The sequence below is a fragment of the Pantherophis guttatus genome, chromosome 14 (assembly GCF_059756535.1).
Source record: "Pantherophis guttatus breed Tessera chromosome 14, ASM5975653v1, whole genome shotgun sequence".
NCBI classification, from domain to species: Eukaryota; Metazoa; Chordata; class Lepidosauria; order Squamata; family Colubridae; genus Pantherophis; species Pantherophis guttatus.
Window position 1 is genome coordinate 1,653,868 of NC_142076.1, and position 67,280 is coordinate 1,721,147.

The following is a 67,280-nucleotide window of genomic DNA, read 5'->3' on the forward strand; positions in this document are numbered from 1 at the left end:
TGCAGCAACAGGGGGGCCAGGCAGGCTTCCACTGACGCCATCTGTAGCCAGAGCCAAACGGCAGCTCCTTCCAGCTCCACCTAAGGCCTTTCCAGAACATACTAATGGAAAGCAAGCAAGCAAACAGAAATGCAGACAAGGGTCTCCCACCCTTTGAGAAGGGAGAGTCAGGCTGCCTGCCAGACAGATTTGCTGGAATTCAGTTTGTTTCTGGAAAAAAGAGCAACTGCTATCTCTTTAGATGTTTGTGTGCTTTTTATTCAGCCTCAAGAAAAATACGTTAATTAATGTTAATCAGAAACTTGTTGGAGTTCCAGGAACATAATTGGGGATCATTAATGCCCATTTTCCTCCCTTTTAAGAGCTATTAATGTGTCTGGTTCTACACTTCCTCCTTTATTCCAAAAATGAGGACAAGCCTGGATTCCCAAAGCTTCCCCAGCTGCTCAGGAAGCCATTGTGATCCGACTCTCAAGAATAAGGACCAAATTCCTCTGGTTTTGTTGTTGTCAAGAGAATTGCTAGCATGCGATGCTAACTTTTCTTTTCTTGAGCACCTCCTGTTGCTTTTGCTTAGATGCTCAGGTTGGCTCCTTCAGCTCCCCTCCACACCCATCCCCTGTCTGCAAGGTGGGTCTTCCTTGCCAGGTAAGGTCTCCTCTCAAGACCCTTAGAAGCCTCGTCCGCAGCTGATGTAACCAGAAGAGCATCTCAGCAGGGAGCATGAGGTCCTGGCCCTGGAACCCTACTGTAAGCAACATAGGGAGAAGCTGAAGGTGCTGAAAAGGTCATGTGTGGTTTACAAGTTATTTCCACCACAATTGCAAGTTTTGCTTATTGGCTTTTTCTAAAAATAAAGTTCATTAAAGATCTGCAGATGTGCTGATCTATGCTAGATTATGTTTTAAAATTAAGCGTTAATTGTGTAAATGTTCACAGTTGTTTGTACACACTAGAAATAGATACTTTGAGAAAAATCACAATTTTTCTGCTGTAAATCTCTGGTCCTCCCTCCCCCAAAGAGTGCTTAGAGACAGCACCTTTTCTTTCAGAAATAAACATTTATTGCTGGGCCCAATGATGCAGGTTGGTTTGCTTTCGTCCCATCGAATGGCTTTCCTGCTCCTCCTTTCACTCTCCCTGTAGCTGCCAGGACTATTCTGGGCTGGCTGGTGAGCTAGCAGGCTCCCTTCCTCTCTCCTCCACCTCTGGATGCCATGAGCCCCTCCCAGAAAATGCAGAATTAAAGCAGACTGCAATTAGCGCGGAGAAGCCCCAGCTGCCCAAAAGAACAAGCATAAAGCAGGTTGGGGAGCTTGGCAGGAAAAGAGCCTCCGAAGGGAAGGGGCCAGGTGCCCTTCCGTGATTCAGGCGCCAGGACATCATCTGGCTGGCACAAGCATTTGCTTCCCCTTCATTACAGGGTCTTTTTGTACTTGGATCTTGACCTCTTTCTCTGATTCCCAGGAACGTCCTTACTGACCGGTTGGCTGTGATAATTTTAGTGTCTGATTCCAGAATGTTTTTGCAGTTTGGTCTCTCTCTCGCATACTGTAATTTGCAATTAATTTTGCTCACTTTGTGCTGGATAGACACGGCACACAAAATAGGCTAAAATCCAGGTACAGAAGGTAACCCGGTCCCAGCTAGAACATCTTACATGGATCACCCCATCTTGCTAAAGTGTTTGGTGTTTCTCAACCTTGGCAATTTAAGAGGCATGGACATCAACCCCCAGAATTCCCTGGCCAACAGGTCAGGTCTGCGCCTCTTAAGGCTCTGAGGTTGAGAAACACTGTTCTAGTTTATCTGACCATAACAGTTTGTTGTGTAGACAGCCAGGGGTGTTTTACTGAACTTCTTTAGGGTTAGTATGCTGTGTGAAAGCAAGCTTCCTGTTTCTGCTCAGGGGCTGTTGTCATGCAATGGGCTTAAACTGTGTCAGTGAAAGAGTTGACAACTGCATGGGCATGACATGCTAAACTGGGTTAGTTTTAATCCTAGTTAATTTTTATAGCTTTGCACCTCATGCAAATCTTCCCTTTTACTTGTTTATGGTTAAATGTATTGTGTGACTTCAGGAATGTCACATTCACACAAACATAAAGATGGACCTTGTTAGATATACTGTGGGTGTTTCCTCTAAGTAAGAAAAATGGACTCCAGCCATGCTCACAACACTTCCTGTTCTATAGTGCCTCTGTAAGAGACACAAAATAAACTGCAAAAAGCTCAGATACCCAAAACCTTTTCCTGCAGATAATGAAGTCTGGTCTGCATTTTCTAGCCACAGATACGTAAATCTATGAATACTAAGTCTCTGGATAATGAAGGGCACCCGAATATAAATAAACTGGAATAGCAATTTCAACCTTTTTCTTTATCCTGGATCATAAAATTGCCAAATCAAAGCCCCCATGACTCAACAGTGCTGGAACCAGTTACTAATTCCCCGTTTTTCAAGTCAAAAGAGAAAGTCACTGAACAGAAGACATTAATGTGTCTTTGCAGCCAGAATAAGCTTTGCCCCCACCCCCACCCCCCACCCCCGCGTGCTTGCAGGGAGGAAATCACAGCCCTCTCAAGTCAACTTTGCCGTTTTCATGCCATTGGCCTTAATAAGGACGCAGGCGGGGAATACAAAGGGGCACCGCAGTTAAGAATCCCACATTCGCTGGTGGGCACCCACTGACACACGCAGGACAATGATCTTTGTTGGACGCCAAAGTAAGTGGCCACCCACAGCATATTTTAGTCATTTGTTTATTTAATTTATATTTATTTAATTTATATTCTGCCCATCTCCCCAATAAGCAACTCTGAGCAGCTTACAAAGAGTAAATGGATCAATATGAAAATAGTTAAAATTTTACAAGCTACGTAAAATATATTCAGGAGTGATCCCCTTTTTTGAACTGAATGAGCGAGGCCTGTCTGAACTCCCTGCAAGGAAGGAGTCAACAGTTGTTGGTCCAGCCAACACCAGGTTCCTTCTCCCTGCAATTTGAGCCAATCATGATGCTGGGAGGGGAAACTGAGGCTCAGCTCTGTATTTCTGCACAGAAGGAAAGAGAGGGGTGCTTGTCACTCAAATGCAAATCCAGTGTCACTGCTGGTGTTCAACAAGATGTTTTTTATGCCATAAACCCACACAGGCACATCAGAATTTCCCGATATGTCATTCCAGATTTATTGAATGCACAGTTCAGGTTAACATCCCATAATACGCATGGAGTGCCCTTCATTAGCTAAGGCTTCCACCTCTGGGAGTGTTTTTTGACATGCTCGTGTTGAGCTTTTTGCCTCCGGACCTTTGCCCGGGCAGTCTTGACCACAGCTCAAACAAAGGGCCACCTTCCTTTCCTTCTTCCAGGACTGGCCCCACTTGCAAAATTCTTCATCCCAGTCACAAAGCTCCAAAGCTGGACTCGAACTCCCTATAACTGTAGCATTTGTGGTCAGCCTCTTTTGGGGTCCAGGTAAGTCTTAAGCTCCCTGCTGATCCCAACCATGGCTCTCCCAAAGAAAAGCATCACCTGAGTGAATCAGGTGGACCAGCTCTGGTTGGAGCGAATTCAAGGCTCCCCTGCCAAAGCCCTTAAGAGCTGGCTGATAGGTTAAGGGCCTTCAAGGTCTTGGCTGTAGGAACAGCACACAGACTCTGGTTCGCCCATTCAAAGAGGGGACTTGGAACAAACATGGAAGCAGAACTCTCCCTCCTGGGACTCCCCCATCTTCCATTAGGCCAAGGATACAAATATATATTCCTATGCTGCCTTTTCACTTGGGAGGCCTGTAAGGTGTGTCAAAATCAGTTCCACACATTACAAAAAGCCACAGACACACCCACCCACTGAGCGCCCCTAAATAGGGGCAGAGAAGGGACAAGGGGTCCTGCAGCCAAGTTATCTGTGACCCCTTCCAAGGTGCAGTGCTTGGCCAGGGCTTTGCCCACTGGCACGGACAAGGGAGGCTGTTTTCCTAGAGTTCTGCTGCCTCCCTGAAAGCCTCTCTCTCTCACACACACACAAGGCCTGGCATCAGTCAGCTTCCCTGTCCCAGTGAGAGAGATGTAGCTGTGGCTGCAAGGAAAACTCCTCTGTGGCCGTGGGTCTCTGGTTCTCGGCTGCTGCTGGCAAACTTGATGCCCAGCTGCAGTTCCTGGGGGCCCTGCCTGGCAGCAGCCACCATTTGCAGCAGCAGCAGCCCTGGCTTTGCTGTAGTGCCACTCTGGGTGCTTTGCAATCACCAACCGCCGCCTCTCGACAAAGCCGCTCCTCCCGAGGGGGGGTGGTTGCTTTTGAAGACTTGCCAGAAGATCAGGCCCCCCACCATCCCCTTCAGGTGACAAAGGGATCAGTGGCCACCATATAAATCTAGAGCTAATCCCCACAATCAATATTTTTCATTAAGAGCCTGCGCAAGTCAGGCCGTTGGAGGAGGAAAATCTGTTTAGCGTGACATCTTGATGAAGTTATTCAGCGCAGGGCATTTAAGTCATTGAACAGTAATCAAGAGTGGCCAGTGGGGAGATTGGAGGTTGCTGGGCAGGGGGGGGGTGTTTCACACAAAGAGCTGCCAGCCCCGAGGAGGGATGGCCATGATCCCCACAGAAGCTGACAGATTTCTCTTGGGGACAGAGCCCTCCTGTGCCACACAGAGCCCCCTCCTGCAGTGCTCCGTGTCTCTGGCCTGGCATCCCCTTTTCCCTGCGTGGCTCTTTCTTCATGTTCAGCCCAGCTCAGGACCTTCCTGGATGCTCTTTCTGTCTCTCCCCCCACCCCCTCCGCCCCCTCCGCCCCCTCTGGCCCTCAACATCTTGAACATCAGGAAAGCACCTGGCCAGAATGGTTTGTGAGAAAAGAAGCTTCCTGGCTTTTTTGAAAGCTCTGCTAGTCCAGAGGTTCTGCAATGGCAGGTGTGTTGTTGTTCCTCATGCTAAACTGGTGAAACAAGCTTGTTTGCTGTGTGTGCAGCACACACAGAGTTATGTGTGCAGCAGGTTGTCTTTCTTGGTCAGTTCCTCCTCTGTGTTGAGGGAGAGGGGGGCAGCGCAGGGAGCGCTTCTTCAGAGGGCCACAGGGACGGACCCCTCTTCCTTGCAAGGGAGCTTGGCTGCCTCCCTCCCTCCTCGCCTCTGCTGCAAACTGAGCCACGCCTGGCAGCTCGGGAGAGCCAGCAAACAGCCTCCCTTTCCTCTCTCCCTCCAGACAGCCCTGGCAGAGCCGGCTTCCCCAGAGAGTTGGATGCCCTCGGCCATTAGGACAGATTCCTTTGGGGCAGATAAGCTCCTTCAGGCAACTTTACTTCGCCCATTTCTCCCTGTCGGTGCCAATAGCACGACACCCGCAGACAGACCCACTGATCTTTGCAATTAGAGACTCTGTGCACAGCCCAACAATCATTTTGGAAGAGAGGGTCCCAAAGACCCCTATACAACTGCAGCCTGGCAGGAAGCCAACCGCTTACCCAGCTACCCTAAGAGGGCAGAGCTCAGCATGGCTCAGTTCACCTGAATGAAACTGCCATCCACGGATGACGTGGAAGGGAGGTTCCGCTTGCCTTGGGAAAGCTGCCTTACACCCGCTTGCCTGGCTCTCCCCTCACTTGCTCAGGCAGGGGGCTTGCCTGAGAGCCAGCCAGGGCAGACACTGTCCTCCCTGCCTCCAGCCTCCCATCAGGCAAGAGGAAGGGCAGGGCGGCCCCTCCAGTGGCTTCTGTGGCCCCTGCTGGAGGGCAGGGCTGGCTATTGCTCACTCTCCTCCGCCCGGCCTGCAGCTGAAGCTGATGAATAAAAATCTGCTGCTGCTGGGTTTGCATCCCCCCCCCCCGCCTCCCCTCTTGCCAAGCCTTGCCAGGGGCAGCTGATGGCTGTCGCTGAAGGCAGCTCCATCAATAATGGATGCTTGCAAACCAAGCAAGTGCGAAAATTCTCTCTCCCCCATGAATTATAAATGCAGCTCGGCGCGGTTGGGCTTCATCTCCCTTTCCATTTCTTTGTGTATTAAGGGGGGGGATCATGTTTCCAATTAACACATTCCATCCTTAGGTGACACAAGAGCAGTTCTCCAGTGATGTGCAGATGCCATCTCTACCCCTGCCAACCTGCAGATGAGGGGGGAGCAGAGCCAGCTGCAATGGTGCTGAGCTGGGCACCTGGATCCCTGGCCTCTCCAAGGGGTCAAGGCATCCAGAGACACGAAGTGAGAGACTGCTTCGCCTTTGTAAATGGCTTTGCCCTAAAGGTAAGCCGTGCATGTGGTTGTGGTGTCCCCAAACTGTTTTGTAAATGTCCTGCTTTGGGGATGTGGTCACAGCAAGGCAAAGCTAGGGGCAACAGGCTCAGCCCCCAACCAGAAAGGGATGCTCTCCCAGGAGCCCAGGGTGGCAGGCATGCCAGCTCTGCTCCACCTCCTGGCTCTGAGATCAGGGCAGCACCTCCTTCCAGTTTCTCTGGGTCATCCCTTCTCTACCCAGGTGTGCGATGGGACCTAGAGAGACAAACCTAAAGGATGAAGAAAGGATAAACTTGGGGGAGGGCAGGTTATCACTGTCCTCCTACTAACCTAGTTTGGGCATCAGCTGCCTAAAGTCCATTCTGCATTCCCGTAAGTGGGAACTTCTGCTGTGGAGGTCCTGTTGGCCCTAGAGCTGAGTCGGAAGCAAGCTGCAAAAGCTGAGAGAGCCTCTTGCTCCTGGTCGTCTGGGGGCCCAGGCCACTGCTGCATGTCAGGCGCCAGGGAAAAGGCCAGAGAGCCATTGGGGGTTTCAGATGAAGGCAAGGCAATCCTTGCCTTGTCCAGGACAGCAGATCGTGTGGCTTGACCAGGTGCCCTAAAAACTTCACATCTCAGGCTTGGGTGTCACTGGCATGTACCCAGTAATTGCCCTCCCTTGTAATGAACAGCATTTTCCAAGAATATGGTGCAGATCCACAGGGAACCACAATGGTGGTACATTTCATAATTAGGCCTAAAGAAAAGATGAAAGGATTTTGCAAAATTGCCCATAATTGTCAGTGACTTTTGCTTTTTCCTAAGAAAACACTTCTGAAAACAGCAGGATATGATCGCAGGCGAAGAAAAGGCTTACCCTGAGCTGCTAAGAAGCAGAGGCAGGACTGAAATGGTGGGCCATCCACAGCTTTCCACAGGGAGTTTCCCCAGCTCTGAGTCCCTTTGCGGCAATCCTGAGCCGACTTAATTCTCCACCCAGCAAGAACACCAAAAGTCCAGACAGCCATGGAGGTAAGTAAGGGCTCTTGGGACAATCCTGCCTTGGATCCACATCCAAAACAGGGTCAGAAGTATGCAAGATCCCAGAAATTTTCCTCAATCCTCTGTAGCAGAGGAACAAGCCCCACAGTTGTCCATTCACACTCTTCACTTGGAGCAACAGCTGGATGTGTGGTCATCTGGAGAACTAAGAATGGTCCAGAAAAGGAGCCAGCTGAACATCTGTGCTGTCCCATCAGGTTAGACCTGCCTTCTTCTTCCTTGTTTCCCCAAAAGGATCTCCTGCCTCTGTCCTTTTCTTCCCTTTGCCCTCTGTCCTGCCCTTCCCATCTTCCACGGTGACAGAACCATTTCTTTAATTATTACTGTAATCTTAGTAGTTCATCCACCCCACTCTGAAAGCACAGTGAGTGGCAATCTGTGTTGGCTTCACATCTCCATGATTATTCTAGTTGTGTTCCTAACTCACTACACATCCTGCCCATCAAAAAAGTATGGTCTGACTGGTAAGGTTTGTTTTTGACAAATTCAGGCTACTTTTCGTATGGCACCTGTCCTGGAGGAAGCTCGAGACCTTCCCGGGGCCCTCCAGATGGTGTTCTCCTCCATATTTTCAGTCACTGCATGAGGAGAGAAAGGGGACGCCAGGACCCCAATAAGGTGGACAGCAGAATTTTGGTTCCGGATGCAGGGCCCGGGATGTCTGGATGATGGGCATGTGGCACAAGATGGCTGGCATCTCAGGAAGACTGCAAAACTATGCTTGGCCAGAGCATGGCAAGCAGCATCAGAAGAGCTTTCAACTGGGAGATAAAAGCCCTGGAGGAAATAGAGACTTGCACGCTATAGAAGGAAATGTGGCTGTAATCGAGACTACTAAATCATTCAGTAAAAAGCAGGAGTAACATTGGCTCATAAAGTTTGTGGTTTTCATTGTCTACAAGTTAATGCTCAGAATTAGAATTTCCTGCATTAGAAGCCTGAACTTCTAATGCAGGAAATGAAATATGATTTGATTGATACAATGGAGACCAGTGAAATTACCCCACATTTGAGAATCCCATTTATTCAAAAAATATGGAAACAAGAGGGAGAATCATGTGCTATGATGAACAAAACTACTTCTGTTCAGGAGTCCAAATGATTTGGTTACAAGGGCAGGCATGAATAAAAGCGATGTTGGTAGTGGCGTCTGTGATTCCCCACCTCACCGAGGAGGAGACCTGGAGGAAGGTTCCAAAAAGAAATGACCAAAGGGGCCTGACGTTTATGGAGAGTCTCAGTCATCCAGGTCCTGGTTGCCCCAAAGGTGCTTTTCAAGAGGCAACTGGACTTTCTGGTTTTTCTTTGAAGACGTTTCGCTGAAGAAGCTTCTTGGATGAGAAGTGAAACATCTTCAAACAAAAACCAGAAAGTCCAGTTGCCTCTTGAAAAGCACCTTTGGGAGGCCTGATGTTGTATCTATGCAGGTGTTTGAATTAGGAATTGCCTGACTCTGGAGTACCTCTGGGCTGCTTGCACAAAAATAGGGAACGATAAAAAGAACCTAGGCAGAGTAATGGTGGGAAGACATGAGGCCTTTTCCTCCTGCATGCGCAGAAGTTCTCTCCACCTCTCCTTAAGCCACCATGAAACTTTCTGTCCTCAATTCCCTGGTCCTTTCCTGACTTTATTATCTTCCTTTCAAATCACTCCCAGTTTCTGATCAGGTAATCAGGTGACAAATTCTAACAGAGAATTAACACCTTTGTGCTGCCCTAGGACAAGGTCAGAAGAAGGGGGAAACTTCAAAGTAGCTGCCACTTCATAAAACTTGTCTCTGCCCCTACCTTCCCTCTGGCTTTTGACTTTGATGCCAGCAGAAGCTTCTTCTCTTCTCTTGGAATAGCTGAAAAAGGGGGCCAGAACTAGCAAGGGCTCCTTTAGCTTCGCTGATGGCAGAAGGAAGATCCATGAATCCATACACCAACTGGACCCTGAAAATGACACAGAAAGCATTAACATAGCAAAGAGAAAGGAAAAACCGTTCAATATGTCTTTTGTCTGAATCGTCTCTGGCCAGAGCATATGTGTCCTCCACCAAGAAATGATGAGTAGTAGAATGAAATGGGTGACAGAAGTTCCTGGGTGATGTTTGTGGTGGACTAAAATGTTTCTGGAGAAGCAGAGATGGTATTTATAGCGGCAGCGATTGGCTGCTAGTTGATGAATTCTGGCTGACGGAGCCTCTCAGAATAAGGAGAGGCCAAGAGACTGCCCACCTGCACTCTGGACAGCTGCTCCTCATCAAAGGTTCTTGCTGTCAACTCATGAGTCAAGTAGTGGAGAGTCAAGGAAGAGCCGGCATGTTCACAACTGCAGTGCCGCCTTTTAAGGACACTGGAGTTGCTCAAAGCCTCCCTTTCTTAATCACATTTGGATATAATCAATTTACAGTTAAAAAGAGATTATCAGTTCAGCAGGAGAAAGAAAGAAAAATTTGGCAAGTCAGCCTTCATTTCAAATTAAAAAAGAAGAAAGCAAAATAATAATTTCAAGCGCTTTAAATTAACAGCAAAACACTTCATAAGATTCTGATCTAAGAAAGTTAGAAAAGATAAAGGAGGACAATTTAAATTTGAAATATTTATACTTTAGCAAATGTGCTTTTGATACTATTTAGACAAATAGACCAAACTTTTATGGAAATGCTAATTTAACATCACAGGGAAAAGACAATTGGTGGATTTTACCAAACAAAGAGATAAATGTAGTACGAGATAAGACTTTTTGACTGTGTAATCAGAAATATAAAGTTCCAAAGTGGAAAAATTGGTGAAGGGAAGGAGAGGATCATTAGAGCAACTGACAGAAAAGTAATATGAAGGCAGACATCAACAAAGTCTACAGAATTAATGCACAATTTGCAGAATTAGGAAACATTTCCAGGGATTTTGTCAGGAAGAGCATGAGAGACCTGCAAGTTATGCAGCAATATTTTAATATTAGATTAAGAATGCAGATGTGATTGCACTTAAAGAAATTCTGATTGAAATACTGTGATTTTGGAGATGACCAGGCTGAGCCCGGGGGCAGGATCAAATATCATCAGTCTGGAGTCCCCACAGACCTAAGTCCAGCCCCACCCACCCCTGTAGTCCATTGACTCTTGTACCAGTTTGCCTTGACCATTAGTAGATCAGATTCTTGTGTATAGGTTGCATGTATAACTTGCATTGCTGCTGAACTCCATCCTGGCTTCTGGTTTCCCACGCCTGACATGTGTAAAAGAAAAGAGGTTTGGTTTTTTATTTTTTACTGATGAGCTTAAGCAAAAAATGATACCTGTCAGGCCCAAAGATGACTCAGTGAGAGGCAATCAAGTCCAGTTCTTTATTTGCTTTATTAATAGACAGAATCGCGCCAGTCTGAAGCTCTCATCTTCTAACCCAGGGGTCAGCAACCTGCGGCTCCGCAGCCGCATGCAGCTCTTTGGGCCCTCTGCTGTGGCTTTGCTGTGGCTCCCTGTTGGGTGATCCCACCACTGGCTGGCCCTGCCCCTCGCCCTCCTCTCCCAGTCACTCCTCGCCTGGCCTGAGAAGGTAAGGGTGACAGTGGCGGATGGAGAAGCGGCCAGGGAAGAGAGATACAAAGAGAGAAGGAGAGAGGGGGGGAGAGAAGGAGGGAGGGAGGGGAGAGAGAGATATGTCAAAAGGATTTTGTGGTTTCCCGGTGTTTTTTAACAACTGGTTCTCTGCCGTAATGACCAGCTGGGTAGGTGTGGCTACCATGTGACTGGTAGAAGTGAGTGACATTGAGTTGGCCACGCCCACCCAGGTTTTGTGGCTTCCGGTGTTTTCTTTTCTGTGGGAAATGGGTCCAAATGGCTCTTTGAGTATTTAAGGTTGCAGACCCCTGTTTTAACCTAATGAATATATCCTGGGAGATTCTAGGTGGTTGAATTTTTTTTCCTCCCCTCCTCTCCCCCTCCAGTTCAGGACCAGGGCAGTCTCTTGTCCTGGGACCCTCTCTGGAAAGTGCTGCCTCCTCCCTGAGAAGCTGTGAGACTATGATTGACATGCGCACATCCACCTCCTCCAGCTGCACATTCCAGCACAATACGATTCCATTAAGATAAATTGGAAGGTGTGTTTTTTACTTTTAAACAGCAGAGCCTTTGACCTAACTCAGTTCCAAACCCAGAGATTTCTTAGGGGGAAAAAAAAATCAAAGAAAAAAATAGAAAAAAATATTCAAGAGACCTAACAAGAAACTGAAAAGGGGGCTTCTACATTAGGCATTACAGGTATTGACTTTTCAAAATTTTTGGCAGAAATATGGATCTTAAATGCTTAACGTGAAATATAAATGAAGCAAATGCTCCCCCCCAAAAGAAAACATGATTTTGAGCACTTCTGGGTGAGGTTCGTGACAGACTAGATGCCTCCAAAGATGCGGAGATGATCAGCATCCAGATCGCAGTTTCTGGCTGGTGGAGCATCTCCAGATGAGAAGCAACTGAGCAATTGCGGTCTGACCCACGGAGGGCTGCCCCTTGTGTGGAGACCATGAGGCTCAGAGGCTCTTGTGGTCTCCTTATGAGTAGAGCGGCCAGGGGCACAAGGCGGAGCCAGCCTGCTTGCAGTCACTGGTCAGCCTTTTCAAGGTCATTCGGTTCACTCAAAGCCTCGCTTTCTTAAACACTTCTGAATATAACCAATTTACTGTTAAAGAGAGATCATCACGCTAGCAGAATAAATAAAACAACCATTCAGTGAGTCAGCCTTTCTTCTGGATTACAGAAAGAAAAGAGGAAAATAATATTTGAAAGACTTCAACAGTAAAAAAAAAAAAAAAGCTTAATAGGATGTTGATTTAAGAAAGCCATAAATGGGTAAAGGGGACAGTGTATAAATCTGAAATATTTTGATGCAAGTACTTGCAATATTATTTGGAACTAATTAGACAAACAGTCCTGGCCTTTATGGAAATGCTGTAACAAGGAAACCATTCACAAAGAGAGAAGCTTCAAGCCACTATGTTGTATGGGTGGGAGAAAGTAACACAAGAATTTAAGTTTTGATTCACTATATACAGGGCTCATGCTTACACAACGAATAGAATAAGCTGGAAGGGACCTTGGAGGTCTTCTAGTCCAGCCCCCTGTTCAAGCAGGAGAACCTATACCAGTGAAAAACCTCCAGTGATGTAGCACTCACAATTTCTGGAGGCCAGCTGTTCCACTGGTTAATTGTCCTCACTGTTAGGAAGTTTCTCCTTAATTCCAAGTTGTTTCTCTCTTTTGTTAGTTTCCAACCATTCTTTCTTTTTTTTTTTTTTTAAATTTGATTTATATGCCGCCCTTCTCCGGAGACTCAAGGCAGCTTACAATGCGTTAAGCCTTCATACTTTTGTATATATTTATACACAGTCAGCTTATTGCCCCCACAATCTGGGTCCTCATTTTACCTACCTTTGAAAGGATGGAAGGCTGAGTCAACCTTGAGCCTGGTGAGATTTGAACTTGCAGTAATTGCAGGCAGCTGGATGTTAATAACAGTGCTTTAGTCTGCTGCACCACCAGGGCTCTGCCCTCTGGTGCTTTGAAGAATAATTTGCCCCCCTCTTCTTTGGGGCAGCCCTTCAAATACTGGAACACTGCTATCATGTCACCCCACTTCTTCTTTTCTTTAGACTAGCCAAACCCAAACTTGATACATGGCAGTTGATGGAATTCTTTCATTATGACTTCATTTCTTCTAACTTACGTATCAGAGATCTGCATCTATTTGTCTCTGGCTAGGCTGCTTCCAGGGCTACCCTCTGCCGTGAGAAGGCTCGTATCAGGAGAACCAGGGACGTTCCAGACTGCTGAAGGAGGTCAACCATCGTCCCAGGCAGCAGACCCATGGGAAAAAGAACTACCGGTCCACATGACTTCAAGGCCTGGGAAGTTTCTGAAGCAAAACATAAAGAAATCGGCAGGATCATGTTAAGAACAACCGTGCCAAGCTAGCCTTACCACATTGTTTAACTGAGTAACTTCCTTAGTAGATTGTGGGAATGCTAGAGATATGATACATTACATATAAGCAGAGGATTTGGCAAAGCACATAATTAAATGAAGACAAAGTTGGATTGAAAATTATATTTCAAATGTAATCTATCGGTTTAAAGTAGAAGTGTCATAAAGTTCACTTCTGGGATTTACACTTTAAAAAATGTTAATTACTAAGGTAAAGAGGTAGAGGAAATGTTCACCTTATTTGCCAATGATTCCAAATTAGAAGTCACACATATGTAAACACATACATACTCATCACCTCATTCCCGTTTTGGATAAACAACATTATGCAAAGTGCCGGTAAAACATAAGAAGTAGTAAACAAAAAAAAATTAGTGTAACAACACTATTATGCCTCTTCATATGTTTTTATCCTTGCAAACTATCTAATATTTGTTGCAAATAATTTGGGTTTCCAACTAGCAACATAGCATCTTGTGGCAGAAGTTGTACAGACCAGATTTTTGTTCTACAACAGATTATTTAGAAATGTATGAAAGTCAGAAAGAAAGTTGATTATTTGTTTGTTGATTTAGAAAAAAACGTGACAAGGCGTAAATTATGATTTTATATCAGAAATATAAAATCGAGGATTGGTCGCTGAATAGCGTAAGAGCAACGAAGGATGGAACTCAAGCATGCAAGAGAACAAATGGAACCCTAAGCAAATGGTTCAGCAAGGAGCAGGGAGGAAGACATGAATGTGTGATGATTTGGGGATAAACCTATCACAGGATGGAGGAGAGGCTTCCTTGGAGCATGACAATACTCCCAAGAGCCGTTATCCAGATGGCCATGCCTGATGTTAACCAGGAGCACAGCTTGAGCATGTCCCAGCATTCCCAGTTTTGGCTTGGCAACATTAGTGACCAGTGTGGGCCTTGGAGCATAGCAAGATTACCCTGCTCTATGGGTAGGACTTGTGCACAATGCTACCAGAAATTTCAGTGCTTCAGAATACAGCTCACTAGATGTGTGCTTGTTGCATTTAACATTTAAAATACGCCCGTGGCTTCTGGTGCATTTCTGGGCAGGCTTCCAAATGCTGCTTTTGACTTACATGGCTACCTACACAAAGCCTTCCCTTCTTCAGGAAGAACCAGCTCATTCCTTGAGTGGTTGGATACTCCAAGCCCCAGTCCTGGCTCTGGGGAAACCACCTGGCTACGCACAACTGTCAGCCCTTCGCTGCACCTGCATGCATTCCGGAGGGTGGATGCTAGTCAGGGAGGCTGTCTCTGCTAGACAGTGAAGACCTGTGGTGGAGAAACAAGGCATGAATATTTCAGGAACACACACTCACGGGGTCATTTGCAAGCTAGTGAAAAGCAATTTTCCCTGGTTTCTTTGCATTGGATATTTTTCAGTAGTTGGCAGCGCAATTTTAAGCACTTGACTGAACACACTTGAAGGAGTCTTCCAGCATTGTTAGTCTGAGCATGAACCTGAATGCCAGCAAAAAAAAAAAAAAAAAAAGATGCTTGCCAATCATAAACACGTAACGGGGAATATCTTGGGCATCTCTCCAGATCTGCCAGGTCAGGAGAAGAAACAACCCACGTAGAGCTATTCATTCATCCCAAACAGCAATGAGTAGCCCTCACTGGGTTGCGTCTTCTCCTGGCTCATCTATAAATGGGCCCTTCCAAGCAGCCGCCACCGCCACCACCCGGGTATAATTGTCCACTTTGGCTTTGCAAGCCCTGAGGGCTGAATGGGCTCCCCCAAGCCCAGCTGTTGGCTGCTGCTGAAGGCCGACCTGAGCCCTTGCCTCCTCAGCAGGATGCCCATTGCCCACCACCTTCCTGCCGTTCAGACCCACTTAGCATTCATCACCCACAAGTTTGTGTTGGGTGCATAAATGATGCTGAGCTGAAGCATCTCATTTCTTTGCCAGCTGATGGCAGAGCAGATTTTGCCATTTTCCTTTCACTATCTTGAGCCGCAGAAGGCCTCAAGGAGATTATGTATTTCGGTCTATTTAATCTGCTGTCATAAAACATGTCAGTATTATGTGGGATATTCACTTTTATAATTTAGGGCATCACTAGTTAAGCAAGTAGGTTTTGAAATGAACAAAAATTTTCAGCCGAGTTCATCCATTAAGTAAAGAGAGAGAGCAAACAAAAGGGCAGTTCTATGGCCCAATTGCATTGGGCTATGCAATAAATTCTACATTATTGACTTCAGCTGCCTACAGAATTTTACAAGAGGGAAGCTAGGAAATATGAACATTTCTGGAAGAACAAAACGGTGGTTGAAAGGAACCCTCCTCTTCACACATCTTTGACCCTCCCTCTCCCCTCCATGCGGCTTCATTGTGCTCCCGTCCCAGGTTCAGCCCAGGACAAACTGGGGCTCACCATGCAGTCCACAAGTCCCGTTCCTGAATGGGGGGCTTGGGGTGGGGTGCCATTACTTCCTAGCTGTACAAGAGGCCCTCGGAGAGCAGAGGAAGGAACCCAGTGGGGCCACCAGAAGTCCTCCTGTAATGCTGCTCTGGCTCTCCGTGTGCAGGAGAGGATGGTGCCCCAAAGCATGGAACGATGTGCCAGCAAAAGTCTTTCTTGTTTTCAGGTGAGAGTCGCCAGTTGCAGAAGCCTCCCAAGGGAAGCCATTGGCTGCCGTGCATGAGAGCTCTCCCATTCGTTCCTGGCAAAGGTGCGGAGGCCGGAATCCAGTCTTTCAAACAGTAGATCACGTTCCTTTGTTTTTCCCATCTCCTGGTCTGCTGCCAGGTTGCCCCCAAGAGCAGCCGGAGCACCTGTGCCAGAAGAAGAGCGAAGGAAAGGAAGGCTGGGCACAAAACGTGCCATCCCCAAGCAAATGAACCATCTCATGCCTTTGTGCAACATTTATCTGGATTCATAAGGCTTCCCAACTCAGGCAATACGATTCTGGTGTTCAGCAGACAAACAAACAATAAAGTGAAAGAACATACACAACAAATAAATGTAAAATAGACAAAAGGAAATGATGACCAAACACAATAATAGAAACCACCACAAAGGAACTCTGCTCCACTGGAGCCCAACACCTGGGGAGAGAGGCGAGTCTTTCTGGGTTCCCTAAAAGTGAGCAGAGTTGGGGCCCCTCTTCTGGAGCACAGAGAGCCACCTCCCCCACTCCCTCCCATCAAGTAGCAAAGTTTAAAAGAAGATCAACAGCCAGACTGCCATATATGCCAAACCTTTCAGGTTTCTGTGTTTATTTGAAGCATTTACATTTGATAATGTAAATTATTTGACGCATTACAGCCTTGGCTAGATCAGGGCTGTCAAACTCGATTTCATTGAGGGCCACATCAGGGTTGTGTTTGGCTTGAGGGGGGGGAGGAGCTGGGGGGCATGGCCAGGGGGGCATGGCCAGCTTGATATCACTCATGTCGGGGGCGCCTGTGGTGGCCCGAGTACTCTGTCAGCGAAAATGTGCTCCCGAGCTCCGTTTTTGGCTGTGAAGGCCTCCTGCAACCCTCTGCCAGTGAAAACAGAGTTCTAGCCTGCCCACATCGCTGGCAGAGGCACCATGGACCGGCCCTTTGCTGTTTCCAGGGCGGCCATATGGGCCAGATCTAAGCACCCCATGGGCCGGCTCCGGCTCCCGGGCCTTGAGTTTGACACCCCTGGGCTAGAGTATGGTGTGAATGTCAGTCCACAGCCCCAGTTGTGTATTATCTTCTCTGCACCCAGAAACCTCCAAGCAGAGCAACTAGAGAGGGGAGCTTGGGGCAACTACTTTGATTTGGAGTAGTCACCCTATAATTCTCCCCCCACCCCCCAAATCCAGGAGGCTCAGCATCTCATGGTTTATCTCCATTTTGCCTTGAGATAAAAGCCACCTCTTCCCCTCCCCCCCTCAGGTTAGTGCCATCTCACAGTTAGTGCCAGCTTCTCACCTTTATCAGTCTCTTTACATCAGGAATATTATTTGTTTGTGGGCCAAGCTGTTTCTGTATTTTTATTTGTTTATTGAATGTATATAGCTGTCCATTTCATTTCTGGGCAATTCACATTCCCCTCAAATTAAAAAAAAAACCCACAAAATTTAACAACAAGAATCACTAATCAATAAAAACTATTAAAACATAAAAATCATAATCTGCAGGAAAGTATCATTCATTTTCTGAAAGTCCAACCATTTTGCAGGCTCTGCACCAATGTCACCAGATCCCCAAACCAGATCCCCAAGTCACATCTTAAGGTCTTTTGGGAGGCCATCAAGGTTGGGACCAATCTGACTTCAGTGGGGGATGATCTTTCAAAGGATCACAGCAGAAAAGGCTCTATTCCTGAATCCCATTTGATAATGGTGAGCTTCCATATTTTTTTTAATAAAAAGAGGTGGGAGAGAAAATTTGTGTAACTAGTAAGAATTCAAAAGGAATCAATCTCCTCTTTGGTTTCAATCATTAATTGTAGTAATAATTAAAAATAGATTTAAAAAAAATAAAAGAATGGCTCTCAGTAAGTTTACCCATGCCTAATACCCTTAATTATCTATAAAAATTTAAATGGTTACTGGGCAAAATCTAGCAACACTATATGTGATAAAAATTGTTTATTAAATTGATTTATATAGCTGCCCATCTCGTTACATGACTCTGGACAGTTTGCAACATGGCAACAAATAAAAATATAAACAAATACAAAAGAAAACAAAAAAGAAAACACTAGGCACCCAGGAAACAGCCTCCATCGCACTCCTGAGGCCCAAATTTTCCAAGATCTTTATGAAGAAATTGGAGCCGGGGAGGAAATTGTCCAGCATGGAGGGGACAGACCACCACCCATCCTCCAGAGATTGGGAGGGGGGGTGTCTCTTATCTGTCAAGGAAGAATGAGCCTGGGATCACCTCTGCTCTTCACTGTGGGGAAATGAGAGGGCTTGGGGATCCTACAATCCAGGCTCTGTAACATCCCAGCAGACGCAGCCTGTGCAGATGGAGGAAAACCTCCTTGCCTTGCTCAGCCTCCCATGGGGAAAGGAGTCCCCACGAGCTACTTCCCTTCCTGCGTCTCCCATTTTTCCTGCTACTCACGGATGGCAGGAGAGGGGGCAATGGCAGCCACGAGAGAGCCCTGACCTCTTGCTGTTAAAAGGCAAATGGCCAGGCGAACCAATAGCCAGAGGGCAGGGGGCATATTTCAGGGTGCCTGCTTGTGCAGGAATCTCTGTGCTCCATGAGGCCAACAGAACAGGGCAGATCAGTCCATATGCTTTCCTGGCAATGCAGAGAGACCAGACGGGAAGGCTTGGGCCACAGAAGTGGGAAAAGGCATTTTGTTCCCCCTGTGGCCTTCACAGTGGGCCAAAGATCAGGATAACACCAACATTTTGGTCCTCAGCAGTTCCTGGGTCATCTTTGCACAGACAGGCGGGTCCGAATGTCAATCATCTGCTGGAAACGGAGCTTTGCCGAAGGTTGAAGAAAGCAGGGGGGCATCCAAGGTTTGTGTGAAGCACCGAAAACAATAAAAAGGGTATTTTCTGGTATGTCGGAAACCCAAGGACAGGCCCAGAGACTGCAGGGCCCTTGTGAGGAAAAGGGGAGCCTTGGGAAAGTGAGACCTGCTGGCCTGTTTTTTTAAATCTGCTTTCTCTCAGAGGGACCATGAAACCCCCAGCCAGCCTTTGTTCTGCTGCGGGGGTCTGCAGTACAGGAGAGACATGGGAAAGCAAACCTAATTTTAAGGGAGTGAAATCTCCCAAGTGTGTGTGTGTGTCTGTGTGTGTGTGTCTGTACACTTCATCGTTCACTCAAGCACTCATAGACACGCACAACACTCTTCAACACTTGCTACTCAGTACCTTTCTCAATGTCCTCACTGGAGCCTCTGGGGTTGAAGGAACCCTTTTCCCCTCTAAGGGCTCCTTCCATTCAAGGAGGTTGCCAGGCAGAGGCTAATGGCTCTCCTGCCTGGCATGCTTGAGTTGGATTCCTGTCATGAAACCCCACCCCAACTCACAGTCCGACCCCCAACTCTAGGGTTCTCCGACCTCTCCTGGGGCCCTGCTGGGCTCGATGGCATTTTTTTCTACCTTAAGAGAGAGCTCTATTTTTGAATAGTCTCAAAATGCTCTTGAAAGATGTCATTCTTCCAAGTGCTGCTTCCCACTTACTCTTTTACCAGTCCCTTGAATTATTTTGGAAATGTGGTAAAATGTGAGATTTTCGGCACCTGCAGTATTGGGAGAACTTCCTGTCTTCTCTCTCTTCCCTAGCTGACCCCAAATATTCTCCTTGTGGTGAGAGGGGCAGGGTGTTAACTGTGTACCGCAGTACATGGATGCCCCCATATTGTCACTCGAGACTGTGGTCCCTCTCCCTTGGGGGGGAAGACACTGGAGGGGACAAGACCCACTCCAAGACAGGTAGAAAGACAGAAAGATTTGCTCAGGAAAATTTCAGCCTATGCAGCAGTAGGAAAGGAACCCGAGGAAGAGTCTGAAGAAGACACAGCAAGGTGTGGTTCAGACAACAACAGGGTCTCCGCAGCCGTGGATGCTCCCAGGTGAGCTGGATCAGGGAAGAGACAGGCCTGAGCAGGGACAGGAGATGTGCCAATGGTCCTCACCATGTTGCACAGAGATGTTGAGTGTACACGGCCAGTCCCAGGTCCTTGTCAAAAGTTCCCATTAATGTTTGGGGAAAAGAAATGGAGAGATTGTCTTTCAGATCTGCTGAAGACATAAAATTGGGTGGGACAACAAGAAAGCAGAAATGATTCAAAATGGCCAATTGGAGAAATTGGCTAAGGAAATCAGTGAAGACAAGGGCAAAGGTTAGGATCTTCCTCCTCCATCATCCCTGGCCGTCAATAGATATTTGGGAGGTTTGAGGACAGATTTCTTCACATTCCTGACTCTTTCCTCCCTCCCCCAATGCTTCACTGCCCTGCCTTCTTCCCCCTCCCATCTTGCCTTCAGAGCAGGTGGCATTTCCAGAAGGTCTTCTGGCCTGGGCACTGCCCAGGGACCACACCAGGGACAGGAGCCCCCGGCAACCATCCCCGGGGCCCAGCAGGAGTTGGACTGGCTCCCTCTACCTTCTGGCCCAGTTCAGCAGCCCTGCATTACCAAAGCAGGCATTCTCCCATTTCCTCCCAGTTCCAAGCGCGGTGGGTGTGCTCTTCCCCAGCAGCCCTCCTCTTCTCCTTCTTCTCCTTCTCCTTCTCCTTCTCCTTCTCCTTCTTCTTCTTCTTCTTCTTCTCCTTCTCCTTCTCCTTCTCCTTCTCCTTCTCCTTCTCCTTCTCCTTCTCCTTCTCCTTCTCCTTCTCCTTCTCCTTCTCCTTCTCCTTCTCCTTCTCCTTCTCCTTCTCCTTCTCCTTCTCCTTCTTCTTCTTCTTCTTCTTCTTCTTCTTTTTGGACGTGATTTATATGCCGCCCTTCTCTGGAGACTCAGGGCGGCTTACAATGCGTTAAGCAATAGCCTTCTTACTTTTGTATATTTTTTATACAAAGTCAGCTTATTGCCCCCACAAACCGGGCCCTCATTTTACCTACCTTAGAAAGGATGGAAGGCTGAGTCAACCTTGAGCCTGGCAAGATTTGAACTTGCAGTAATTGCAGCTCTTTATTTTCCTACTGGTGTCATGGAGTACAAGTGGGTGTCACATGGGCCGGAGGGGCAGCGAGAGCCCTTCCCAGGGTGGGGACAAGCCACTGGCCAGCCACCTGCTCAGGCTGCCAGGCAGCAGCTGGAGTTGGGGATTAGGAACCAAATTAATTATCAAGGTTGGGTGTTTCTGCCAGACCTCCGCAGAGGGCATCTGAGGACAATGTCTGGGGGGGCAGATCCCCCCCCTCCCCCATCTACCTGCCCCACAACTGCTCCTCAGCCATGGCCAGCCCTGCAAAGATCCCCCCCCCAGCTCTGGCGCTCACTCACTTGCCATCCATTGCAGAATGGCCCCTTCTTCCTCTTCCGTCCCACCTGCCTGAGCCCCGGAAAGGGCTCCGTTCTGACCCACCAGAGCCTGCAGAATTCAGGCAAAGCTTCCGAAGACACAACCTCTCCTGGCCCTGCTTGAAGTTTCAGAGCTTTGGTTTAATTTCCCCCTTTTGCAGATGAACCGCTTGCCTTTTGAAATGCTTGGGATCTGTTTTCAGTCTCCTCATCCTGAAGGCCAGGCAAGGAGGAGGGAGGCAGGCTGGTCACCTGCAAGGCCAGGTCACATCCCTCTGCCCATCTCCCTTCCTTTCAGAACCCTAAAACTTTCTCAAGCCCCAACCCACATTACCTCTGGGAGGGAGGGAGGAGGGACACCACCCCCCCAGAGCAGCCTTACCTTTGCACCGCTGCACCACCTGCTGAGATTTTTGGCTGCCCCCAAGCCTCCCCTCCTCTGGATTTGCCATTTGCCCTCCCTTTACGCAGAGATTTACTAGATGTGGCAGCCAGTAAATTCAAAGTGCCCGTGAGCCCCTCCTGGGGATATCCAGTTTCTGCATCACATTAGCTTTTTAATTTGTTTTTTCAAAGATTAGTTTATTTAGAAAACGAACCACAAAGGAAACTGGCAGGCTGGGAGGCTGCACCCCTGCTTTCCCCTCCAAGGAGCAACCAGAAAATCCCTTCAATCCAGTGCTTGGATTGAAAAACTGATCATTCCCTAGAAAAAGGTGAAAGGGAATAACCTCTGGGGGGAGGCGGAGCTAAGGAGATAGTTTCTTTCCATATTGGGGGGGAGGGGGGCTAGGAGTGGCTGCCTCTCTTCTCCATCCCACCCCACCCCACCTACCAGATCCCACTCACTCTCTCAAAGCTGCACAAGGCTAAAGGTTCCAAGCCGGGTCGCTAATGAGTGAACCTATTAAACTCTGCCCAGTGTAGTGATGCAATTAAAACTTTGCCCCAATTAAATCCAGGTAATTAACAGGACTGACATTTACGGAGAGGTGTCAGCGCAGCAGAGGCAGGAATGAGCCCAGCCCTGGGCAGCCAGCAGGAAGGGGGTTTGCAGCAGGCTCCGCCCATCCTGAGAGGATTAATCCCAAACCCTTTCAGTAATCAACTGGTAGGATTAAAACTCTTCCTTCCCTCCTGCTGCCCCACCCAGCCATAAGCCCCCCCCGCCCCCCACTCCTTCCCTGTCTGGGCTCTGCTTGTGCCGGGGAGGCTGCTCAGAACTGAGCTTCCAAGGGTCCCATTGCACAACCAGGACAGATGGAGGCTGGAGGCCCCCTTCTCCAAGGAAGGAGGGAGGAAAACTCGCCCACCCACTTTGCTGCCAGGAGTCCCCCGCCCTTTCTGCGCCCTGGCAAGATATTCCTCCTCAAATGGGCACAGCGACCCTCCGGCTGGATCCTTCGGGGCAGAGAAGAGTCCCTCCGCCTGGGGTCAGCCGGACTCCCCGCAGGAGTTTCCGTCGCTTGGGGGAAAGGCCACCTTTGGGAGCCCCTCCCTGGGGCCCTGGGCCTCCGAAGGCTGCCGGATTAAAGTGGGTGGGGCTGCCTCAGGGACCCCGGCCGCGCTCAGTGCAGAGGGGAGCTGGCGAACCCCTCGCCCGGCCGCCGCTGCTCTGCCCAGTCCTGCTCCGCTGCCCCCGGAGCAGCCAGCTTTCGCCCTCCCGCCCCGGGACTTGGGGCGCCAGCGCCGGGCAGCGTCCGAGGGGGCGAGGGCCCGTAGCCCGGGCCGGAAGCGGAGCCGTCGGAGGCGCTCCACAGCCCGCCGGTCTTCGCGACTCGAGACCCGGCGGCGCAGGGACGAAAGAGCCGGGAGGGCGGCGGCACGGGCACCTCGCGCGGCCACCTCCGCCCCGGGGCTCCCCCGAGCAGCGGCCGGTCCCGCAGGCAGCGCCAGGAGGAGCGGGTCGCCCCCGCAGCCTCCCAGCTGGCAGCCCTCGGGCGGGCGGACGGGCGGGCGGGCAGCACCGCCCCGCGGGAACCCGCGCTCGGCCCCCGCGGCCACTCGGGGCGGGGGCTCAGCCTGCCAGCAGCGGCGGAGGCGGCTCCGGCTCGGCTGACGTCAGGCGGCCCCTTAAAGAGGCGCCGCAGCGGGAGCGGGGTCGGTAGTGGCGGGCCGCCGAGCTCGTCGGCCCCGCGCGCCCCGACCCCGCGCTGCTGCCGGCCGGGGAGCCGTGGCCGCCGCCGGCGATGGAGCCATGGCGCTCGGCCGGCGGAGGCGGCGGCTGCGGCGGTGCCGGGCGCTGCTGCTGGGCGCGTTGCTCTCGCTCTCGGGCACCTGCCTCTGCTACAGCCTGCTGCTCCTCTGCTGCGGCCCCGAGCCGCCCCCCGCCGCCGCCCGCTGCCCGCCCGCCCTGCCCGCCGCCCGCAAGAAACTTCTGCAGAAGTGGCGCGCCTGCCCCGCCGCCGCCGCGCCGCCCGCCCCCTCGGCCCGGCCCGCGGGCGACGGGGGCGGCGGGGGCAGCCGGGCCAAGGCGGCCGTGGCCAAGCGGCTCCCGCACGCGCTGATCGTGGGCGTCAAGAAGGGCGGCACCCGCGCCGTGCTGGAGTTCATCCGCGGCCACCCGGGCGTGCGCGCCCTCGGCACCGAGCCCCACTTCTTCGACCGGCACTACGAGCGGGGCCTGGAGTGGTACAGGTGAGGCGGCTCAGCGGAGCTCGGGAAGCGGCCGTCGCGGGGACCGGGCGGGCGGAGAGCCGCCCAGCAGCCCCTTCCCGTCGCGCCGGGCCGCCCGTCCGCGGCGTCGGGGCCGGAGCGCCGGAACCTCGCAGCGCTGCTCCGCGTCTCGGGCTCCACCGCCGCCCGCCAGCTCGCTCGGCTGCCTGCCCGGCGCCCGCCGTGCGCTTTCCCAGGCGCCCCGCAGACCCTCCGCCTGCTCCGCGCGCGGGCGAGGCGGCGGGAGAGGGAAGCGACGCTCCTGCTGCCCGTCCGCCCCCCGTTTGCCGGCCGAAAGGCTCCGCTGGCGGGTGGGGAGCCCCAGCAGGGGTTGGCGGTTCCTTGCCCAACGGAGCCGCAGCAGAAGTCGCCAAGAGAGGCGCCGCGGGGCAAGGGAGCCGAAGGGCCGGCGGGTCCTGGACCGGCTTCCCGATTGCGACTTTCCCGGGAATCCTCATCTAAGCAGACGGGGAGAATCTGCTGTTCCGGCTGGTGCCACTCCGGCCTCCACTCAGCCCCCCTCCCCCCCCGCACAAAGCCCACTTACCTTCTTCCCACCCGAACCCCCCGAGTTGCCCGCGGAACCCGCCTTCCTCCAGGGTAGGAGGGAGATTCCCAGCCCGGACGGCCCAGGCCTGGCAGTTGGCCAAGGGGGTCCCCAATCCCGGCCGTGGATCCTGCCCACAGCAGGGGTCAGCCGGCCAACCAGTTCGAGCTTGGCTGCCTCACTCCGAGCGCTTCCACGCCTGCATTAGATCCTCTGTCAACCCCTCAGAGGGCGCCAAGGCGATCCGTGCAGCCTTCGCTTCTCTTGGCTCAAAATGCCGAGAAGGCGGCTTAAAGCTGCGGTTCTGACGGCACCGAGATCCTCTCCGCCTCCGTTTGGCACAAAAGGGAAGGCACTCCAGCTGGTCTGATCTTGAAGCGGAAACTCGGCAGAGCCTTTCCTCTGCTAGAGCAGGGGGGTGGACTAGTTGATCTCTAACGTTCTTGTGGTTCTGACCGTAAGCGAAGATTTCCCTTCAGGGGTCTGGGGAGCCAAATGGAGGCATGAGGTGAGGGGTTGGGCCACCAGCCTTGCTCTGGAAGGGGCTCAGTAGAATGAGGGGCATTTTATTCCAAGGGTCCCAGCTGATGGGCTTTGTAGTGGGAAGCAGGCGCAGGAGCCAACCTTGAAAACATCTTCTGTGGAGGTTCCTGTGGACTTCTAGAGTGGCTCCTTCAAAAGGTGCAGAGCCAGTAAACCAGGGATGGACCTGCCGGCTGCTGCTAAAGTTCCCCACTCAACCATTCCATTTGACTAATGTTTCTTTTAAATGAAACCCTTCACTAGTCTAATCATGTTTAGCCCATTGCTCTTTCCAGAGGGCCAGGGTCTCCGGTGGGACTTGTACAGCAGCAGCCATGGGCTTTTGCCTTGGAACATGGAGCAAACTGTGGAATGACGGGGGCTCTGGGCGTCTCCAGCCCCTGCCCGGCTGAGGCCTGAGCCATCGTAGGGAGAATCTCCTTCACCCCTGGTGAGGGGTCTTTCCGCTCAGAAACTTCATGCATCAGGGCAGGAGGCAAAGCTGCTTCAAAGCCCATAAGCCACATTGCTTCTTGCACTTGAGCATTCGTTGCCCACATCCTTCCCCCCATCCCCCATGGGGGGGGGCGGCTTCATCTTGCCTCCAATCGGAGAATGAAAGAACCTTCCACGTTGCTCATTGTGGCCCAAGCCAACCACAGTTGTCAGGCATGTAAATTTGTGGTCATCTGTTATCTTGGAGGCAAAGTGCACCCCACCCCAGTCACTAAGAAGTACAAGGCCCCTCCCCTCTGAAAGCAACATTAGCTGCCTTCCATCAGTCACTGGTCTCCTGGCATTGGCGCTGAGCATTAGCACTCGGTTCTCTAACCAGGCAGAGCAGGAGGGCAGAGGGCTCGATTTGATTTGGAAAAGGAGAGGCCACATTTTTGTGCTGTTAACATTCTGAAATGAGCCTTTACTTTAGATTAGCCTTTTCCCCCCTGATTGCCTCATTCAGAACATAAGGAGCTGGTTAGACTTTCTGGAGTGTCTTTGCCACTTTCCCTGCATTGTCAGTTTCAAGCTCTCCCAACTGCTTCCCCACCAGGCTGGAGCAGGACCAGAATCAGGGCTCCCTGGCCTGCAAGTGGGAGCATTTCCCTACTGGTTGCAAAGGGGGTGCTGCAAAGCTGGAAGAGGAAGTTCCCACGGCAGACTCCCCGGCCAACAGCACTGGGAAGAGAGGCAGTGCAGGGGGTCCTGGGCCCTCAGAGGCCAGTCTTTGGACCTAGAGGACCATTTCCCTATTGTGGTTTCCTAACAGCTAGGAGTAAGGATTTTGTTCCTCCAAACAAGAGGGGGCTGAAATGGCCCAGCACTTTGAAGCCCAGGTGGAATCTGTGTTAGCTCTCAAATTCCGGAATAGCATTTTAATGGTGGCTGCTGCCTGCAGGATCTGGTGGATCTCTGTGACCCAGACCAGTGCAGAGGAATCCTAGGAGCCATCCAATCCAAGACCCCAACTTGATGCAGAATCATCTGCATCAGAAACATCTCTGACTCATATTCAGCCTCTCTTTGAAGTCTTCTGCCAGAGAAGTCTCCGGGTCACAAAGTTCCCCTGGCTGACAGCTGGTACAATCAGGAGGTTCTTTCCCTCTCCCTCGGCAGAACCAACCTGATCCCCTTTCTTGACAGAGTGACCGTCCTGGTTGGAACAGTGTGCCTTGATTTCAGCTCACGAAGTCTTGCATGAAATTCTAGCAGATTTTAAGTCAAAGTCTGGTTTGCACTCTAGTTGGTAGATCACAAGCCGCACATGTGCCAAATGCCAGTTCTAGGTGGCAGCCAGCAAATAATGTCAGGATCATGAGAGCATTGTTACTCTATTCTGAGTTGAACAAACCACAGTAGAAAGTTGTGTCCACATTTTAGGAAGGATATTAGCAAACTGGGTCATATCCAAAGAGAAAACAAGATGGTCAGAAGCCAGAAGGAAAATTTTATGCGGAACTTTTTAAAGGTCTGGGTATGTTTAGCCTGGAGAAGAGAAGAGAAGAGAATACTGGGGAGATACACGGCAGCCGTCTTCAAGCATCTGAGAGGGTGTCACGAAGATGATGGGCAAACTTTTTCAGGGAAGGTCCAGAGGACAGGACAGCTTGCAATAAGCAGATTCTGGTTGGGGATCAGAAAAGTTTTCTTCATGGTTAGAGCTATTCAACAGTGGAACAGTCTTCCTTGGGAGACGGCAAAGTTTCATTTGATATTTAAAGACAAGCTAGATGGTCATCATGGGATGGAAGGTTTACTGGTCAAGGAATCCAATTAGAAGACCCGAGATTCCCTGATTGTGTTTTGAAAGATGCTGGACAGAGTTTGATTCATAATGAACCATCTCTGCTTTAATGTTCTTTATTTTACTTTTGCGAGTTATGATTTTATTGTTGTTTAGTTTTTATGGCTACTATGGATTTTTAAAATTGTTTTCCATTTATGTGTTAACTACTATGCCATTGATCGAGGCAGAATACAAATAACATAGTGAAATAGTTATGCAGAATTGTCTCTTTTGGGAGGGAAGCAGCTCCACTCTTTGGAGAGCAAAGAGGCAAAAGGTCTTTCTCATAGAATCTCTTTGGTGGCTTCCAAGGGGAGCCCAAGGTGGAGGTGGAGAAATTCCTCCTGTCATGTCACTTCTTCCCTTTGTTCCTCACCTCTTTGGGCCTTTCCTTCGCAGGCACCTGATGCCCCGCACCCTGGACAGCCAGATCACCATGGAGAAGACCCCCAGCTACTACATCACCCGGGAAGCTCCCCAGCGGATCTTCAACATGTCACGGAACACAAAGCTGATTGTGGTGGTGAGGAATCCGGTCACCAGAGCCATCTCGGACTACACCCAGACCCTTTCCAAAAGGCCGGACATCCCCACCTTCGAGGGGCTCTCCTTCCGCAACCGCAGCCTCGGCCTGGTGGACACTTCCTGGAGTGCCATCCGCATTGGCCTCTACGCGCTGCACCTGGAAAGCTGGCTCCAGTACTTCCCGCTCTCCCAGATCCACTTCGTCAGCGGGGAGAGGCTCATCACGGACCCCGCGGAGGAGATGGCCAAAGTGCAGGACTTCCTGGGCCTGAAACGGCTCATCACCGAGAAACACTTCTTCTTCAACAAGACCAAGGGCTTCCCTTGCTTGAAGAAGGCCGGGGGAGGCACACTGCCACGCTGCCTGGGGAAATCCAAAGGCAGGCCTCACGTCCAGATTGACCCAGATGTTCTGGAGCAGCTGCAGGACTTCTACCGCCCCTACAACATCCGCTTCTACGAGGCCGTGGGGCGAGACTTCCGGTGGGAATGAGAGTGGGGGGCAGGCTGGGGAAGCCGTTTCAGCTCTACCTTCGTTCTGGCCATGGGGAACCAGCCCAGCAGGCCAAAGTCCAGCCCTCGAGCCGGGGCCATTGCAGCACACGGCCATCCTGCCGGGGTTGGTGAGGCCTTCAGGAACTTTTCAATGGTGCAATCAGGGTATGTGAGGCCCAAGGATGGATTTTATTTTTCATAATGGTATAGAAACAGAGTTTATAAAGATCCCTATGTAAGCGCTAAGGGCACCTGCTCCCTCACTCTGCGATCCTTCCGTGAAACCTCAGAGATGCCCCCTTGTATGAGGTCCCCCCCTCACCCCCCGGCTGTTTTTCCCCCCATGAATAAAGCACAGATTTCTGCTATTACAGGTACTTGAGGCCCAGCCCTTGGCTTGTCCCAGAGTCTCTCTTGGTGGCCTCTTGTCTCCTCTTCCTTCCTGTGAAATAAGTCCCAGCCAACCCAAAGGAAGCCTGGCAGAGCCCCAGCAGGTCCCTTTGCTGGGAGAAGGGGGCAGGGGTTTGATGGGGGGGGCTGCTTTAATTCCTCCTACAGGTACAGGTACGGGGGGGCATGTATTTTAGCCTTAGCTGAGAGAAATTGTTTTTCTCAGTCTTCGAGGAGGGCTGTGTGTGGCCCAGCCAGTTGCTGGAGCACCTTCTCCAGTTGCCAAGTGTGCCAAATTCTGCCACCACCTACCAGGGCCAGGAGTGCTGAGCTGTGTCTCCAATCCTTCTGTGCATCTGCTGCCCTCAGCAGCGTTGCGCCCTCCATCTCGGAAGGGCTGTGGCTTCTCGTTGGCACCCAGTAGCTGGCAGCTCCTTCCCAAAGCAGAAGGTCCCTGGCAGCCCCTCGCTTGTTCTGCTCCTTCTCCTTTGCTTGCCTCAGCAGCTGGAGACAGACCAAGGCGTTCAAGGGGTTTCCCGACTGGCAATCGGGACCCCTCTGCCAGGGGAGAGCAGCAGCCTCAGCTCCCACCAGCCAAAAGCCAGGGATTCTCTCCCTCGAAAGCGCTCCTGTCTCTGGGGCCCTTCTGGGGCCTCCATTTCTCCCCCAGCTTTACAGAGTTCACCCTGTTACAGACTGGGAGAGCCTCCTGTAGGCTGCAGACTCCCCAGCTGGCCAGGTCCTGTCTCAGCCACAGATCTACCTGCCAGGAGGTGGGCCTCTGACCATCTTCCTGTCCGGCATGGGGGGACTGCTTACAAGCCTCCCCCCTCAGCTCAGTGGTGCCTGCCTCCTCCGCCCTCCCTCGGGGCACCTACTGCCCACCTCAACTGCCTAGGCTGCCCACCATGCGGCTCTAGAGCCCCTCAACCAGTGGTGAAATCCAATTTTTTTTACTACCGGTTCTGTGGGCATGGCTTGGTGGGCGTGGCAGGGGAAGGATACTCAAAATCCCCATTCCCTCCCCGGTCCTGGGGAAAGGATATTGCAAAATCTCCATTCCCATCCCACTCGCGGGCCAGCCAGAGGTGGTATTTGCCGGTTCTCTGAACTGCTCAAAATTTCCGCTACCGGTTCTCCAGAACCTGCTGGATTTCACTCCTGCCCTCAACCTCCTTGGCTCCAGCCGTTCAACTGTCTCCATGCCTTCCTCCAGCTCCATTGGTTTCTGCTCCATTGGTTAGATGCAAAGAAGGAAGAGCAGAGCCTAAGGCAGTCCTTTGGCAGTCCAGAGGGACTTCCGGGGGAGCAGCCCCAATTCTCTCAATCAGGCCTGAGACTTGGCAAAACCTTTGCTTTAGGAAGATGAGCAGGTTTGGCCACCCCTCCCAACCTCAGGGAGCATCTTTTAGCTCTGAGGAAGAAGTACGTCGGCTGGGCTGCCCTTCCCAGTGTAGCCCAGGGAGAGGAGGAGCCCCCACGGCTGGGCAGGAGGGCACCCTGACCTCAGTGGCTGTCCTGCTGCAAAAGATTCCGAATCCATCTTTTCTGGCCAGTCCCTCCTCTTGTAGAGTTTCAAGAGCCCCTTTTTCAATCTTGCCTTTCCTTCTGATTGGCTACAATCATGTCTTGATCACAGCAGATAAAATAACCAGCTATTATATTTTGCCAGGTTAGTGGATCCCTGTGACACGGTAAGCTCTGAAAGTCAAGCACCGATGCTTAATCCTTCGGTTCCTGTTTTCCATTTATAATGGCCAAAGGTTGGGTTGGTGGCCTGTGGTGCCGTTGCCTTCTCTACCCCAGAAATAGACCTGAGGAGCCTTTATAGCACATTTCAAAGCATGGCTGTATGGCGATGTGGCATCCATAGGGCAGTGCTTTCCTGTTGCATGCTGGGCATCTGTTGGCTTGAGAGACCTTGGGGCATCCCCTCCGTGGAATGAATGTCTGCCCCAGAAGGGAATCATCCCTGTATCCAAAGCATCTACCTAGAGAAGACGGGTAAGATTTTACCTCCCCTTGGGGCAGCTTTTTCCTGCAGACGTGCTAACTGCCCTTATTCAGAATTATTTCCCTATTTCTAACTTAAAAACAGAATAATTCCCTGGAGCCAGGCATCATTTGATAAGGTTGATAACGAGCTCTGCTTCCTAGAGTTTGCTTACCACTTTTTTCAAATGCCTCAAATCTTCCCTGCCCCCATTGGTGCTACCGATTGTGAAGTCAAGCTAAGCTTCACCTCGTTGCCCCCATCGCGTAAGGCCTGTCCTGTCTGATCCCCTGGAAAGTGGCAAAATGCCATGTAAACCAAAGGGCACCAGGGCAAAGTGGGAAAGGACTTGGCAGATCAGCTTTCTCTGATACCTTCCTTCCCAATAATACTGGCTAATGGCCTTTGGTCAAACCTAAGATTGTTAAGCTTGTTAAGCTTCTACTTAATTTGTCTGGGAGGCTTTTGGTCCTTGCCACAGAGGGTAACTATCAGGTTCAGCAATGAGGCTGCTTTTTTCTTTTAAGATCAGCTATAAAACATGATTTTCCTGCTTGGCTTGAATGTGAAAAAATTGGAAGTCTCTTTTTTAATAATTTTATTAAGTTTATCAAAATATAAAATACAAGAGAAAATGAAAATAGCTGGGAAATGGGGGAAGAAAAAGGGAAGAGAAAGAAGTGGGGGTGGAAGGGGTGGAAAGAACGTTCACTTCTCTCTCTTTTTAGTGCAGGAGAGGAGGATAGCAACATTACAGCCTCAACTTTTTGCTTTTACATATTAATATATACTAGCCATTTCTATAATAACAAACCTACCTAATCAGCAAAATCCAAAGTTTCATTTTTTTTCCATCGTGAGCACAAAATTCAGAAGCCGTTTCCAAGCAGAAGCAAAGTTCGGTGTGTTCTTTTCTCTGATTAAAGCTGTCAGTTTAGCCACCTCTGCTGGTTCCATCAGACTGTTGGGAGCTTCTTCAAGGATGAGCATCTAACTTTGGCCTTTATGACCCTGTTCCAGAGTTTCTGGGGGCCACTTTGATTATACTCATTGATTATTCCTGAGCATTATTCCTTTCCCCCTTTTTAGAGAATTCTGTGCATCTGCGGAAAAACGGACGAAACGTCGTCTATTTTTCCATCTTGTGGGGATGTTTTTTGAAATGCACCTTATTTTGTAGAATTTCCCATCCCTCCTGCTAGGGTTGGGGGAGGGGTCATTAAAAGGAGGCAGATAAAAACTCCTCAAAGGCTAAGAAATCATTAGGGACCTGCTTTCCTTCATGGGTGGATAAGCTTCCATCTGAGCAGACATCTGTGAGCGTTCCTTCCTGGCAGCCCCTTTTCTCTCTTTCTCTTTCAAATTTTAGAAACCGCTTTCTTGGTAACCTATCTAAAACTTCTGCTTGTGCCTCCAAAGCATCCTGCAGGTGGGTGAGGCTGGTCTCTTTATGCAGGAGCTGGGAGTGCACCAGCTCTGCTGCTGCCCATGTTTGCCCGGCTTTCCTCTTGCTTAGAAAAATCCTCCTGCCTGTCGGAGCAGGCCAGCCCATTTGCCCAGCGGCCCTGCTGTTGACTTGTGCCAGCCACAAAGCAAGACATGTTGCTTGGTGCACAGCCAGAGAGAATTTATGGCCGAGTTTAATGGCCCATTTTATGGGAACCAGCAGCCCTAATTGAATGTCAAGTGCTGCGTGGAATGGCCATCGGAGAAAGCAGCCGCATCTCGGCTCTCCTGCAACGGGGCTTCATTGCTCAGATTGCTTCGTGGTTTTAACAGGCCCCCTCTCCTCTCTGTGTCTTGTGTAAGGTCCTCAGGTTGGTGCGCCCAATTAAACTAATTGGCTAGAGGCAGGGAGAAGCTGCGGACTCTGATCAATGTTTTGAAGCATCCGCAGAATGAAAAATGCACACTAGCATTGGACACTTCTGGCCACTGAGGCTGAGAGGAGAAGCTCCTCTTGGGTTCCTCCTGCTGGTTTTCTTCACTCCTACAAACACACGCACACACACAGTGTCCAGGATTTTCCCCAACGTCTGTTGATTTAACATTTTGTGGCATCTTTTCCAAACATGTTAAAGGAAAACCAAATCCTGCTTTCTGATCAGAGTAGATTGCTGAGGAAGTGACAGAGAATCTCCCAGGGAAGAAGTTTGAGGAACTGAAGTGCCTTCTTGGCCAACCAATCTGGGGAGAAGAAGGGATCTCCTGAGGTCCCAGCTGAATGTGATCTGTCCAGAAAGGCAACCAGCCCTTTCCACTAGGCCTGGGAGAGCAAAGCAGGAAGAGAGGCAGGCAGGCAGGCTCTGTGCTCCAGAGGAACCGGAGCAGAGCAGCTCCAGGCTGGGAGCTGAGCGCTGCAGGGGGATTTCTTCCCAATGGAAGGCCACACTTTGCATCCCCCGGAGGGCCTTGGCATGGAGCCCAGTCGGGCAGCTGGAAGGTGCAGCTGTGGCCGTGGGAGACCCCAGAGGCTTCCTTTGAATGTGCTTATGGCAAAGGAGCTTCATTGGGAAAAGTCAAGTATTAGCAGGCCTGCACAGATTGCTCTCTGCTGGGCTCCTGGCCTGACAGTTGGATGGAGGGAAAAGCAGAGTTGTAGGCTCAGAGTTGTAGCTGCCTTGGGGAAGGGGGGAGGGTGTGTGTGTGTGCCTGTGTGCGCGTGCATGCGTATGAGCATGTACAGATGCATGTGCATGTACATGTACATGCTGAGCCCCATGTAGCTGACAAATAAGAAGGCAAGTCAGACTCAATGCAAGAATCATTAATCTCGGGTAAAAACAGAATCTTGAAAATGGTACAAATAAATTCCCCTTTGGCATATAGTGGATTAATGAAGGTGGAATGTCTTCCTTGCCATGTCTCCCTCCTCTGAATCAGGTGGACCCTTTTCTCAGAAACCCCACCCCTCTGGCTCTCTTCCTTCAGCACATGTGTTTGATGGAGTTGCCTCCAGCCTCCCTTTCAGTTCGGTCCCAGGGCAGCCACTAGCCTGATTCTGGAGGTGGTGTTGAAGCCATCTTGTGCCAATTCTGAGTCCCTGCAATGGGCCGTATTCCAAAGAAGTCCAACCTATTCTGGAAAGCAGCCCTGCCTCAACTGAAGTGCAACCCAACGTCTGGCCCAAGCACCAGGAGGCACCTGGGTATCTCAGCTACGGATCCTCCTCCAGAATGTTGGGGCGGGGGGGGAGAGACATGCCTAGCTAGAAAATATTTTGCCTTCCTGAACTTGGAAACTCTTGCAAACAAGCTGCACCTCTTAGCAAGGGGAGAAATAAAGGGACCCACTAGTCAAGGATTACAAAACTCTACCTGCAGTAGTAAACACTGAAGAATAATGAATTTATCATCCAACTGATAAATAGCCTACAGAACTACCAGATGGAAAGTTAGAAGGAAGGCTCCTGTGGTTTATCTTCATCCAGAGATCCACAAGGAAAGGAATGCAGGTTTACAATTTTTTATAGATTTTTCCCTTCCCGCCTTAGCCATGAAAAGTTCGCCCAACTCCCCTCACTGGGTTGTTTTTGTGTGGATAATAGGAAGAAGAAGGCGTGTTAGAGACGTTCACCACTTTGAGTTATTTGTGAATAACTGAGTAACATTAATCTCATGACCTACTGACCATCAGGGGACACGGGATATAGGCAGGAGGGTTTAGGATTTGCCTTCACTCTCTGCTTGGTCTGTCCTTCTGCTGCTCTTTGTCTAAAGGATTACTGCTCTTGAGTGGCTTCTTTCTGCCTTCCTTCCCAGGCACACCTTGGACTCGCCTCCTGGTGGGATGTTTTTAGCCAGGTGCCAGGCTTTGCCTATTCTGATCATAGGGTTCCTGCAAATAAATCCTCTTTCTAATAGAGTTATCAAGCCTGCTCCACTAATCATGGCTCAGGTTAGATCCTTGCTCTCAGGAAAGCTCACATCACACCCAGAATGCTTCCTCCTCCTCTGAGTGGGTGGGTTCCAGCAGCTGTGCAAAAGGTGCCCTTGGGGATGGGGAGAGGGCCAGGCTCCTGGAGAGTAAAGCAAACCTTAAGAAAGAAATTAACTTTCAGAAACAGAGTCAGGAATGTCACCGTTTGTGGAGATAAGCTTGAAAGATCATTCAAGATCATTCAAAATGAAAACATTCCTGAAATCTCGAGGACAAAGGAAGGCACGAGAGGCCAGGTGGGGCAAAGAGGCTGCAAAGGCTCTGGAGAAGAGGCTTCTAAACCTCCTCTAGAAGCTATTGCACTCTTGGACACGCAGACATGTGTACAGGAGAAATGTTGGTTCTCTTCTTTTTACATTTATCACTTGGAAGTGAGTAAGCTGGGGCAGATGCAATAGAAAGGAAAAGAGAAGGCAAATATTAATTTTGTGACAAATTGCTTACAGGAGTTTAATTTACGTAGTTCTGAGGGGGAGGGTGTCGTTCTGGCTCAAGAGTCTGCTTGTAAGGTGGCCTGGGTCATTTGCCAACCAAGGGTTTGAGAAAGGGAGAAAGTGAAACTGTCAGACTGCATTTCAAAGGTGATCCCTCACCTCAGCTCAGGATAATGAAAGCCTAGAAAGGAGACGGAGCCCAGAGTAGCAGAGCAAATGAGCCACCAGGCACACTTGTTTGATACTATACCAACTTCTCACTTCATTAAAGGAAAAAGCGAGTGTGGTGTAATTTAATGAGAAGAACTGAACTGAATCCACCATTTCCTTGACAAAAGGCCAAGGGTCATCTGAGCGTCCGAAGCTCTACAGGTTTCTGCTGTATATTACACAAAGGAGAGCTGCTTAACTTCACAGTCAGAAATGTCCCTGGTTGTGAGTCAAGTCACGTGCACACCCAGAATATTTCAACCTCCAACAGGTAAATGATGCCAATGGGAGCAGTTTAGATTACTTGAGAATGGGGTACATTTAGGAATGGGCAGAAGGACTCAAAAGAAGGTGAATGGAGTATGTCTTGCCAAAATGATTAGATTAGATTAACAGAGTTGGAAGGGACCTTGTAGGTCATCTAGTCCAACCTCCTGCCCAAGCAGGAGACCCTACTACACCATTTCTGACAGATGGCAGTCCAGTCTCTCCTTGAAAGCCTCCAGTGATGAAGCTCCCACAACTTCCGAAGGCAACTTCTGTTCCATGGGTTGATTGTTCTCACTGTCAGAAAATTTCTCCTTATTTCCAGGTTGATCTTGAGGCATAAACTGAAGCCTGTGAGGAACAGAAAGGATGGGGACAGGACTAGCAACAGGATGCAGGACGACGAGGCCTCCATCATGAGCACATACATACAAGAAGGAAGACGTTGTTACAGGACCCAAATAGTCCATTGTCTTAACAGAAATGCATAGAGCTTGGAGAACAGACAGGAAGAACTGTGGGTCTTAATGCAGGAAAGACAATGTGAAACAGTGGTAAATGAAAAGCAAGGATTGAAGGGTGTAACTTACTTCAAAAGAATAGGATAGATAAATGGGATGAATACATAGCACAACAACATAAAAAAGCAGAGCAGAATGCATTGAGTTCTCCAAATCTCAACAAGCAGTCAAGTCAAGGGCAATTGGACAGAGAAAGAAGTCAGGGGAAACAACATAGGTAGCATTGTGGGGATGCCCTCAGTGACTGCCAAGTCAGAAGATCTGAATTTAGAATAACTTTATTGTCACTTTGAATGTACACTAATCGGCATAAATTAAAATGAAATTTCATTGCATATAGCTCTCGAAGGGTCACCACCTCCAATATACACTACATAAAGATGACCAGGCAGATAGACAGACACATTGAAGATCGCAGGACTTTCAGAAAGGAATAGACACGTCAACTACCTGAACTTCCTGCAGGGAAATCCACTCGGCCAATGACTAGACGGTCCAAAAACTTCTGCAGTGATCATTGTTCAGTTTTTCAGAATATTGAAGAAGAAGCTGCCTATCCCAGATGGGCTCCCAATCAAGAAGGAAGAAGCTGCTTGAAGGGGGAAGGAAATATCACATCATCCTGGGAATCAAGACACTCCAGAAAGAGAAAGTGGGGCAGGCAGGTGTAATTGGAATCTGGAAGGATTAGGTGGGATCCCAGAGATCCCTAAATCACAGGGAGGAAGACAGGATGTTGGAAACATCTCAAAAATAAGAAACTGGAACTAAAATCATACTGTCCTGCTATGAGGAAAAATGAGGAGACAACCGTTGGGTATGCATAGGAAGCTTTTGACCGAGTTAAGAGATGTAGAGCAAATATATTCCAGATGGTTGAAATCACCCAAGCAGCCCAGGCACAAGTACCCAGCCTCTGCAGGAAGACTTTGAGGCAAGCTGAAGCCCAAAAAGAGCAGTTTTCAAGAGAAGTGAAAAGGGGAATAAAATCTTTTTGAATTACAGCTAATCCTCGATTTATGACCATCACTGAGCCCAACATTTCTGTTGCTAAGCGAGACATTTGTTAAGTGAGTTTTACGACCTTTCTTGCCAGAGTTGTTAAGGGAATCACTGCAGTTGTTAAGTTAGAAACACTTTTTAAAAGTGAACCTGGCTTCCCCGTTGCCTTTGCTTATCAGAAGGTTGCAAAAGCTGGGATACAGCAATGGTCATAAATACGAGCCAGTTGCCAAGCATCTGAATTTTGACCCTGTGACCATGGTCAAATGCTGCAATGGTCATTCAGGAAGTTTAGGATTGTAATCCCAGAGCCCTTTTCTGTAATCTTTGAGAAATCAGGGAGGAAAGGCAAAATGCCAGGGGATTGTAGAAGATTAAATATTGTTCCTCTCTTCTAATAGGAGAAAAGAAGACCCAGATAATTACAGCTTGACGCTGCCACCAGGCCGGAATGAAGAGCTTTTAAGAATCTGGAGAGCTTTCAAGTACAAGTGGAGCAGAATTGTTCCAGAAACAGGACAAGAAATCATGACTTTAAACTACGAGGAATTTCACTCCTAATTCTAAATCTCCCAAATCCCTTCCAGCTATTACTTCCTCTGTTTCCGTGCTTCTATGGCTGGGAATGGCTCTTGGATAGCCGGTCTAAAGTAACTTTACTCTCTCTGTGAAACACACAAGCTCTCAAAACTAGGCAGGACCCATCGAGCCTAAAGGGCTTTTTCTGGTGTCCACCCACCCAGCGATTCAGCAATATGTACAATAGCAGCAGGAAGCAGATGTGGGTGGAGGCAGAGCAAATGGGGCACCTTGGAGAAGCAGCACTGTCTTCCCATCCTCAGCCCCATAAATTGAGAAGACTTTCCTTTGCTCTCCTCTGTATGTTCCTCCTGGGCAAGCCATCTTTGCAAAGTCTTGCTTTTCTTTTCTTTTTCTAATATCTATTTCTTTTGCTTTATCAATAAGAATAAAATACAAAACGGAAAACAGAAAGAGGTATATCCAACACTAACAACAAAAAAGAAAAAAAAATCTGTACAAAAAAGGTGGGGAAAAATGACCCAAATCAAAGTCTTGCTTTTCGCAGGGTTGACTCCATCCTTTTCTTTCTCCCAAAGTCAGGCTTTGGAGCCTTCTGCCCTGAGGCAGAGAGGGCACTTTGAGGGGGTCTTGTGCTCCTAACAATATCTACAAATCCAGACTGACTTCCTGTTCTCTTCTGGGCAGCCCCATTGATCTTACTCTTCCTGTATAGCTCCTTTGGGTTTCCTCAAAATTCTTGTTCAGCCAAACTGGTTGCTTTCCCATTTTTTAAAAGCTCAGTATAAAAGGATGGGTTTTGTAGTCTGCATGGAGCACATGAAATAAATAAATACATATAAACATTTCAAAACGTGGACATATTTGCCATTGTTAAAATTACTGTGCATGTGCTATGCATAGATACATTTAAACTCTATTAAGTTTGTATGGTAAAAAAAGGTATTTAAGAAATATTCCCCCCTCCCCTTGATTTATACCATGAAGGGCATTCTCGTGGTAATGCTGAATAGATATTTTATTCAGACAAATAGGCTATTGAGGAAATTTGTCTTGGAAGAAAAGCCACCAAGGATTCCATCAGCTAAACTGAGACTATCTCTTGATTATGGAGGCTTTAAATTACCAGACTGCCCAAAGTATTACGGAGCCTTTATTTCTTCATAAATAAAGAGAGAGGGGGGGTTTAACTGAATATCAACTGTTACGGGCTTTATTGGAAAGTTATTACTTATTTCAGTTAAGTTCTTGGCAATTACCTGGATCAGCATATAGCAAAAAGGATCTTTCATTTCCTGGTCTGGGAGCAGCCAGACAGATCTGGACCCAACTGGGACACAGATTAGATTTTCTTGCTCAGTCTCATGAATATTGTGAAAGAATTTTACTTTAAAAATAGGTGGGAAGACATTTAATTGAAAAATATGGGTGGAATCTGAAATAGGGACTTTAAATCTATTACTTTGTAATGATTATTTTAAGTAATTTAATGATTGTGTGTGCAGGTGTGGGGGCGTATTACACACACACACACACACACAGAGTCACACACAGCCTTAATAAACTATAATAGTAACTCATGGATCTTTTGATAGCTCAATATAAGCTTAATGTTTTAGCTGCTTCAGAGAAACTGAAATGACTTATTTTTATGGAGTCTGCTTTTGAAATCAAACTGATTTCATACCTATTTTGGAAACTTTAAGACTGAAACACTTGATATTTATGATGGGGATCTTGTGGTTGAAATTAATTCATCAAGGATTTTTAAAAATTTATTTTGGATACTCATAATGCATTAGAAAAACCATAGTTTTTCTTTGTTGGCAATGTATGAAATTTAAGAATTTATTAATCTATATGATGTGGCCTTTCCCATTAATGGATCTTTTTAAAAATAATATTATAACATATAAAGGTAGATTTATGGGTAATTATATTTCAAAATGGTGGGAATGGACCATTTTTAGGAACTGTATTTATATTTGATATGGGGAATAACTATGAGAATTATATTGAGAGACTGGAAAAATATTACTACTCTAGACATTTTCAAGAAACAGTAATTTATCTGCTTTTGAAAACACTATTTTACCCCACTAATCAAAAAATAATATATGATATTTCCCTTTGACAATTTTTTTTACAAAAATACATATTTTTAATGGATAATTTGATATTTTGCTAATATATGATATATTTGGATGATTTATATTAATGTATTAATTCTTAGGGTACTTTGTTTTTATTTCATTTGTTTTGGAAATAGAAAATAATAATTAGAGTAACTATTAGATAGTTGCACATTACTTTTTTAATTTGCTCAATTGTTTGCTGTTATTCTTTTTCTTGGTTGTAAGTTATTTTCTCTGTATTTTCTTAAAAATTACACCAAAATATTTTTTCTAAAAAAAAATAGTCGATGAAGGCCTCCAGTCATAATTTGATAGACCAGGAGGTTGTTAAAGTTTAAAGAAGTCAACTTTAGATTGTATCCAAAACAAAAATCTATCCATACTCCTGCTTAACCCTTCATCCAGGAAAGTATGGATTTCTTCTAATTGAGGTTCCTGAGATATTTAATTCAGAATAATAAATTGCATAGCTTTGGAGTTTATCTATTTATTTATCAAGTTTCTTTTACTGCCCATCCCACTCAAGGCAACTCTGGCAGCCACAAGTTATTCCAACTCAGCCTTTCTGAGACATGACTATTAACCCTTTGATCAGTAGCACAAACTTTCAACCTACATTCAGCTATAGTATTCATTCTCGTCCCTCAGGGCTTGGGCTCTTCCGAAATCCTCACCAGAACAAAATTGTCCTCATAGTTTAACCAACAACAAAGAAAACCAACCTAAGAAGGGCCTGGTGGCTCAGCAGACTGATAGCATTGTGATTAACACCAGCTGTCTGCAATTACTGTAAGTTAGAATCTCACCAGGCTCAAGGTTGACTCAGTCTTCCATCCTTTCTAAGGTAGGTAAATTGAGGACCCAGTTTGTGGGGGCAATAAGCTGATTTTGTATAAATATACAAAAGTATGAAGGTTATTGCTTAACGCACTGTAAACCGCCCTGAGTCTCCGGAGAAGGGCAGCATATAAATCAAATTAAAAAAAGAAAAAAACTTCCTTAACTTTTTCCCAGCAAAACAGTTGAGCAAATGGTCAGAGTTTGGGGAAGAGGCGCTGTCCTTGGTGCTGAAGGATTAAATCAGTGTTTCTCAACAGAGCCAATTTTAAAGACATGCTGGCTGGGGATTCTGGGAGCTGGAGTCCACATGTCTTGAGGTTGCCAAGACTGAGAAATGCTGCATTAGATTCTGCTGGTCTTGACTAAGTGGGTCTCTCCTAAATGGGAAACTTCTGCCCAAATAGATGGTCTGAGTTGTCTGTTGCCAATACTGATTGGGTCAGTTCTAGGCAACCCTCTTTAAGGATGTGCCAAAGAAAAAAGTTGGACAGCACTGGGAAATAATCTGACTAAAGCAGAATTAAGTAGAACAATTTTACTTTCTGTTGATCATGACTGCAGAAGAAGAGTACTTTTTAAATCATGTGTTTCAGTCCATTTATTTTATAAAATCTGGAACAGGTGGAGGCATCTGTTTTCCAAGTTTCTAATCCACACCAGGAGGACATGATTAGATTAACAGAGTTGGAAGGGACCATCTAGTCCAATCCCCTGCCCAAGCAGGAGACCACACCATTTCTGACAAATGGCAGTCCAATCTCCCCTTGAAAGCCTCCAGTGATGAAGCTCCCACAACTTCTGAAGGCAACCTGTTCCATTGGTTGATTGCTCTCACTGTCAGAAAATTTCTCCTTATTTCTAGGTTGAATCTCTCCTTGTTCTGTTTCCATCCATTCTTCCTTGTCTGGCCTTCAGCTGCTTTGGAAAATAGCTTATCCCCTCCTCTCTGTGGCCGCCCCTCAAATATTGGAGCACTGCTATCATGTCTCCCCTGATCCTTCCCTTCACTAGACTAGGAACCAGATCAGAAAATCCATGTAGCACTTAACAATAGCACTTCATAGAGCTTCACAGCCCTCTCTAAATGGTTTACAGAGTCAGCCTCTTGCCACCAACAATCAGGGTCCTCATTTTACCAACCTCAGAAGGATGGAAAGTAGAGTCAACCTTGAAGCTCTAGAAGCTCTAACAAACCAAGAAACAGAATCTCCTCATTCACCTTTCAGCTCTCGGACAGAGTACCTGGACCATATAGGTGGGAAAGAGCATTAAGGTCAGAATTCTAGGATGGTTATATCCATTTACAGAGTGTAAATTGGCTTGTGGCCCTGGCCTCTTCCCCACAGCCACCATTGGCTGGGAGTTATAAAGATTTAGTCAGAGTTAAGAGGAAACATGGGTTATAAGGGGCCAAGAGAATCCTTGAATTCTTTCCCTGTTTGGGGAACTGCCTGATTGATCCAGGCAAATGTTTCCACATCCACTGGGGTTCCAAAAAAATCTATCTGGAGTCAGGAAAGCAGAATCTTTGGCTGAGGTTCTTTGCCCTAAGAAAGCCTTCTTGGGTTTCAGTAAAGAGGAATCTAGGAAGCTTATATTTGCAGAAGCTTAGAAATAATTGATGCCTAAGTCCTTTTTAGTGAGAAATTATGAAAGCAGCTAATGTTTGACACAGTTCTGTGATCTATAATTTATTACTGACTGAAGGTCTTTGAAGAACTCCTGCGGGTTTGGCTAGAATTTTGTCTAATTTATAAATGTTTGGCAGGTAGAAGTGAAAAAGACTTTCTATTTTATTTCACCTGTAGGAAGCACCAACAATTGTCACCATCTCAAGAGAATCAGTTCCGCATTGGAAACCTACGAAAGCAGAGCAGTCATGCCAGCAAAGGCTGTGCTAGAACTCCCACCTCTTAAATCCGGGATGAACAGATGTGGGGGGAAGGGGGGACAAGTACAGTCTCTCTCCAAGCAAGAAAAGCAGGATACAGTCGGTCCAGATGTTTGCATTATGCTCCAGCCCCAAAATACTCAACTCAGTTTATTTCTAGCAATGCTAATAATGAATAATAACCTGATTTTTTTTCAAACTGCGATTAAAAATAGAATTTGCCATAAAAATAGGGAGGGACAAATTTAAACAGTAATAAGAGAATGATTTGTCTATAGCAGTTCTTGCTCAACCGTGGCAATTTCTTCAACTCCCAGAATTCTTTTGCTGGCTGAGGAATTCTGGGAATTGAAGTCTACACATCTCCAAATTGCCCAGGGTAAGAAACACTGCAGGGTCTTCCTTCCTTCCTTCCTTTCTTTCTCCTCCAGTGTCCAATTCTGCAGCATGGGAATATGTTATGCTACCCCTCGGAGACCAAGCTGCAGCCCCCTGCCTGGGAAATCAGCCTGGGATTGTTGCTATCTTTGGGGATCCAGAAGAAGCACCTTCTATGCATGCTACAAGGCCCTGGGCTCAGGTTCTGAGGGTGCTCTGTGCTCATCCCAGCAATCGCCTGTCAGCATTCCAGCACTGACATATGAAAAGGAGAGGAGAAGCTTGAACTTTTGCCTACTTAATTCCTTTGAAGATTCTGTCTCCTCGGAGATGGGAGTGGGGGGGACATTCCTGTGATCTGACGGAGATGGGATGAAGAGAGTGGCTTGGAAGATAGCCAATGAGACGCAGAGAATTGGGGATCGGAAAGGGAGGGCTTGGGGGGCAAAGGTCAGTGCTGACCGCGAAAGAGCCAGGGACAGATCACTATGCTCAATAAAGAGAAAGTTTCCTCAAAGATTGGCAGTTTGGAAATTCATTTATTTTGAGATAACATCGAAACCTGATATCGCCTTCCTATTGTGATCCCTTGTCAATCAGTTGGTTGAATCTTTGCATACATTATGTTTACAGCATCCCAAATAGCTTTGGTCTGTCTGGAATCTGCATTGCTCTGCTGCTCGTGCTTAAGTTGTGATCGACAAACATGCCCACAAGCCTTTCACATGTGCCATTGACAAACTGGAATTTCACTATCTGATACTTGTGCCTTACAGTTTTCCTGTCCGGATGCAGCATTTTGCATTTCTTTTTGTTAACCTTTACCTGATTCATTTCAACCCACTGCTCAGGCTGGTCTAGATTTTCCTTAAACCTTTCTCTTTCACCTGAAGCATTAGCCACGCCTCCTTTTCTGACACCTGCAAACCTACTAAGAGTCCCCTCAATTCTCTCATCAAAGACATTGATCAAAATACAGCCTAGAGCCCAGGACCAGCCAATAAAATTGAGCTACTTCTGTTGTTATTCAGCCAACTGCGAGTCCATCCAATCATAGCTCTCTCTAGCCCAGGGGTCCCCAACCTCTTGGCCGCAGGCCACTGGTGGGACATGAGCTGTTTTGTAACCAGGCTGAGGAAACGGCAGACACACTTGTGCACATGCAGATCCCCACTTGCGCAAGTGCAGGCATGTGTGCTCCGTTTGCATGGACATGCATGCACACCGCTCATGCAAATGGAGCTGTGCGTGCGTGCACACTTGTGGGTCACTTGCATGGAACCATCCCGTTTCCCCCACCCACCAGTTCTCAAAGCCAGAAAGGTTGGGGAATTCTGCTCTAGCCCACATTTTACTAGTTTGTTAAAGAGGGTGTCATGAGAAACTGTCAAATTCTTTATCGGGCCAAGTTATACTATGACCGCATCATTCCTCCAAGCTATTAAGCCAGGAGCTCAGTCAAAAATGGAGATGTGGCACAATTTGTTTGCTGACTCAGGTTCTTCCATTTCACCCCATTTTCACAGCATGCTGTTTAATAACCTGATTGAGGGCCTGTCAAGAATCAGTGTGGAGCTGACAAGTCTGTCATTCCCTGGGATCTCCTTCCATTTTTTTGAGAATAGCAACAGTACAGGTAGTCCTTGACTTATGTTCTTGAGCCCAAAATTTAAGTTGCTAAATGAGACATTTGTTAAGTGAGTTTTGCCCCATTTTACGACTTTTCTCACCGCAGTTGTTAAGTGACTCACTGCAGCTGTTAAATTAGTAACCTGGTTGTTAAGTGAATCTGACTTTCCCATTGACTTTGCTTCTCAGGAGATCGCAAAAAGGGATCATATGATCCTGGGACACTGCGACCGTCGTAAATATGAACCAGTTGCCAAGCATCCGAATGTAAACCACGTGACCACAGGGATGTTGCAACGGTCATAAGCATGAAAAACGGTCATAAGTCACTTTTTCCAGTGCCGTTGTAACTTTGAATAGTCACTAAGTGAACTGTTGTAAGTTGAGGCCCCCTGGTCCTCTGATCCTCAGCTGTTCTAGGAACTCTCAAAGGTTACACCTAACAGTTGCACAATGACCTCTGCTAAGGATTTCAGAGCCCTGTGATACAATCCATTTAGTTCTGAAGATTTTACAGAGGAGAATTCCGTGAGGCTCTCTGGAAAAGCTGCTCATCCCCACAGGAATGGGCAACTTTCTCCTCAGACATTCACGGATTTCATCAGTGACAAGTCTGCATTTCTGGTAGATCTAATTTGGGTTCTTTTCAGGCAGAAAAGCAAGCATTCCTTCCAGAGTGCCATAAAACTTCCTTTGGAATTGACTGCAGTCTCCACAACACACTTCTCTGGAAAATACAGCATCTCTCTTTGATCTCCCTGCTCTTTTGCTCCCTAAGCCTGATCCCTGAAAATGTCTCAACTAGGTCAGCAAGATCTAGACAAAATGCACCCAGAGTTCTTTCTAATAGGTTTTTCCCTTTGTTTTTAATTTTAAAAAGATGTCACCTTTGTCTAATCTTTCTTCTTTGTCTGTCTTTCTTACCTCTAATGGAGCTATGCATTATTCACAACCATCTTACATTTTATAGCAAGCTATAAATGGTAGTTTTATTTCATTGTGTTACAGGATAATCTGAAGATCTTTCGCATTCAGTGATTGGCTAGGGTTTTGTTCACAAAAGTTAAAGTACAGTTAAATGTTGAGACCGGGAGCCTGAATGTTGAGATCATCGTGCATTCCAGCGAGGGGATGCCAGGCTGTCCTGAAAGCAACCCAGCTGGAGGTCTCATATTTACAATTGCCTGGCCTGAGAATGGGGCTCTGCTGAGCCAGAAGCTCCTCTTTATCCCATACTGACTCCCACAGGATTGTTGGGCAGTGGGTTCCTTGCATGCTGACCAACATGAAATTCAGGGGACGCAATAAAAAAAACCTTTGGATTGGACTAGATGATCGCCAACGTCCCTTCCAATTCTGTTAATCTGTAATCTGGATGTGAGAAGGGGTGCAAGATAACAGCTCTGGGCCCTCACCCACTGGGCCACCAGGCTGAGAGCAGGATGAGTCAGGGTATCTTTCTCTTGTGCCCCTCCTAGAGCATCCACATCTGATGGCTGGAGTGGAAGGAACACAGAGGCAGAAGGACGGATGCTCCCCATGCATGGCTCTGATTTGGCCCAGGAGTTCAAGCTCTTCCATTTCTCTCCCCAAAGGAGGAGGAGGAGGGAAAGCTTCCTTCAACAAAATGGCAGCCCCTGCTGCATTGCTAGACCCCTTTCAAGCACAAATTAATTTGATCTGTGTGAGTCATAAAAATATCAGCACATTAAAGCATCAGATCTAATCCCCCCCCCCTCCCAAAGCCACACAAGTTCAGAGGCTGCACAAATTCAGCTCTGCTGCTGGGCTAGATTTAGCAGCAACCGCAAAAAGCTGCTTATAGCACAAAATTCTTTGGAACAAAAACTTTAATGGGTTCTGAAATCAATAGGAAGCTGAGCCCCCAGGGCTGTAAAGAACCACACAGCCAGCAAAAGCATCTTCCAAGAGGAGGCCTTCTTCTATGAGCTCTGGGGGAAGAGCCCCAACAGAGGCGGGGGGGGTGAGCTTCAGCCCCTCTTTTCCCACCAGCAACTGATTGCAACACAGGAGGGCAAATCCTTCCTTCCACTTCACCACCCAGTGCTCCATGGCCTCACCTGGGGGGCAGGCAGAGGAGTTCCTTCAACCAACAGACTTGCCAGCAGGAGGGATTAAAACCCAATGCACAGATGAGAGGAGACCAGAGGCTGGTTTTGTCCTTTCTGTCCACATGCCTTTCTAAGGCTACTATGGGATGTTGCCGGCCGAAATAGTCCCGATCCTGGGACTATCCACATTGGCCTGAGCAGGGGGTTGGGCTAGAAGACCTTCAAGATCCCTCCCAACTCTATTACTATGCTATGCTATGCTATGCTATGCTATGCTATGCTATGCTAAGCTATGCTATGCTATGCTATGCTATGCTATGCAGCTAATTCTGCTCATGCATTTATGTGGACTCAGGAGATAGCTGGCGCACTTACCCACAAACGGTGCAACACTTTCCCTCTCATGATCTTCTTTCTTTGTACGTATAATTGTTTTTTAATGACTTGAAGAACATTTAATTGTTGGTTTGATTGCATGCCTCCCAGAGTTACATCTATGAGATGGGCACCCGTGTAAATTTGATTGATTACTAAATAAACAAATATATTTCAAACCATGGAATTTGATGCTCAGAGCAGGTGAGGGGAGAGAGGAACGAAGTTTCTGTTCCAAGCAATTAACTACAGGAGATCAAAAGCAGAGTTTTCCAAGCCAGTAGTCTTCCCTGTTTCTAGATTTCTTTTCTTCTTCCGTTTTATTTTTGGATGCCTCCGTGTCAGTATTGGCTTCTGGAGATTGCTTGGACTAAGCCCAGCAATTTTCTTCGCAAGATTTCAGAAGTGGTTTGCCATCACCGCCTCCTTCTTCCTGGGGCTGAAAGTGAGAACTGGCCCAAGGTCACCCAACTGGCTTCATGCCTGAGGTGGGATTAGAACCCACCATCTCCTGGTTTCTAGCCTGATGCCTTAACCACTACACCAAGCAGGCTCTCTTCTACTTCTTATTGTAAATAAATTAACACTCCTAAGGAGGCAGATTGATGCTCTGTCTGCAGATGAGGACACAGCTGGTAGAACATTCTGCATCCACACAGCCAGGTCCCCTAATAGCTTCTTTTCTGATGATCAGAAGCATTCAGGCTCCCTCTGATTCTTGTGTGCCCAAATATGACATGATTAGGACATGCATAAGTGCACCAGCGTGCCTACCATTCCTGTCCTAATATTCCTTTTTACTTACTCTTTTCATGTATTCAAATTATTATACTTTTACCTGTTATTTTATATATGCTTGACAAATAAATTTATGATTATGATTATGAATCTCAGAAATGAAGTGAAGTGAAGTGATGTGAATACTGAGTGAGTGAATAACAAAATAACAGAGTTGGAAGGTACTTTGGAGGTCTTCTAGTCCAACCCCCTGCATAGGCAGGAAACCCTACCATTTCAGACAAATGGCTGCCCAAACTCTTCTTAAAAACTTCCAGTGATGGAGCATCCACAACTTCTGGAGGCAAGTCATTCCACGGATTAATTGTTCTCATTGTCAGGAAATTTGTCCTTATTTCTAGGTTGGTTCCCTCCTTTATTGCTTCTTGTCTTGCTTTGGATAATAGGCTGACCCCGTCTTTATTTTTTTATCACAATGGCTCACATTAGGTTGTGAATTCCATGCTGATGTGTGAATAGCTTATTCTTCCAAGGATCTGCTCAGAACCACCACTCACCAGCCTTCTGACCTTTTCAGAGCGAAGCACACAACTGGCATCCATCACGTTTCAATCAGCACTGTGAGTTATCTGGCCTTCTGCAAGGAACAGGAATGCAAGCCTGCAACATTCCCTCTTGTGCAAATATTGGAACTCGTGTAATGGGACGGTCTTCGTAGGAGGACAGATGCTGAAGTTGGAGAGAAGTGGGTGGGAAGGAAGGGAAGGAAAGAGAGAAGCTTCCAGGTGGGGGGGTGCAAAGACAGGCAGGGTTCCTGGAAGGTCCCAGGGTGAGGAAAGAATGAGCACCTTTCCCTTATCCATTCATTTCCCCTCCAGCTCCTGCCCGGCACATCCTGATCCCCATCACAGTCAGCACTGCGTAGTTGCTCTCCTCCCGCTACCCAAGAGGTTAGTGTCAAGAAGAGGGTCAAAAGAAAGCCCCCTTCTCTTCCCTCCCCCCTCCCCCCACCCACAGAGGAGAGGAAATCCTTTCTCCACAAACAGGGCAGGTGTGGCACTTCCTAAGATTATACTACCTGAGACTTCTCAGGAAACAATAACTGAATAAAACAATGTATGGTTTGCCAATGGCACAGTGGCAGATGGGACAGCACTCCAGAGGGTCAACGTCATTGCCCAGAGGATCAATGGTTGTCCTCTCCCCCTCTTTGGAAGAGCTTTATAGCTCCCGCTGCCTTAAGAAAGTTCAAAACGTTCTTAAAGATCCATCTCATCCTGGGCACCCTTTTTTTTTTTTTAACTATTACCCTCTGGCAGACAGTACAAGGTAATAAAAACAAGGACAAATAGGCTGAAAAACAGGTTCTATCCCAGGGCAGTAACTACAGTATATTTAATTCTACTGTATAGTGCAATATTAATGCAATATCAGGGGTTTTCAATTCGATTGTATAGAATCTGAAGGATGTATGTTTGTGTTTTATTTTTATAGTTATGTTTATGTTTATGTTTTATGTTTTATGTTTTATTTAATTTGTATACCGCCCTACTCCCGAAGGACTCAGGGCGGTGAACAGCCAAACAATAAAATAACATAGATACAAAAAATTTAAAAAACCAGATAAAATCAGATTAAATCATTTTGGCCCAGACAAATTTAAAACACCCCAATAATTTAAAAAGCAGATTAAAATTTACATGTTTAAAAAGGGAAGAGATTAGGCCAAGCCCGCCTGATGGAATAAAAAGGTCTTCACAGCGCGGCGGAAGGTGCGCAGATCCGGGATCCTCCGTATCTCTGGGGGGAGCTCATTCCAGATGGTAGGTGCCCCCACAGAGAAGGCTCTCCCCCTAGGGGTCGCCAGCCGACATTGTTTGGCTGACGGCACCCGGAGGAGTCCCTCTCTATGAGAGCGTACTGGCCGGTGGGAGGCTATTGGTGGTAGTAGGCGGTCCCGTAGATAACCAGGTCCTAAGCCATGGAGCGCTTTAAAGGTGGTAACCAAAACCTTGAAGCGCAACCGGAAGACCACCGGGAGCCAGTGCAGCTCGCGCAGGAGAGGTGTCACATGGGAGCGCCATGATGCTCCCATTACCACACGCGCGGCCGCACTCTGCGCCAGTTGGAGCCTCCGGGTGCTCCTCAAGGGGAGCCCCATGTAGAGAGCATTACAATAGTCCAGGCGGGAGGTGACGAGGGCATGAGTGACCGTGCGTAACGAGTCCCGATCCAGAAAGGGACGCAACTGGCGAATCAGGCGAACCTGATGAAAAATCCTCCTGGTTATAATGTACACTGAAGATGGCATTTAATTTCGTTGTAGGAGGTGCAATGACAATAAAGTAACGTAAACTAAGAGGCACTGACGGGATCCCCTCCATTGAGAACCGGGACCGGAGGGAGACGGATCCTCAGATCCTCTGGAGCACAGCTCAACACGCCTGCTTTTCACAATCATTCAAACAAGCAGCTCTTCTCCTTTTCACAATTGCCCTGGCATTAAAGACTCGGCTTCTGAAGGGAAATGGTAGTCCGGGTGTGGACCAATGAAAGCAGAGCAGTGATTACTCCCTGAAATTTGGAAATTACATCTCTTGATGCAGCCTGAAACTGAATTTGCCTTCCCTGAAACCGTATCACGTGGCTGGTTCATATTCCATTTGCAGTCATTTACTGTTGAAAGATCTGTTTCAGAAGCACTGTATATTATCATGCATCCCTGATGCTAAATTTGTGCGTTTGATATTTGCTTCTTATGTGGAATCCTTTGCACTTGTTTTTGTAAGCTCGTTCTGTTATTTTCAGCCTATTTTTCTAAACTGTCCAAATTCATATTAATTACATGACTTCCAAGGCACTCTATATCAGGCCCAATTTGGATAAGCATTCCCTTCACCTCGTCATCCAAATCGTTCATGGAAACACCCAAAATGGGGAACACCAGATTGACCCAAACATCCATAACTCCACTGCACTGAGTGATGCTGCTACTTGAGGCAGAGGGAGGATGCTGGGAGAGGGAAGGGGGCCAGAAGAGCTCTCCCCAGATGTTCCCTGGAGGAAGGAATGACCCTCCCCACTCTTTGTGGGGATGAAAACTATGGGGCCTGGTTCTCTGGTCTCCTGCAGAGGCTTACCTTCCCCAGGACCAAAGCAAGGGAACCCCCACATACACAGGTGTTGGGAGAAGTATCTTGGGGGACCCCTTGCAGCTCCAAAAGCCCCCCCAGCTGGTTAAAAATGACAGAGGCTGGAAGAGGAGTCTTCTGCCTGAGCAGGGAGGTCCCTGCCAGCCACCCCCCTCCTCTCTCCCCTATCCCTGGCCCCTCTTAATGCTAAGCAAAGGATCAATGTTACCGAATTAATGCCTGGGGAGAACTAATAATCCTGATTTCCTTCCAGAATTACCTCAGTCTGAGACCTTCTGCACAGAGGCTGGAGGAACTAACATGGCTGAATTAAGCCTCGCCTGCCCAAGTCACTCGGAGCCCCCACTCTACCCTCCTGGGCTGGGCTGGGCTGTGGAGAGCAGGCAGTGGGCTCTGGGCTTCCATCCTTGCCAGAACTGGGCCTCCATATCAGGTCCCAGGAAGCAAGAAAGACACCTAGGATTACTACCTTCCTTTATTGTTCCTCACTTATAGACAGAAATCTTACCAAGCTAAAGCATCTAATTGCATCATTTGAGAATTGCCTTCTTAACCCTCTTTCTCCCAACCATCTCAACTTGGCCCTCTGGAATGGAGCCCCTCCCTCCCTCCTGGGAATCCAGGCTACAATCCACCATTGTTACTTATGGGTCATCAGAAGATCTCCTCTCCAGACTGTGACCTTGTTTCCTATATCCTGCCCAAATGGGGCCTCCCCTCGTGCCCTGAGGGCAACACTCCTAGCACCCTTCTCTCTTCCTTTGGGCAAGATGGATTTAGCAACCTTCTAAAGGCGTCACCACCACCCTCCTTTGGGCCACTGGTCACCCCAACAGTGGGTGTTTCATGTCCCTTGTGCAGCCCCTGGCCCTCCCTCTATAATTGCACCAAGGGACAGTGAAAGGACCAGAATGGCCCCTTTCCAAGGAAAGGCAAACCTGGCTTGCTGCTGAAGGGACAGCACTGATGGGCCTGCAAAATCCCATGTTTCCCTTGAGAGCGGGAAAATAGGGCACCAATACAATGTGTTTCACTGTTTGCATAAAATAAAGCAGATTTAAGCAAAGGTGGCAAAGATTCTTCAGAGAATCTATTTAGCTATTGATCTGCCAATCCAAGTTGCATAATAATCCCAAATCAGAGTCAGCCTTGATTGCACCGGGCGCGAGAATGCCACACATGCCTTCATTTTCAGCCTAAAAGATCACAGCAGGAAGAGAAACCAGAAGACAGCTATCTAGAGCTCTCAGCAGCCTCAGAAATTCCCCCACACTCCCAGCCCACCCCAATAAGAAAAGCCTCATTCTTCCAAACACATTTACAGCAGGGGCCTCTTCACAGAGAGGAGCCTCCTCTCCTGGGCCAGCATCCGTCATCTGGAGAGCCCAAATCTTTGCCTTGGAACTGGCATCCCTTCAGTTTATATGCCATTTACACAACCGCTCACAGCAGCCCTCTTTCTCCTTGTGGTCCTTCTCCATGAAGTAGGCCAAGGGACGGGAAGACTCCCCGAGCCCCAGGATCTTCAGCTTCCTTCCAGGAGTTCTCAAATCTGAGGCAGTGCAGTTATGGCTGTTCTCTGCTGGGTGAAACATCCCCAGATGATTCCGCTGGAAGGATCATTGTCAGCCAATGGACAGTCTTGCAAACTCTTCCATTGTATCATTCCTGGAAGAGAGCACACCTCCTGAGCCAACAGGTCTCCCTTGCCACCAATCTTATGTGTGGCAACCCTGGGCAGCTCTCAAAGATACAATAACACATAAAATAACCATAAACAAGCTATGCAGAAATGTATAATGGCTCAAATAAAGGAGAATAAACCATCACGTACAAATGGGAACAATTCAACACCATTGTTACCTTCACCAGGAGAGGTTGAACAACCAAGAAGAGGCATCTCAAAGAAGCCTTGGATATTGTCTAGTGAACTAAAAGCCTTCTCTTGCACTGGCAGATGTCAGTGTTTGTGAGATCACCATCAGGAGAACACTGAACAAGCATGGTGTGTGTGGCAGTGTTGCAAGGAGAAAGCCACTCCACTCCAAGAAGGCGGCTGCTGGCTCTGTAAGGATTGAAAGAGACCAGGTGGCTGAGCCAGAAAACTCCTGGAAGAGGATTCTGTGGATGGTTGAGGCCAAAATAGAACTTTTAGGCTTGAATAAAATGGTCATGTTTTGGGGAAAGGCAAACCCTGCATTCCAGCATAAGGACCTTATCACATTATGTGAAACATAGCAGTATCATGGTTTGGTTCTGCTTTGCTGACTATGGACTAGGATGACTTCCACCATTGATGGAACTATAAATCCTGAATCATGTCCCCAAATTCTACAGGTAAAGCCAGGACGTATCCTTGTGAACTGAAAATCAAGAGAAAATGGGTCATGCAGCAAGACAACAATCCAAAACACACAAGTTATGACTAAAGGATGGATAAAGCAGAAGAAAACGAATGCTTTGGAACAGCCAAGTCAAAGTCCTGACTTTAATCCTATAGAAGTGTTGGGGAAGGATCTGAAGCAGGCAGTTCATGTGATGAGAACTCACAACATCCCTGAGTCAAAGTTGTTCTGCCAGGAGGAAAGATCTAAAATTTCTCCAAGCAGATGTGCAGGACTGATCAGCAGTTATCAAAATTGCTTAGTTGTCCAGTTGTTGCTGCCTGATGGGGGCACACCAGTTATTGAATGCAACGGCCGATGTGCTTTTGCACACACAAAATATGAAGCTTTGGATCATTTTCCTCAATAAATCAAGGAACTCTATTCTTTTCGACTCCTCTGTTCAAGTGAGATCTCTTTGTTTACGTCTAGGATTTGTGGAGGGAACAGATCGTGCTTTAAGTGATATTTATGCAGAAATAATGAAAATCCAAAACCTTCACCCACTTTTAAGCACCATTGTACAGCTTCTCCGGCCACTCTGTCCTGGGGCGTCCCTAGGCATGCCAGGGTTTCAGGCCCCCTTGAAAGGGCCCTCCAACTGCCCCCCAGCCCCTCCAGGCTTCTTGCCTCCATCTTTCCTTATGAGGAAGAGGCATGGCTGGAGCAGAGCTGTTGGACTGGCAATACCAGCATGGCTGGTACCTTCCCACCCACCCCCACCCCTGCCCCCAATGTCATTACTCCCCCTGCCTGGCCATGCACCATTTCCAGGTGGAAGGAGAATCCCCCCTCCTTAGTTTATGTCTTCTTCCTGGGGACAGTTGGCCCAAGGGCTGCCCCTCCCCATCTCCCCACCCCCACAGAGGAGCTCCATTTTCTCTAGGGCAGGCCTGGCAGAAGCCCCAGGTTTCTACATCCTGCCCCATCGATGGCATCCTCAGGCAGGCTTCATTCTGAAGATAAGTAGGCAATGGGAGGGGAGTTTCATCCTGCCAGCATTTTGGGGGGCAGTTTATTATGCCACAAATACATAGAAGTGGAAGTTTATTTTGCTTGCTTGAGAAAGGATGGCAATGTAAGCAAAAAATATTTTAAAAACAGAATAGATTCCCTTCCAATGTAATTGACCTTTGCTTCTCGACATAATGCTGCCTCCCCGCCCCCCTCCCTCCACCTGCTTCAGCCCTCCGTTCTTTGGCGGAGGAGCTGCTGCGTAGCGTGAGTCATTCTGTCCCGAGGCAAAGCACAGCCTGTAATCGCTTTTTAACTTCCTGGAATGTCAGAGCCAGCAATGAAATTTTACATATGACTCCTCCCCCACCCCGTTGGCACCACCATCGTCACATAAATTCAGCAGCGGCTTCAATAATAACGTTGCCGGAAAAGAGGTAGATTTACAGCCCCAGAAAAATGTAATCAAATTTCTAGCTGGAAAGCAATAAGTCCAAGCGCTGGTTTTCATTTGGAAGCTGGTGAGATCAATGTGGCTTCACCTGCACCGTCTCCTCCCTCCCTCCCTCCCCGATAATTCCGGCTGGGCTCAGGAGGGGCACAAAAGCTTTCATTGCCACAGTCGGGGGGGGAGGGAGGGAGGGGGGCAAAGGAAGTGAGCATCACCTGAGTGAGCTTCTGCAGCCCAGAGCATCTTTGTGGCTTCTCCAGAGGGGTTTATTTATTTATCCAAATTATTATTATTTTTTTTAATTTGATTTATATGCCGCCCTTCTCCGGAGACTCAGGGCAGCTTACAATGCGTTAAGCAATAGCCAATTTGACCATTCACCTCAACGAGTGACTGGACAGTGAACAGAATGACAAGTCTTCCCCTTTATAGAGAACTTGGGAGGTCTGTTCTTCATGTGGGGCAGCCCCTTGCCCACCCCAAAATAAGAATAGAACCAGAAACTGGGTCACACACACACACACACACACACCACCTTCAGAACAGAAAAGGTGCAGCTATGAGCCATTTCAAGGGTTGGCAGCAGAGAGGGCTTGTGGGTGGCACCAGCCTTGAAGCAACACCTGGGTCTTCTGGAGGGGCAGTGCCCTACAAGTCATTGGACCCCAAAAGAAGAAGTCTTCCATACATCCCCATGGAATCCACCTGTTCCACTTGGTCAAACTATGGTTTATTCTTGATTGATCTGCAGGTCATGAAAAGGACCTGCAGCTCCTCTGGGGTGGTTACCCCAGGAATCCCCTATTGTTGTCTGTTCATTTCTTCTTCCTCCTCTTCATCTAGTGGCGATTTGGGTCATCCAGATGTTTGTTCCTTTTTCTGGTTTGTTTCCATGGCTCATCAACATCCTCCAAGCAGGCAAGTGACCAAGATAAAGAACAACTTGGCAAAACAACCTGCTTGTCACACCATTTGCCATGGCAAATGCCGTCCCTGACCATTGACTCCTACCCCTCACCCTCAAAGCAGCCTCTCAGCCGCAACCAATATTCCTAAGGACCAGCACTCTGTGGCTTGCCCAACCTGCCCATCCCCTTGGCCAGGCCTGTGGGCTGCATGTGGATTTTCAGGAAACAGCTGTTGACCTCCCACAGCGAGGAAGTGCAGAGAGTCCAAGATGAGCCTCTCAGGGTTCCAGGTAATTGACCCATAGCAAGCAATACTCCGAGGCAGGTGGATTCCTCAAAAGATAGCTTGATTGGAAATAGCATATTGGCACATATCTGGTGAAAACTGACTCTGAGGGTTCCTGCGATTTTCACCTAAATAAAAATAAAAGTTTTTCCACTTTCTTAAAACAATGGTCCAATCACGATGCGGACTGGTCACCTGGTGACATCCTTCTTCCGACTAGGTATGAGAATGTCCTTGATTCCCAAGAGAAAGTATTTTGTTTTGGCTCCAGAGTCCCAACTATCTCAATCCCCCACCCCCCATCCCTCAGCTCCAGCATGGCAACACTGAAGCTCCAAGATGGCTTCAGTCAGAGGCCTTGGAGAGCTGTAGAAGCTGTAGAAGTCGGGAGTTCTTGTGGTTCCAGGCAGTGACCCATTTGTGCTCTCCGAGGCCTTTACTGTAAGTCTGGAAACGCCGGAAGAATCATTGCCACGGAGCTCTTCTGTCAGCCCATCCCAGAGAGTAGATGGGTGTCTGTGCTGGGGAAGTAAAGCAGAATTCTTGATTAGCACAGCTCCTCTTTCGCTCCCGGTTAGCTTGCTGGCTTCTGAAATGGGGAGGGGAAAGACACAGGAGTCTGCCTGCCCCCTACTCTTAAGAAGGCTGACAGACCATCTTGGTTGTGGATACTGTATATCACCACTCACCTTGTGGACACGAGAATCCCAGGTTATCGCCCTAGGGAGGCAGATCCATATCTCGAGAGAAATCCAGTAACCAAAATTTTCTGTTAATCTCTTTTTTAAAAATAAAACAGATTCTTCGATCAAACCAGTGAGCCATACTCAGTGAGCCATACAGTACAAGTAAAATCCATCCTCTGGTCTAGGCAAGTCCAAACTAAATTGAACAAAATAGAATTTCAATTCCTAGTTTATTTAAAAATTAAGTCGGGAATAGACTGAAACAGTTGCTTTTTAAAAATGAAATGAAACCTAAAAGTTAGCAAGCTTGAATCTTTCGGGTCTTTTAATGTAACATAGGGTGGGGAGGTACCAAGGTCGTCTTTATTCATGACTTTCATCAAGGAGGGGGAGGAGGGGTGGGGCCAGCATATAGGGGCAGTCCAACCTCTGCTTAACAGTCCCTTTTGTGCTGCTTTCAAGCCCCCCAAAGCAGGCACCTATGGACCCCCCTCCACCAGCCATCCAAGAACAGTGCCCAGTTGCTGAAGAATATGCAGAGAGAATGTGGAAACTTTCTGGCAGGCTCTCATCTCCTTCTTAGTTCAGCCCTTGGGATGAAACCCACCACCATTGTCCAGTGTGCCTGTAGACAGAAGCCCCCCCCCCAGCTGGCTGGCTCTACCAGCATTTTGGAGGCACTAACTTCTCCCATTAAGCATAATTAAATCTGTTTCTTGCAATACATCCTTTGTGAACGCTTCTCCCAGGACTGCCATTAACAGATAATCCATATGCTTCAAGAAGAGTTTATCATCAGCTCATTACCAAAGAGAAATCTCGGGAGAAAATATTCCAAGGCTTAAAACTGGCTTCAGCGAGCAGGCGCTTTGCCAAAAGACTTTAACACCCTCTCAGTTTATGATGTGTGGCTTTAACGTTACAGAGGCTCTTAATGTTACCAGGGGGGGGGAAATGACACCAGCCAGCACAATATGTAAATAAATATATAAATATTAGAATGCTGGAAAATGCTCCTGAGCTCTGAAAAATGGATGTCAGGTGGCCTTTGGCTCTCTGAGCGGATGGGAGAGGCTGAGCATGCAGCTAAGGTCCTGGAAACATTTAGATACTCATGTTTTCAAAACAGGTTTTTTTAAAGAACCAAATTCCCCCTGAGAAGGAACAGCCTGTTTGGCCTTTGGAGCCACAGGGAAGCCAGCCAGCTGCAGCACGGAGGCTTTGATGTCCAAGGCATCACCTGCTATCTTGGGACTGAAAAGCTCTGGTGGCACATTGGTTAGAATGCAGCACTGCAGGCTGACTCTGCCCACAGCCTGGAGTTCGATCCCGACCGGCTCAAGGTTGACTCAGTCTTTTGTCCTTCCGAGGTCAGTAAAATGAGGACTCAGATTGCTGGAAGCACTATGCTGACAGTGTAAAGACTGTGGAGCGGTATATAAGTCTAAGTGTTATTGCTAACTGCAATTGCCAGACCCAGAGGGAGAACAAAGGCCCCTCTCCCTGGCCTTCCCAATGTCAGCTCCAGCTGTGGGTCCTTCTGGTGAAAAAGTCGTGAAGCAGGACCAGACTTTCTTGGCTCTGGCAGCAGCCGAGGCCACCACACCGGTCTCACCTCCAGGGCACCGGACAAGCAGCACCAGCATGCCAAGGGGAAAAGCCAGGGTGGGGAGGGGCCAGGGGAGGGGAAGGTCTTAGCCAGCTGCCTCCTGCCAAGGCGCTTGGCGTGTTTGATCCAGAAGAGAGCGGCATCAATATTCCACAAGACTGCAACACATTAAAAAATGATGAGGCCAGCTTTGAAGCCGCAGCACCTGTGCCTCCCTCAACCGCTCACAGGAGGAATTGGGTTTTTAAAATGGAGCCCTTGACAGCTGCATTTGTTGTGCAGCCGATAAACAGGCTGAGGAACATTTGGGCGCTCAAATCTTTCCATCAGCAACAGAGGCTGCTCTGGGCAGCCTAAAAAGCGGGAGGGGAAAGCAAATCTTTTCCTGCAAACCAACAGAGAAGCAGAGCAGCTCCCAAAGGAGGCCCAGGCCCACCAGAATCCCCATCAGCCTCCCCTCCCCTTGTCGGAATGCCAAGCCCATATGGCTCCTCCACTGTTCTTACTTTCTGGAGGGGCTCATACTTCAGGCCCCTCAGACTGCTGCTCCAGGACAGTCCGGACAATATTCCAGCAGCTGTGGGGGCTTTGGTTTTATTGAGGTGGTTTAAGATTCAGGGGGGGGGGGAAGGACCCCCAGGCAGAGCTGACCCTCGCTTCTTCTTTTGCAGACCCATCTTCCCTTTTCTCCAATCCCCATCCTGGCCCTTTCCCTCCAAACTGAATCTGGGCACCTGCTGCACCTGCCACTGGCTCCGTCCTTAGGAAGGAGTTCTGCCCCCAGGCCTGCCCACCGGCCAGCCAGCCCACCCACACCTTCAGATTTCAGGCTGGGCTTAAGCCAAGCGCTCTGGGGTTACTTCGGATTTTGGGGGCAGGAGCTGGCAGGCTTGAAGCAGCCAGGAGGGCACAGGGTGGGAGCTCCTCTGCCCAGCCTCCACCACTGGACCGTGTCTCCCACCCTCCGTCCAGCCCCCAGGGACTTCTTGGGAAGATGGGGATCTTTTCCAATGTAGCAGCAGCGCACAAGCTTCTCTCTCTCTCTCTCTCTCTCTCTCTCTCTCACACACACACACACACACAGCCCCTTCTGCTGCCTGCGAGCACCATCCCTGCGTGGAGGTGTGAGAAAAGGGGGCGGCAGAAAAGGGGAAAGGAGGAGTGGCAGAGGAAGGCAATAGAAGAGCGGGCGCCGCTCCGAAGCCTTTGCGGGACTTCCCCTGCAGCCGCCTCATCCCCCACCCCACCCCACCTCCGAGGGGCGTCGGGCTCAAGTTTGGGGGAGCTCTCTGCGGGGCGGGGCCGAGGGAAGCTCCGCCCTCGGGCCCAGAGTCATCTCCGACTACAAAAAGCCGGGAGGAAGCCAAAGACCCCTGCCCTCCCCCCCCCGGACTCAGCTTTTGGAGGGGGCGCCGCGCCAGGCTCCCCCAGGGCTCTGCGCCCCCCAGAAAGAGCGGCGCCGAAGGAGGGGCCCGGTCCCGGGATCCTCCGGGGAAGGGCCGCAGGAAGGCCAGGGCGAGCCCCTCGGGGACCGCGCTGGACCTCGTTCCGGGCGCCGCTTCTCTCTCGCCCTCCGTCGCGGGAGCCGGGCAGGGGCGGCGGGCGCCGGCATAACCTCTCCCGGCGCCTTTGGTGCCCGAAGCCCGCGGGGGCAGGACCGGGAGCTCGGGGGGGGCGCCTCTCGCGCCCCGGGGCCGCCCCGTCGGAGGGGAGGGGTGCGATTGCCGCTGGCCAACCTGGCCGACAGCGCAGCTGAAGCCCCCGGCGTCTGGGCAGCCGAGTCCCGCCGATCTTGGCTGGCCCGAGCACCGGCCGCTCCTTCGCCCGCCGCTCCAGGACAGACGACGGCCGCCTCCCCGGCGCAGCCCCCGCCGGCCAGAGACCGGCAAAGCCCCGGGAGAGGCGGGGCGGTGGTTTGTGCGGGGAAGAAGCTCAAGAGACGCAGAGCTACGGGTTCTCCCCCCCCCCCCCATTTCCCCTCCTCCGGTGGGACCGGGGCGCGCGCGGGACGGGACGGGTGGAGTTGGCCGACCAACTTTGTGGCTAAATGGGACATAGAACATAGAGGGATGCAAGGTCACCTGGGGGTAATCTAGTCCAACCCCTTCCCAAGGCAGGAATCCTTACACCATCGCAGGCAAATGGCTGCCCAAACGTTTCTTGAAAACCTCCAGCTATGGAGCACCCAGAACTTCCGGGAGGCAAGCCTTTTTCTGATTAATAGTTCTCACTGTCAGGAAATTCCTCCTTATTTCCAGGTTGAATCTTCCTCTGACAAGGCCAAGCTGTTGCATCTTGTCCTGCCCTCAGGTGCTTTGGAGAATAAGTTGACTCCATCTTCTCTGTGACAGCCCCTCAAATATTGGAAGGCTGCTTTCATGTCACCCCTAGTCCTTGTCTTCATTAGACTAGACACAGCTAGTTCCCTTAGCTATTCATCCTACGATTTAGCCTCCAGATTCTGAACGTCTTTCTTGCTCTTCTCTGCATTTTTTTTCTAGGGTCCCAACATCTTTTTTGTATCATGGGGACCAGAACTGGATGCAGCATTCCAAGTGTGACCTTGCTATCTATCTTCCAGATTCCCTTGGCAATTCCCTTCAGTTTGGTGTCAAGATGAGCCTTGGTGGCCCAAGTGGTTAGAATGCAGTACTGCAGGCTACTTCTGCTGACTGCCAGCAGTTCGGGTCTCTACCGGCTCAAGATTGACTCAGCCTTCCATCTTTCCGAGGTCCGTAAAATGAGGAGCCACATTGTTGAGGGCAATATGCTAACTTGTAAACCTCTTAGGGAGGGGCTGTAAAGCACTGTGAAGCGGTATATGAGTCTAAGTGCTGTTGCTATCTGAAAATGTGTTGAGTTCCCCTTCTATTCCCTCGTTTAAATCAGCCATGTTGAAGAGCATTGAGTCCAAGACAGAACCTTGGGAGGGTACCCCAGTGCATACTTCCCTCCACGTAGATGTAGTTCCATTGAGGACTACACATTGTGTGTGGTTGGGCAGCCAGTTATGAATCCATCTGTGGTGATGCTGTCTAACCCATATTTTTCTAACTTACTAAGAAGTAGGCTATGGTCTACTTTGTCAGATTCCTCACCAAATACACTATGTCCACAGCATTTCACTGGTCTACTAATTTAATTGCTTTATTAAAGAAGGCAATGTTTTAACGAACCATGCTGGCTTCTAGTAATCGCCTTGCTCGTTTCTAGATGCTCACAAATCCTTCGCCTGATTATCTTTTCCAGGATTTTCTGATATTAATGTCAAGCTGATTGTCTTCTAATTTCCTGAATCCATCTTTCCCCTTTTTGTCGATTGCTACCACATCAGTTCTTTTTTAGTCCTCTGTGCTAAAGGAGATTATATTCAGTGGCTTTGAGATTATACTGTATCTGCCAACTCCTTCAGAATCCTCGGATGTATACCATCTAGTCCAGGTGATTTGTACTCATCCAGGGTGAACAGGTACTCTCTTACTAACTCCTTGCCTATTTTGACTTGTATACATATTCTGTCTCTTGCTTTTGAAAGGTTGGGGGGGTCTTCTTTTTTTTTGCATAAAAAGATGCAAAGAAGGATTTAAACAATTCTGCTTTAATCTTGCTACCTGTCATTTTCTTGCCATCTGCTCACATTAGTGGACCTATCATTTCCTTGACTTTCTTCTTGTTCCTTACATACTGAAAGAAGCTTTTTGTTGTTATTTTTTGGCATTTGTTGCCAGCCCTAACTCATTCTGGGTCTTAGCTTTCTTGACTCTTTCCTTGCAGATTCGGGCTATTTACTGGTATTCTGTGCCCATTTAGTTATGTGCCCCTCTTTCCATTTTTTTTATATTTGATCCACGGTGACACAGTGGTTAGAATGCAGTACTGCAGGCTACTTCAGCTGACTGCCAGCTCCCAGCAGTTTGGCAGTTCAGGTCTCACTGGTTCAAGGTTGACTCAGCCTTCCATCCTTCCAAGGTTGGTAAAATGAGAAGCCAGATCGTTGGGGGCAACAGGCTGACTCTGTAAACTGTTTAGAGAGGGCTGGAAAGCATTGTGAAGCGGTATATAAGTGCTGTTGCTATTGCTATCTTTTTGTCCCTTAATTTATTAGAGAGCTCTTTGTGCAACCATGCTGGTCTTTTGTTTTTCTTTCTCTGTGGTATTATTTTTCCTTGGACCCTCATTATCTCATTTGTGAGGGTCTCCCAAGCATCTTGAACTGTTTTTCCTTTTAGGACTTCCCTCCATGGAATCTTCCTAAATCTCTCTCTTAGCTTGTTGAAGTTGGCTCTCGTAATGTCTAAAACACTTGTCTGACTTGGTTCAGTTACTTGCGGTTGCATTATTGGTCCATGGCTGGACAGCTTTTCCCATTGGAACTGCTCTTCTGAGCTTCATTTAGTGACATCTAGATTGTTATGAGTGTGAAGGAAAGTGGGAATCAGAGGTTGGTAGAGCAGCACAGTATGTTCTAGTGACTGTTGGAAGATCAATTTTGAGGGGGAAGAAATTTGCAATGTTCTGACTCTAACACAATCCAGGGGAAAATTATTCTGCTGACATGAATCAGTGGGCGAGGACAAAATGACAAGAGTAGAGAAGAAACTAGGCCCAGAGACCCAACATTGGATGAGAAGGGAATTTGCAAATCGTTTGAAAGCATCAGTCCATTCGTGTATTTCTGTGTGTACACACAGACACACACGCCAAAGGAATGAAGAGTAGCCCAAAAGCACAATTGAAAGGTACAAGGGCATAAAATTACAGGAAGGAAATGTATGTGAATACAGATTAATCTCCCAAAGATTGACCATAAGTGGATCTAAGAAAACTGGACACTCTTTGGAACAGTAACAGGTTGAGGTCTGTTAATGGGAGGTATAAGATGGATGAGAAAAAAAGAAGATAACTGTTTTGGCACTGAGGGAAAAAGCCGCCAAGCAGTCTCCTGCAGAGTTAGTGGGAATAAAAATGAAAGCATTGAATTATTTGGGATAAAACTGGAAGGAGGAAATGCAAGGAGTATTCCCAAAGGACGACAGGGAGCAAGATCTCAAGTGCGGGACAGCTGTGTGTTAACAAACTACTTGTCATGGCCAACTCTCTACACAAACCCCACTTGCAACCAGACATCCACAATGGGAGGGGGAGGGAAGGCATGGGAATCCAAGGGGGGTATCAGGGAGGGTAAAGGAATGCAAGTTTCCCGGCTTGAAGTTTAAGACAAATCCTGCACCCCAAGGCCATCAGCTGGGAAAGTCCAAGGCAGAGAGACGGTTCCCAAAACAACGCGAATGTGACTGATTGGCTAAACAAATGGACAATGGGAGGGAAAGAGGGGGAAAAGGGACTGTTTCTTATGCTGTTGGCACACGGAATTTTTAGAATTGGTTTTTCCACCGCTGTACCCACATGGAATTTTCAGTAAAGTTATGCTCTTGGTAAATAGATGTTCCAGGAGTCTCTTTTGCTGTCTCAGGACTGGTTGACACTACTGAAATTTTGTTCCAAACGGTTTGTGTCTGCAGCCAGGAACTAACATCGGGTAGAGTTTTGTGCTTGTCAAGAAAAAGGCAGACGGGGTATTTATTTCCTCTTCTGCAAGTCATTGAGGAAAGGATGAATGTAGGAAAGTTTGACCAATCAACATTTTGAAGTTGTTGGGTGGAGTTGAAAACTGGTTGCTGAATGCAATAAAATCCTGGTACAATATGATGGAGTTTCATCGCATTTGTGTCAGAAGCCTCCAGGCCTTTATAGGTTGAAAAGATTAACCAGTGACATCACCATTGCCCAGGGGGGGACAGCCAGTTGGGGGCTCCCTTCATGTCCCTGGCAGGAGCTGGAGCAAAGGACAAGAGCTCATCCTGCCCCACTGCAGCATTTGGGTCTCAAACGCAGGCTTGCCAATCTCCAACTCGGCATCCTAACCAGATGGGCCACCATGCTCCTATGAAGTTACATGGATGAAAATGAATGCTTACTTAGCAAATGCAACACTGAGCAGGGAATAAGACAAGGATGTGCATTTGTGGCTAAACACACAACAAATGCTTTACATTACAGTAAAAGTGCATGTTTTTATATAGACTGCATGTGGCTTCCCAGCTGCAGCAGAAGAGAGAGCACAACGCAAGAAATAGTCAAACGTGAATGTCTTAAGGACTAAGGCATTTGTGTTGAACAGGAGAAAAAGACAGTTGCAAGTTATATGTAAGGGGCAAAACACCACAGCAGGCTGATGCAACACGCAAGCCTTGGTAAAATCTTTACTTAAAGATGGAAAAAAATGGATTGAGAAATTTTCTAGATGTGCAAATGTGGACATAATGGAATATATAATTCCATAATATATCTTATGGAAGTGAAGGCTGGATGAGTCAAGAGAAAGCCAGAAGGTGAACAGGTCGTTTCATTGGGCAGTGGAAAAAGAAGAGGGTGAAGGAACATGGGGGCTGGATGAAAGGGGGCTGAACACAAAGAAAGGGGGGGCTGGTGGAAACCCAGAACAGCTGCTTCCAGAGGAAAGATGCCAATCTTTATCCCCAGCCGGGAACTGGCAGCCGCCTGCTAAAAGCAGTGCTGGGATCAAGTCCTATTTTAGGGTTTCCCAACCTTGACAACTTTAAGACTTGTCGACTTCAATTCCCAGAATTCCCTGACCAGCCATGAAGTCCACAAGTCTTAAAGTTACCAAGGTTGGGACACCCTGTCCTATTTGCAAGAAGCTTCACTGTTGCAGCTGCACAGCTGTTCCATTGCAATCAATGCTCAGCCTTCCGCGTGACCTATTTGTTCTTGTCAATCCCACCGCCACATTCATGAAACGACATCTGTCAGATCGGGATGCAACTCAAAGGCCCTCAGGGGCCTTCTTGGGATCCTCTCATTCCACCAGCGATTTCCAATCCAATAAGCGGACATAAAAGTGTTCCAAAATTGGGGAAATATTGACCTCTGTGACAAATAACAATGCACATTATCTAATCTGGCATAGCCTAAGGCAAGATTAATAGAGTGGTAATCCAATTGCCGATGAATGAGTGATGACCTTGTGCTTTAATAGCACATCTGTTGTGACTATTTCCATGCAGAAATAATAAGGGCGATCAAAGCAGAGGTCCTCTACCCCATCCTGCCCTTGAAGCTGAGATGCTGGAAAGAAGCAAACAATAAGTAAGCGAGGCACTTTCCCAGGTGGCTTAATTGCCCATGGAGTGCCTCTGTTGCTGCTTCTTCTTCTTCTGTGTCTAGATCAAACCTTAAACTAGCAGAATGAAGCCACCTGCTTGGCTTAGTCGTTGGCCAAAAATAAATCCTTATCAGTACATGTTTCTGGTAGTAGTTGACATACCAGCAGATGGGCCGGGCTCCAAATTCACCCAGCATGTTGTTATGCGCTAAGAACCTCCACTTGAGCATATTGGTTTCACATTTAGGAACTCCAACTCTCAACCTATTCAGGGTCCTCCAAGTAGTATAAGGGATGCCAAATCTTTCAGCCATATCCTTTCATATTATTGCTTGCTTGCTTGATGTCTCCTTCCTCCATCTTTTAATCTGGTTTTGTTCTTATGTACCCTCAAGAATATTTGTTCTTATCACAAAGTTATTCCTAGATCTGAGTCGGTGGGCTTGGTGCACATGTCTGTTCAGAGGATGTTGGGGATCAGTCCCTTGCTTAGTTCTCTTGGCATCTGCTGCCACTTCTCTCCTGAGGTTATGGGGGGCAATGCCAGAGAGAGGATGTATTTTCTCAATGGGCTGCTGCTACCGTATGCAGAGTTAGTAACACAGGTCTAAAGGAAATCAGTCAGTCAGCCGAATTAGCCTGCAATGCTGCATTCTAACCACTGTGCCACCATGGGTCTTATCATTTTAGGATGATTGGTGTTGGCTTCTAAAAAAATTAATTGATTAAGGGCTTAGCTGGACTTGATTTAAGACTTTGAAGTTAATTGAAAGAATCCTTTCCATGGAAAATGCTTATTTATATATGGAAACAACTGATGACTTTGAAGGTTGGACACTAGAGGGCACTAGAAGGAAATAAATGCATCAATTAATGCATCAAAAAGAGTGATTGTACCATGAATGGGCTCTGGGAATTATAAAGTTATTACTACACTAAGACAATTTAGGTGTTATTGAAAAGAAGCCCCACTGAATAAAATGGAAACCGGTTTGAATGTGATAGCCTATAGGAAATAGATGGAAATAATGGATTTACAAATGAAAGTGGATGACTTAGTACTTTAAAAAGACATGCAGATATTAAGAGTGATGTGGATAATTTCTCTACATTGGATTTACAGGAGGGACTTGTTACATCAATCAAATTTTTTTGAGAAGAGACAGCAAAAGTATTAAGTGACATCGGTAACTTTTTTTCTATTGGAAATTATACAAGGAACTTGATAAAGACTCCAAGGATTCAGAGAGAAGAGACAAAGAATGCAGGATAAAGATGTTAGAGGTTTCAGAGATCTAAACATTGCTGAAGAAAACTATAAAATCAGTTTATTTGATCAATATTAAAATAAAAGGGTTGCAATTTCTGGAAATGTTTAACAGTTTGTTGATTGGGACTGGATGCTTTAAATATTTTATTTGAAGAGGAATTGTGGGGAGTACATTTAAATAGAAAGGAAGGTATAAATATAAAAAGGAAGAATTCCAATTGGGTTTAATAGATATAGTTTGTACTTTATATTATTTCTTATAACTCTTAATGGATTTTTACTGATTAATATGGTGAGCTAAAGTTTTAGAGATTGGTTAAATAGAACGGAGTGAGGAATGGGATGAAATGTTGCTTGGTTTTACTTTCAGAGATAGTGATAAGTTGTTAAGATTGATTATACTTGCTGGTGAGGAAGGGAAAGTTTTTCCCATTTAACGAATTTTCTTTTATGTATTTTAAATTCTCTAGATTAGAGATGTCAAACTTGATTTCATTGAGGGTTGTGTCAGGGTTTATTTATTTTATTTATTTAATTTAATTTATATACTGCCCTTCTCCAACAGGACTCAGGGCGGTGAACAGCCCAGATAAAACATAACATATAAAATTTAAAAGCAGTTTAAAAGACATTAAATAATTTTGGCCCTCAATTTAAAACAACCCAGTTTATGTTTATGTTTTATTTGATTTGTATACCGCCCTACTCCCGAAGGACTCAGGGCGGTGAACAGCCAAACAATAAAATAACATAGATACAAAAAATTTAAAAACCAGATAAAATCAAATTAAATCATTTTGGCCCAGACAAATTAAAACACCCCAATAA

General features: G+C 47.9%; 1 protein-coding gene and 2 long non-coding RNA genes across 3 annotated transcripts; 1 reads left to right on the forward strand and 2 right to left on the reverse strand.

Annotated features, from left to right (window-relative positions):
* Nucleotides 1-8,635: 8,635 nt before the first annotated feature.
* Nucleotides 8,636-15,236, reverse strand: LOC117667336 (uncharacterized). The gene is made up of 4 exons (XR_004592013.3): nucleotides 14,339-15,236; nucleotides 12,983-13,171; nucleotides 10,560-10,808; nucleotides 8,636-9,211 (listed from the first exon to the last, which is right to left on the reverse strand). It is a non-coding gene; the product is annotated as an uncharacterized LOC117667336 (long non-coding RNA).
* An 8,074-nt stretch (nucleotides 15,237-23,310) lies between these two features.
* LOC117667335 (heparan sulfate glucosamine 3-O-sulfotransferase 2-like) lies at nucleotides 23,311-38,966 on the forward strand. Its single transcript, XM_087878679.1, has 3 exons — nucleotides 23,311-23,821; nucleotides 27,592-28,377; nucleotides 37,370-38,966. Exons 1-2 carry the CDS (start codon nucleotides 23,382-23,384, stop codon nucleotides 28,208-28,210), a joined length of 1,059 nt encoding a protein of 352 aa, XP_087734805.1. The 5' UTR covers nucleotides 23,311-23,381; the 3' UTR covers nucleotides 28,211-28,377; nucleotides 37,370-38,966.
* Nucleotides 38,967-54,132: 15,166 nt separating this feature from the next.
* LOC132712229 (uncharacterized) lies at nucleotides 54,133-56,482 on the reverse strand. The gene is made up of 2 exons (XR_009622894.2): nucleotides 56,391-56,482; nucleotides 54,133-56,222 (listed from the first exon to the last, which is right to left on the reverse strand). It is a non-coding gene; the product is annotated as an uncharacterized LOC132712229 (long non-coding RNA).
* Nucleotides 56,483-67,280: the final 10,798 nt, after the last annotated feature.

Coding starts and splice junctions, on each gene's coding strand:
- LOC117667335 (XM_087878679.1), top strand. CDS start 23,382: ATGGCGCTCGGCCGGCGGAGGCGGCGGCTGCGGCGGTGCCGGGCGCTG. Junction 23,822..27,591: donor CGGGGCCTGGAGTGGTACAG/GTGAGGCGGCTC, acceptor TTTCCTTCGCAG/GCACCTGATGCCCCGCACCC.